This window comes from Rissa tridactyla, chromosome 1, assembly GCF_028500815.1.
Source record: "Rissa tridactyla isolate bRisTri1 chromosome 1, bRisTri1.patW.cur.20221130, whole genome shotgun sequence".
Classification (NCBI taxonomy): Eukaryota; Metazoa; Chordata; class Aves; order Charadriiformes; family Laridae; genus Rissa; species Rissa tridactyla.
In genome coordinates this window covers 109874545-109946633 of record NC_071466.1, presented here as the reverse complement: position 1 = coordinate 109946633, position 72089 = coordinate 109874545, and positions in this window count along the sequence as shown.

Below are 72089 nucleotides of genomic sequence, written 5' to 3'. Positions count from 1 at the left end.
CTTGGCTCCATCTTCTCCATGACCATGATATGGGCAGGGAGCTGTTATGTTACGCTTGCGCACAGACGCACACACACACACACACATATATCCAGGGCAAGCAAGTTCTGGTTCCTCAGTCTCTCTTCACAGAGCAAGTGTTCCAGCCCTGGCCAGCTTGGTTGCCCTCCCCTGGCCTTGCTCCTGTTTGTTGTTGTCTCTCTTGTACTGAGGGGGTGGGGCAAAACTGGACTCAGTAATACTGATATGGTTTAACAAGAACTGAGTAAGGGAAATAATCACTTCCCTTAATCTAGCAGCCATGCTCCTGTTGGTACAGTCCAGGATGCTGTCAGAGTACACCACTGTTCTCTGCTCAGCTAAACATCCACCGTGACCTCCATATTTCATCTGGAGCTGCCCAGTCAGTCACATTCCCAGCTTATCCTACTTGGAAGGGTTAGTCCACCCAAGGTGCAGAAATTGCCTTTGCCCTACATAGAACACACCAAGCAGGAAATATCCTAAGCGTACTTCTTTGATATCTTTCAAAGTTGAAGAAGGATAACTTTAAACAATAAATGGAAGAGTTGAGAAGAAGTTGCTAAACTAGTATACTTTGCACTTGCCCAGCCTTCTTGGGCAGTAGACCACAACATATCATGAGGTCCTATCCCCAAATTCCAAATCTGGAGCAAAATTAAAAGCTTTTTTTTTTTTTTCCCTTGCTTCATCAGTTCCAGACTTCTGTAATTCAGATATTATGTAGCCATGAAAGGAAAAAATATTCTTCCGATACGTGCATTCGTCACTACAGATTGCAAGTGACTTTTGGCCCACAACAACAACAAAAAATCTTATGAAAAAATGTTTTCCAAAACTGAGTACAATTAAGTGACATAATGTAAATAATAACAGCTTGGTGAGGTACTGCATGTGTGTAAAAACAAGTGTCTAACAAGTTATATCATTAATAACAACGTAAAACTCAAACTACATGGATTAAAAACATGCCTCTACTTTCATTACAAGCCTTTTCAAAAAGATTTAAATGGGTACGCTCATCTAGAGACTTAAGGGTAAAACACAAAAGCCAAAGAGTTTACTTAGTTTACATAGTTCACATAATTCAGGCAAAGAATCACCTGGCTTTTTGTTGCAACTGACTTCCTCAGTCTTATATTTTAAAAGAAAATGCAAATTCCAGATTTTCATACGAAAAGGAAAGACAGTACTACGTGCAACACAAAGATTCCCGACTACAGTGTCAAGATGCACTGATATTAAAGCATTTGTTTTAGCTGGGCTTAGCTGACGTATCTCATTCAAGGCCTGCTGTTAAGACATCTGGTACTTATTATTCTGTTGCTAGACAGTCACTTGGGAGTAAAAGATGAAGAAAACCAGAAGAACCATATTAGTCATTCAATTACAGATTGAACATACTTTACAATAGTAGTACTGCAATAATTTATGCTTTAGAACCAAGATAATTTGATTTGAATACATTTTTTCTGAGGAGAAACCCAAACCAAACACCAGCAATAGTAACAGTACCTAAAATTAACTTGGTACATTATAACTTCTAGTAATTGCCATTTTGCCAGCTCTACACAAATGACATGCCATCAAGTTTAATCAAGTTGTCCCTAGATTTATACTGTGCTGAGATCTGAATCAGGTCTATCAAAACCATATATGTCTGCTTTGGCCAGTTGCTAAACAGTATATAGACAATGTTCAGTGCAGAAACATTCAGTAAAAATATTTATGTAGCAACTCAAGCTTCTGGTAGTAGCCTGCTAAATGAAAAAAAAAAAGTTTGGTTTTTTTTATTCACTGAAGTTTTATTTTAAGTTGTGCTGTATTTCTAATTCACATCAATTTTTTTTGAGAAAGTAAAGAAAATAACAGTCGGGACCCTAGAAAATGTAACTATTTTGCACAAAATAGCTCAGAGTGGCTTGCTTGTTTCTGTGAAGAAGACAGACTGATAAAACGAGTTCATGATTAGTACAGAGAGAGCAAAAAATCTTCAGTCGTGATTGATTTGTCTCATCAACTTTCAGTTGTAGGAGATATTCTGAAAATGGTTTGAATTCTGTAAGCCAGAGACATTCTTGGGGCAAACTATTTTCCAACATGAGTGAGGTTTGAATCAACTGAAATTGATAGAGTGATATACAGAAATAAAAGCTAAATAGATGACTTCAGTTTAACTAGAGCTCAGTGGAACATCCTGAAACATGTGATGATGAAAATCAAAAAGTAAAGTTGCCGTGGGGCTCTATGCAGTTCTTTTTAAATACTCAATGTATATAGTGAAAGGATTTAAGCTTTCCTGGATCCAGTCCCTGTGAATTATGTATTCTGCCCAGTCTTTGACATGACTGATTGTTACGTGGATGTGATTAGCATTCACTACATTTGAGTTAATATGCTAATCAACCCATATAAATGCTAGGTATATTTACTTCAGCTTCCTGCCATGCCTTTTCATCAGCTTGAATCATGAAAAGAGTAGTCTTGTGTACAGCTAGTGGAAGTTTATGCAAATTGTTTCTAAAAAATTCTTAACCAATGGTAGTCTTAGCCCAGAAAGGTAATTTAAAATCATACTAGGTACCACATGTGGATTTTTTTAATAGGTATTGCATGCAATCGATAATTTTGATCAGTCATCAAAATGTATCACACACCTGACTAAATTGTTAAAATCAGAAAGTAATCTCAGCTTCACTGTTGTAAATCTAGAGCACATCAACATGTAAACTTCTGTTAATCTCAGGCAATTCCATCATGTCAGTAGGATTGTTCCAGATTTATATAACTATGTGAAATATCACAATCTGTCCTAGATTTTATTATTGCTATGACAGAGTGATGCACTTGCTGGAAAACCAAAACAAACCTATTTTAATGTCTGTAAAAAAAAAAAATATGCATTACAATATACTGTAGTCAGTAGTAGTTTAAAATAATAATAAATCCTTGTAATGTACACACCATGGCAAATCAACTTTGTATACCCCATCAAATTCCACTGTTTCTTAAACTGACGCTTTAAAAGGGAACTTTTTCTGAAGAAAAAAGACAGTTCGGCATGCACCCCATAATTACAAAACTTACACAATACACAAGACTGTTTCCAATTTAAATTAACTTACATAAATCAATGGTAATTCTACTGAAATCAAAGATGTTACATTAGTTTTACAGAAGTCTGAAGAAACAATCATGCTTACACTGTCTAGAGAATATGGAATAATTTACAGAGGTTTCATCTGTGTGTGAACAGAGCCGTTTTGGAGAAGAAAAAAAAAATTATTTGACAGATTATATATGCTATTTTATCCAAATCTGTAGTCACTGATGCAAAAGATTCATCACTTTCAAATTTATTTGTATTTTAAAAAGTCTAATAAAAGATACTCTCACATTACAGGTCATCTCCATTGAGTAAATAAATGGGTTTGGACAGAATACTCCTTCCTTTAACATTGCTGGTTGCAAAGAGCAATGTCATAGCCATTGTAATGCCTTGTGGGAAAAAACCCTTTCCTTAATTAACTTTTGCACATGACTACAAAAAAGACATGTACTGTAGATTCCAGTATAAATTCCAGATACGTTACTTCGGACTTTGAAGACTTACTTTTTGTCAGACAAATGAGACTTCTTTTGGATACAAGACAGCAAGTAGACAAGAATAAAAGCTTGTCAAGGAACTGCAGTCTCATGAATATTTCCAATTCTTTGTTGATTCAACGAATGCAAAAAAGAGGCAGGAGTCTCTATCAGAACACACATAAGCAGCTCGTCAAGGAGCTGCTTAGAAAAGGATTGCTGGCAAACTGAAACACTATTCAAGAAAATGCGTGCAAAAAAATGATGTGACTGACTGACACAAACTCAGCCAACGTGAGAACCAGCAGCCCCACAATATGCATAAAACAGCTCAGCCATGAGCTCATTATTTGGGAAATTTAAAAGTTTCAGGTTCAGTCACCTGTCCTGGCAGAAAGCTTTGCAGCTGGGCATGACGGGGGTCAGTCGGTCATTCCTGAATTGTTTTGATTGTACTCCAGCCCCCCTCTCTCCTTCCGGGTAGCAGCTTAGCTCTGGAGCACCACGGGGGTTCCCCAGCCTGGCACCACGCTGCCAGCTCTGCAGTGGCTGGGAACACACCAAGGAGAAAGCTGTCTCTTGATGAGTACGGTCCTGATTGCCAGCTGCCGGGCAGGGCAGCACCTCAGCAGCAGGAGGTGGTTCCTGGGACAGGATGGGAGTTTCCTATAGCAAAAAGGCCCCAGGTTTTAGGACGTCTTGAAAGGGCGGCTGTGAGGGGATGGGCAGGCAGGGAGAGGCCTTCCTGGGGCTGCTGCCAGCCCAGGCCTCTGCCCTGGCCCCACTGCAGCCCTGCCCCTGCCCAGCCCTGGGCCCTGCTGAGCTGGGCATCACCCAGACCCTGACCCCATCCCATCCATCACCGCCCTGGTGGTCCTGGGCCTTGTTCCCACAGCCCCCAGTAGATATCAGGGGAATTTTTGAGTAGGATCCTCCCTACTTTACAGCCTTCACCCTGCGAGACAGACCCCACGCCCTCACCCCTGTCTGCCAGGGAACTGATGAATCTGGGTTAGAAATTTTGAAGGGAGAGAATTCATTTAGCCTGAGCCCCATCACCCGAGATTAGATGTACACTGCTAGGGCGCTGTGATGGCAGCAGAGATTTGTTGAGCCTACAGCATTAAAGATTCCCCGGCTTCAAACTGGGCACAAGGCATTTCTGCAAAGTATTTGAATCCTTTCATTTCTTTACACTTGTTTTCTCAGCAGAAGTTGCTGGTCCCCGAGGTAAATAGAAAGGTCTTATTCTCTGTACTCCACGGTGTCAAAAGAATACATCTACACAGGATGAGATGTAATTTGTAAGCAGGTCATGTTTCCTACACGGTCCTGGTACCTGCTGATAGCTTATCTAAGATGACTGAATAAAAGTGATGTGAGATGATAGCAAGGAGAAGGGAAAATAAGTAAAGAAATCTGCAAACCAAGGCAAACTGCGACTGCTGTTGCTAAGAATATAGAGCTTCAGACTCCACCAGTGAATACTTCTAAAAAGGGTAAGCTTGAATCATCTTGAACACGTAACAAATAATACCTGGACATAATTTCTGAAGATAAATTGCTTTCCAGACTTGAGTGAAATATCCCTTTACAGAAAGGTATTAGGTGACCCAGCATCCAACAGTCTCTCTTTGCATTTCTGTATTATTATTCAGCCTTTGGAAAAGGACATACGTGGATAAATAAATTTATCTGATGGGCAGGGACTTGGAATGACACCCAACTGCTTCCAGCAGACTATTAAGCCTGTCAAGTGACCAAGCTTCAGCAGCACAAGGAATCATTAATACCCGTTCGGTAATATATCTTGGAAAATGAATCTTGCTGTGACTCTGAAGAGATTAAATACTTGGCTGGCTTTAGCAATCCTGAAATTATTCTAATTAGATCCCCAGGTATATGATTTCCAATGGTATTTTCTTTTAGGGAAGTTGTATCAGTGACTCCAAATTTAAACTAGGCTACAATACCAAGAGGGAAAAGTTGGATTCTGAGGACAAAACAAAGCAAGTCACGTAGACTTAAAAAAAGAAAAGAGTGGAAAGAAATATAAACCTGTGATTCGATAAAAAGAATATTCCTAGGCTACAACTGAGTTGTATCTTTGGATTTAAATGTGCTGTATCAGCCCTTTCTAACAATATAAGACAGTATCAATGTTGACTCTATCAGCATTTTACAGAAATCCACCAACAGCTAAAGTCTTTAAAGCATAATACTCTAAATGTGTACAGTGTTAGTTTCTGAGCCGGTGTTACAGTATCAGTCAACTCAAAGATGCTGATGACGCACGCACAATACAACAATGATGGCACATCAGTGCCAGACAAGCTGGAGAGTCTTAGGCTGAAATGGATTCTCATGATCATAGGCTTAGTCTCCTGCATAGTGCTGAACCTGAAGTTTCAGTCAGTAACTTTATCAGTAGAGGAAATCACCCACGAATTACGTACAAGTGAACATTTTCAGAAAATTTACTTGTGAGTTTTGAGGAAGAACATACGCACATGTACATAAACATATATCATTAGTTGCTGTTACCGCACAGTTGAATAAAAAAGAAAATATATGCAAGCTATCTTAGCTTTAATTTGTAATACAAAAGAAAATGTTAGAAAGTTATTTTTTTTGTCCATGCAATTTTGCTGCACTGAGAATGCCTTAGTTCTGGCTAGTTTGCTATTAGTTCATGTGGGAGAAATAAGATTTCAAGAATTCACTCTAATATCAGCTCTGTGCTATTGGGAATATACTGCAGAAGTAGACTAGAATTACATCTGAATAAAATAATGAGATATTCCAGCAAACAGACTCATTTTATCACCCTGTACATAAAACTTTCCTGCTGCCAGGACTCTAACTTACGTTGCAGACTCTTTTATAGACTATTTAACATGAGTAATCCCTGGCCAATTGGAATTCATCCGATAAGGTACACAGTGCAACAGACCATGACACAGGCAGAAAGGCTACTGTGTGCTGAATGTGAACTTTGAGTTGCATATAATCATATATTCAAAATATCTACTTACAAGATATAATTCAGAACCAGATGTGTCTGAGCACCTCTGCCTGCAGCCTAACCAGACCCTGCATCTGCACATAAATAAATTAGATTTCAGTGAACAGCTAAAATTACTAAGTTTGCATGGTTTTGTTTTATTTGCATCGGGTTGTTTTTCTCAGTTTATGATGCTGAAGCTATGGAAGATTTATGAAATTTAAAGACTGAGAGTTTTGTCCTTGTTTGTCAGTATATTTATATTGTGAAAAAAATTAGACCTGCATAACATGAACGCTTTGCACTATCAGTCATACTGGGTTTCTTATACAGCCTTTCTGCAACACAGGACTAGCCAAAGTCCCTTATCCCTGAACTTCGTATAAAACCAAACAAACCTTTGAATATCTGAAAAAAGTCACAAAAAGAAGGCTCCACACTCCCAGAGGAGGAAGGAGTTCCCAAGTGGGATCTCTAGGCCAGCAGACAACAAAGGCTCCAGCATGCAGGCACAGCAAGGTGGGGCTGAGACTGGCCTCAAGACAACCCAGCAAAGTCATCTTCAGTAGTACAGGTGTAACTCTTTGGCCAATAACTGTTAATTGAGATTGCCCAGAAAACCTTCCATTGCAGTCCTATTGCTAGTGATATGCAGGAACATATTTAGTTTAGTTTAAGATTGCATTTGAATATCCTTGGAGCCACAATTTGGTGGCTGCAGAATCAAACATTACACTTAGTTAATTAGTTTTTCAGCAGCTCAAATATGAGAAACTGCTGGTTTTAATGTTACTTGTATTGCTATTGACTTTTGCTCTGATCATTATTCTGGTAAGATTGTAATAGAAACTGAGGCCTTAATTATAACTATGGATTGTCAGAAAAATAAAAAAAGATGAGGCTATACATCATTAACACGATTAACAGCAACTAATATGCACACATATACAACCAGCTGTTGGTGACCCTCTCTAGAAGAATGGCTTCCAAAGCAATAAATAAAAAATAGATCCATTTAATGCGACTTGTTACGAGATTTTATCAGCAGGATGCATACTTGTTACTCTAAGATGTGGTTTATTGAACAATTCCATTTGCAATGTTTATTAGTATTCTGAGGCTGAGTTTCAACCCTATAAATCGGAGAAAAATCACAGCTAGAGGATTTCAGTTTTCATCTTTGGAATTTTGTTTAAAGAGGTTTTAGAACAGGCTTTTCCAGAGCTGATTCTGATCAACAGCTGGCCCAAAGGGGAGAGTTCTTCAGGTATGCATATTTATTTCCTGCTAAAGATCAAGCTTACTTATATCATATTGAGAAACCTAACAGAGAAGCGATCTGTTAGGAAAATCCTGTCTATAATCTTTTGAAGAACTGCTGTGTCTGTACAGTTTGGATTAGGAAACTGAAACTTGGGTTCTCCATTGGGATTGCAGAAACTGAAGCAGCAGGAGTTTCACATAGTGAAAACCGACAATATTTTTTATCAAAAGCAAGTGTTTATGCATTCATTGATTAAAGTATTAGCGTCATGTCGATCTTTGTTCATCTAAACTGCCACTATCTCCCACACGAATGACCTCATGCAGCTACATTGCAGCCGGTGCTGATTTACCTGAGTTCAGCTATCTCTGAGGGATGCCCACCGAGATCTGCTTACGAGACTGATAAGCCCATATCAGGGAAGACTGTAGATGAGATAAACTGTTTGAGTTCCAGTGTAATCTTATTTTATGTGACCCTGGGATATGCCATAGTCATATAATTCTCATAATGTACCACACAGGTTCAAATGGCTGGAAAAGACACGGGAATCATGAGGTACTCCATCCAGCAATCATGAAAATAGAAATGCGATACATTTTCTGTTCCTCTTTAGACAGCAGAAGCAGCTTTGGAGGGAGTGAAATATTGAAACAAGCCATGATACACACTTTCATTCAGTTTACTCAGATTTTTGGTTGGTTTTGGGTTTTTTGGGTTTTGTTTGGTTGGTTGGGTTTTTTTACTTTTTTATTTTTTTTTTTATTTCAGAATGGTTCAGAAGAAGGTATTTGCACATACAGACAAGATAGTTGCAGGTACAGTGTCTTTCTTCTCTCTCTTATGTTTTTTCCTAAAGCTGGTTTTTTCACCCATTAAACATTTGTGTATTTTTATTCTTTTAATACATCTGATAAGACATTACTCTCCATTTACCTGTGCTTCTGTGAAATTAGTAAGTCTACCCCAGAAATACCTGAATCAAAGCTTTAATCTGAAGCATATAATTCTTAGTTTTACAATATCCCAGTACTGATTGTATTATTGTGAACTTTTTTTTTTAATTAAAGTGTCTCCATGGCTGACCAATGCATTTGTTCTATATCAGCTAAACAAAGTGAAACAAATACGAGAAGAAACTACAGAAGTTACTGACTCAGCAAATATCAGAAAACATTCATAAAAGACGTATAACATGTGACTGAGAAAGGGAAAAACCATATAAACATGTATATTACACGAGTTTACAGCCATAAGGCTAGATTACATTTGCAACTTTATCAATAATTAGAAATTGTTTGCTGTCCTGGTCCATCTGTAATGAAAATAATTTGATCAACTTTTTAAAACCAAGCTGTTGCAGAAAACATGACCCTGAGATGTACTTAACATTTTGGATCACTATGTATTCCCTAATGAAAAAGCATGACACAAAAAGCAGGTGCATTGCATCTCTGACAATTTCCTTGATTAGTATAACAAGCCCTAACTGTTCATTGTAGAGAAACCATGTAATTCTAGAATACTATAATCTACTTCTGAAAAAAAAACCCAAACCAACCAATCAAACAAAAAAAACACCCCTCTATAATCATGACAGACCTCTTGGAGCAGTGTTCCCCTGAGTAATTAATTATTTACTTTAAGAATATTCTTATATCGAGCATAAGTCTCTTCCTCTATAGAGACTTTTCCCATTCCTTTGTTCTAGCACATCACTAGTATCTATTTTCTGTAGTTCTGTTCACAAAGTTCTCCAATCTAGATTGGAGTGTTTTATTTACATTTTAAAGTGAAGTAAAGATTTTAAGGTTTGAATTCTGAATGTTTAAAAGTAACTAAGTTATGTCTAGGTATGGATATGAAAAATTAAGCTATTTTTCTTCCCTTAATATTCTCATATTAATATTCTCATGTTACCTCAGTAACTTTAGCTGGGTTGCAAAATTTCCATACTTTCCTGTAAAAATGTTTTTATTTTAAATACTTGGTGTTTTCATACTAGAGAGAATCCTACATGAAATTTTCAGCCATCTCTGCTGCTTCCACAGAAAAACCCCAATCTCTATGGCTCAAGACTATGATTTCTTGAAATGAAAGCACAATTATACGAACATAAAAGAGTGGAGACGATTGCGTACATTTTAAGACTAAGGTTCACAAAAGTACACGTGCATACTTCCTCTGTTTGCATGAGCACAGAAGTAACTATTTTTATGTCTTACAAGTGGGTCTCACAGCTTCATTTTGAATAACACACTCTTCACTGTGGACAAAGTGGAGAATGGCCAAGTTCCTTATTCAGTGTGTTACAGCTTCAGAAATGGGAAGAGAGTTATTTGCAATTTAAGCTCCAAGTCTCATCACTAAAAAGACTTTTAGTGAAGCAAAATTTAAAGCACAAGTTTACTTTGCCTCTGATTTCACAAAGGAAGCATAACGGGAGCAGATGGCAAAAAAACATCAGCTTTAAATAGTGCTGGCCTTCTAACAGGAGTAGCCTTATCCTGCCTTTACTGTATGTATTTTCATAACAGTTCTGAGAGTTAGCAGAGCTCAGAATCTGTGTCCCTCCCAAAAGTGCTGCAAAACACTTGGAAAATGTCACAACCGAAACAAAGGGGAGTTTCTATTTCACAGCCACTAGAAAGGTACTGTACGCTAGATTTACATCAGTATGCTAGCCAGCTCTTCTCACCCTGTGTAAAGTATAGACCTTCTTGACAGATACTTTGACTGAACAGAAAAGTCCCTACCTGACCTCAAATCAGAGAGAGGTAATGGCCAATGGGTACCATGGGAAAAACTTCATTTCTCCATCTTCATTCCAGCCCCAGTGCCAGCTACCTTCAAAGTCACTCTTGCATCTGCAGCCCAACAATAAAGGAGCCTCTGACTATCAAAACAGGTGGTTAAGTCCCTAGCTACTTACTTTACAGTAGCTAGAGATTTTAAATGTTTTTAAATGAGTTGAGGTTTTCCTTTTGTTTGGGGTTTTTTTGTTGTTGTTGTTTTTTTTTTAAGATGTGGATTTTAAGAACATTAGGTGAAAATTTCACTGTAAAAACAAATATCAACAACTTTAAAGCTGGTTTAAGATATGAAGATCTTCCAAAGTAATTATTCTGTGTTCATAACAACAGTAAAAATTAATGAACAGTCACAGAGCAACTCTATTTCATTATTATTTCTACTTTATTGCTATAATGTATTTCTCATGTTTCCAATAGTTCCAAAGTAGCTTCCTTCGTTCTCCCTGGAGTCAGAATACCCAGCAGGAGAGCATTTCTCTCAGAGGTATTCCTCCTCGTTTCCATCTGTATTTAGTTAAGCTGCTCATATTTTTCGTTCCACCCTACCCTTTATGAATATTTAATTAAACACCTGAATTCACCATTTCAGACCTAGAAGAGAAGTGACTTCCAGGAGGTTTGCTGCTTAGTATTGCTTCTCTGGAGAGCTCACCAGAAGCCATGGTGGTACTGCCTCTTCTCATGGAGACAGTAAAAAAGGTTTAACCTAAAGCTAAACCCGGACTCCTTGTACCGGGGTGCGGGTGCCCGGGCCGGGCTGTGAGGGGGAGCTGCCGGGCGGCCTCTGTGGTGAGCGGCCGGGGCTGCCCCGAGCCGGACACAGCCGGTTCCAGCCGGCTCCAACCCACCCCCCGCAGGGCACGGCTGAGCCCCGCAGCCACCGTGGCGGCGCCTCGGGGAAAGCCTCTCTCAGAAAGGGCAAAACGCTGCCCGGCAGCCAGGGCTGAGGGGAAAAGGGTGAGACACGGCCCTGCCAGCCCCGGGGGGAGAGGGGCAGCAGCGGAGGAGGGGCTCCAGGCCCCTGAGCAGGGATCCCCGGCAGCCCATGGAGAGACCACAGTGGAGCAGGTTTATCCTGAAGGACTGAAGTCCTTGCAGAGGACCCCGTGCAGGAGAAGGGGAGAGGCGTGAGGAGGAAGGAGAGGCAGAGAAGAGCTATGAGAGGACTGACCACAACCCTCAGTTCCCCATTTGCCCTTGGCAGGAAGGGGGTAAAGGGGTTGGGAATGAGGAACGAAGGAGAAAAGAGTGGAAAAAAGTGTTTGGGGAGAAGTGTTGTTTTCAACTTTTTTCTTTGTTTCTCACTACCCAAATCTATTTAATTGGCAATAAATTCAATTTTCCCCAAGGTGAGTCTGTTTTGCCCATAACAGTAGCTGGTAGGTGATCTCCCTGTCTTTGTCTCAGCCCACCAGCTGTTCCTTCCTGTTTTCTCCTGTTTGAGGAGGGTGAGCAAGGGAGCAGCTGGGTGGGCTTCCAGGGCTGAGCCACCACACCTCTGTGTGTTACTTGTCTCTTCACTTCCATCTCCTAAGGTATTTGGTTTTGCCAGATTCAGAAGCAGCATGAGTCGCAGGCGTCCCTCGACGTGTCCATGTGCCTTTATTGGGGATGTTAACAGGAAGTTGTCCTCAAACCTTTACAAAGCTCTATTTCTAATAAGTACACAGAATTTCTAAGCAAGGCAGCTTAACTGTTGTATGTTCCCACACAACTATGCATCCCACTCCTCAAAGCAGGAATAATTACTTGGAGACATCAATCAGATACATTCTTCAGTTGGGTAAGAGATTTATTTTGTCTCAGTGTTTTGAAGGATTTATAGCTTAAGATGTTCATCAAAAAGTGACACCGAAATATGGATTTTGCCAGTTTGAACCTCTCCATTCGCATTTACTCAGATTTAATTTCATCAGTATTTTTAATGTCTAATACTACTGCTTCCTGTGTGTTCACCAAGCGTTCAGGTAGGTTTTGCTTCCATTTCCTGATCTCTTTTCTTCTCTTCTTTCTACTAAACTGACCTGTATGTTCCGCTCTCAAAACCTCCCTTATATATCATGAGAAAAAGGGCACGTGCTCAATTTTTCCTCTTCTTTACAGTTACATAACATTTTCCTATGCTGCTTTGAATGTCAGAAGGGAGTTAAGAATAATTAAAAAAAAGGCAGCTGAAAAAAGATTCAATTTAACAGAATGAAACAGCCAATAAACTTTCAAAATAGACAGTCAAATAATTAGATTCTAGCAGAAAATCACAGAATTGCCACTGCTAGAAATATTCAGACTACGCAGACTGGATATGAACATCCATCACTGATGATTTAGAAGTAATGAAATGAAACAGCTATGGACAGAAGATAGCTTAGGTAACAGTGCAGAGGGTTCTCTAGTTCAATAGTCATTTTCATGACATTCTCTGGAAAATAAGTAACCCATTGTAGCTGACAAAAAGTATGACCTACAGAGTTTTCCTGCAAACACTAAATTTAATTCTGTGTCACAACTAGCTCAGATATTGTCCCTATTAATTTTGTCAGCAACTCCCTTTTAGACTGAATGGATTAACTCACATTCGTTTTACTCTTTTCTGTTAGACTGAGAACAGATGAGCCTGTGACATCTACTACCATCGTGATACTAACCTCAGAAAAATGCCTCTAAATTCCATATGCAGTTTTATAGCCACATGAAAACTACATTTACAGTAGATGCACAATTTATAGATTAACCTTCTTCTCAATTCTTATTCCACAATATACTGTTTTCAGCTGAGGAGAATTCAAAAATAATGTAAAACTTAATAGCATACACATTAACCCATCGTTGATTAATGCTAGGATTTTAACAAGGAAGAAATATAATCTTTTGCAAAAGAAGATATCAGGATACTTCTGCAAACATAATTTAATTTTAAATTTGATCATCATTCACTCTTGATTGCAATTAGAGTTTAACTTATTAAATACCATCTGTTTTCTAAACATCAAGGAGTAGTCTGAAAAGATTTCTCTAAAGGAAAAGAAAAACACAACCAACAAAACCTTGTGCCGGCTTGTTTATCATTACATTGTATATAGGATTTTTAACGTTGTAACAAAGAAAAAAACAATTGACCAATGAGATAATAAAATGAATATGCTGAAAGGATGAGAATGCAATGAATAATAAACTTTTTCAGAAACACCTGAGCTTGCACATACTTCCACTAGACCTATATTTACCTCTAAGTAGACCAGGGAAATCTAGAGAAAAATAAAATTTAAAATTATTTTTTTTTAAAATCTCATTTCCTTTTTTATTTTTTTAATAAATCTATTAATGGTATTTTAAATTTCTTCTTACAACTATACAATCTATGGACCAAAGCCTTATTGTGCCATCAAGTCCCAGAATAGTCAGTGGAACTCCATCAGTCACAGGTGTTACTCAAGCTGAACGGATTGCGTTACAGGAGCCCAGGAGAGTACGGCCATTCATGGAAGAAGGAGATGGAGAAGTTCCCATTACAGAAACACATACCATTTCCATATAAAATTCATACAGTTTAAGGTCATATGAGACTAGTAGATCATAAAGTCTGATATCTTGTCTATTATTGCTACACTTTGCTATTATTTTATTATTATTGTTGCTATTATATTATTATTACTGCTATTATTGCTATTGTATTGCTCACTACAGAGGTGATTCCATAAAATGTAGCAATAATAGGAATCACCTCTGTAGTGAACCGAATAATTTATGTTTAATTAATTTATATATTGCATTTGATGAAACTATGGCTTCTGGGAAGGCAAAATGTTGTGATCTGAAAATACTGAAGAGGTGGAAAACTCAGTATTTATCTTGGAAATTTTTTTCCAAGATAACTATTTCCATTATTTCCAACTATTTCCAAGATAACTTTTTCCATTAACTTGTGTCTAAGAAACTGATAACATTCCATCTTTTATGCTGAAAGTCTTGTTATAGGCAAATACGAGACATCTTAAACATAAAGCCAAGGATTTGTTGTTAGTGTAATTGTGATCTTAACAACCTAATAACAGAATTAGTTCCGATTTTCTGTGTAATTAGTATTACAACGAAAAAGGGGTAAGAAACAAAATATCACAGTAATACAGTTAAAATTACTGTACAAAAACTTCCTACCATCTGCACCTTCTTCAGATTTTACACTTACTCTTCAACGGACCCTCTGGGTCCCAAAGTCAATGACTTCAGCCTATGGATGGGTGTGGTGAGATGTTAACATTTGAGTCTTCCCCTGGGAGGAATATGGTGTAGAAGTTAATGCTTTCATACCCAGAATGAGGAAGAAGCTTTGGGTCATTTTTATGTTTGGTAAGATGCTTTTCACTGTGATCTTCCTTCTGCGGTTTGCAATTCCATGTAACATCCAAACTTACTACATACGGAGTGTTTTTACTTCTGTTAGACACTTTATTTTTGTTCTCTTTTGTTCCCTAAAACTAGCTTTTCCTGTCTCCAGGTCTGTACTTCTTTAAGTGGTCATTGGAGGGCCATTTATAGCCACAAGTCCTCCAGTGACAGTCTCTGCCCCATCTCTTACCATCCCATGCCTATACTCCTTTACACTGCATCCTGTGTCTCCAATTTTGAGACCTGTCATACCAAGCCTGTACTTCTCTCTACACCTATATCATTAAGCTAGAGATTTGCATGATTTTGTCAAATGCTTAATTCTTCAGAGAATAACTATATTCCCTCGGCTGCTGGGACCAGAGTTTTTGTTGGTGGGAAACATGCATCACTCCATTAATTCCACTGCATTTGTGAAGGTTGAGCCTGTGGGTATGTCTTGGGAGAAAGAAAAGTCTTTGAATACATTTTAGAAACCCTTATTTTATACATTTCTTTTCTAAATTTTCCTCTTCCTTTCCCTATATTTGTTTTTCTTTATAGGCACAGCAAGATTTAATGTCAATTTTGCAGCTAAAAAAAAGGAAGTTATCCTTTCTCCTTTACTGTGTGACCCCTAATCTACCTGATAATATTTTCAGTTTGCTGTGGGAACAGTTAGAATAGTCTGAAGTAGCACCTTTCTTCACTGTTCTACAACTTACTGGAAAAAAGCAATTTGTAGGACTCTTCTCAAATATCTATGCAGTCAGAATCTGGATAACTGAGTTCTTTCTTACAAGTGTTTGAGTTATAGCAAAGATTTGATCAAGGAAAAAAAAAAAGGCAATCCCGTGTATGTGTGAAAATAGGAAAAACCAAGTTTCAGAAATGATCTCGTTTACTAGGCAGTAAACATGAATCCTTAGTATTTCTGGCCATTGCATTCTAAGGCTCTTGCCCTTACCTGTGGTTTTGCCAGAGACTCGGTGTTATACTATGGCAAATATAACCAGGTTGTGTTCACGACCCCATCAGCAGGCAAACCATGTGATATGTCTGACGATGCACGAAGAATATGCATGTATTTTACGTTATTTGTGGTTGTTTACTGAAAGGACGTATTATTTGCAATTCAGAGAAATGAATGTTTTGCCATTAACAATGCTGATGTTTCTACATCAACCTGACACTAGCTTCATGAAATATATTTATTAAAACTTGGTGGGTAGGTACATATGGTAAAATAATAACAGAAAAGAAGTAATCACTTTCATATATTAATTAATTTGGTATTTCAGCTATTCAAGTATTTAAGCATTTCAATTACCTGGTATATTAATTGCTTCAAAAATTCAACTAGACTGGAGCTTTCTGGAACTGTAATCCAAGGGGAAAGACAAAAGGAAGAATGAAGGCAGCATCTATAGAAAGAGATAACAAAGGATGGTCAGGATACTACTAATTAGAAGGCTCAGATGATAGGATTTGGAAAAGAGAAAGGCAGTCAGGTGAAAGTAGAGACTTATTTAAAATTCTAGTCACTTCATGAAGCATGAAAAAAGTCACTGGTAGGTGATTTCTACAGTATGAAGAAAGCTGCTTATTGCGTTACCTTAAGAGACAAACCCATCTTTTTTTCTTTGTTTGTGCAGTATCTGACAAAATGATGTCCTCTGATAGGACTCGATGACACAAGGGTAACAAATCAAAAATACCGGACATGAAACCAGGAGCTACCTTGCTTGTCTCTCTTGTTTCATAGACATAGAAGTCTTAGACTGTAGTTTGACAACAGATATGTCTCCAAGGCTCCTTCTTTAAAAACCTGGTAGAGCACTTCCATTCTATACAGTCCTCTTGCAGCTTAAAGATGTCAATGGTGGTCTGATGCCATGCTTTTACCATCAAGTACCACAAAAAAACAAAACAAAACAAAACCCAGTCACCTGGTCTTCTGCAAGAGGTGTAGAACTAGGAAAAAAAAAAACACCCAGAAATGTAGCATAAACTGTGAAGTGCACTCTGAATGATTAGAGTTAACCAATAGAAACGGACTTGCATGCCTATGTTTGATTCCAGTCAGATGTTTGGTAGTGGTGGATCCTATGGCCCACAGGTGTGGTACTAATGACATTGGGGGTCATAGCCTGACTATGGGCCAGAAACTGAATTCTGTTTTGAATTAAGCCTTTGTCTTTACACCTCAAAGAACAACTCAACCTTCAGAAATTTGAAAAAAAAACATCAAAAGCATCACATTAACAAAACACCTCTTCTCAACATCTGAGGTCGGAAAATAAAGAGCATTAAGGGGTTTATTTAACATTCTTCAGTAATTTCAAAATGTGAATGGTTTGACTATTCCACCTGTATTTCAGGTAAAGAACATTTTCAAAGAACATTTGCTCTTTGATTGTGAAGTAATGCAGTGTGCATGTGAGCGTGAATGAGTGTGCGAGCAGGTGAGTGTGAGAGCACGTGTGCAAGATGGGGATTATGAAACTCAAATTCTAATACAAAGTCTCAGAATGTTGGGCTACTCCATGAATTTTTCGGATTCTATGGCTTGACACAAGATATCTGCAAGGTTATTATGCAGGATAATTATATCTCCAGTTAGAAGGGCTTTTCTGATTTTATATTTGAAGTTTTTTTCTAGATGTCTTATTGTGCTACTTTTTCACAACATTATTAATGACACTCCTTGCTTGAACCCTGATGATTAGGGGTTGAGAACTAACTGACAGGAAGAAAAGCAACTATGAAAAATGTTCCAATAAAAGGATATTGTATCATTTTGACCCCAAATGCAAACGTTAAAAGCAGCTAAGATACTTCTGTGAAATCAATACCTAAGGCCAAGGTCTGCTCTCAGTTTCACTGGTGAGTCCTCTCTCGTGCTAAGTGAGAAAATACATTGAAAGTCTGTAAGAGGATGTATTTTAAAAGTGAGAGCAAAAAAAGACAACGGGAGGTTTCTATGCTTCCACTTCATTTTTACAGTGCAACCTGCTTATTAAATGGGTATGGTCATGCTGAATCAGGGAAGTTAAATCAGGAACATATGAGGACTCATTTTTGTGGGAATTAAAAATATTCATAATAATAATTGAAAATAATCTGTGTCACTTGTCTTAGTAGTCACCTGTTTTTCTGTCAAGTTCAGAATATTTACTTCCAAGATGAAGTTTTAGAGAAGCATAACCTCATGTCCTGAAATATACAGCAGCATTTCAGTTTCCAGAATTTCACAACCAGCAGTGGCCTTTTGATCCCGTGAACAGTATCTGAGGCACCAGAAATGGCTTATGCTTTTCACTGGTCACCTGTAAGTGAGGAACATGGTTTAGAATTTTTCTTGAGAGGTGTCAAAAATATTCCTGCTGGACTGACCCTGAGATATAAAAATTCCTATCAAGTGCTGAGCATTCCCAGTAGAATAAGAATCAGCTGGCTTCTTCAACCTGGCCAAAAGGAAGAACATCCTTTTAGAAGTTGTGGTTTTTATTGTAAACTAGCGCTTAATAATTTAGTTAACACAGCTCTAAATTTGAGCAAAGGTACTACACAAGACTTGGTCTACAAAATGCACATCAGTCCTTATTACATTAGCTTTGTTAAATGCATTTCCAGGAAATTTTTGTACATACTGAAACAGACATCTGTGAACTAGTTAATGAATTAAAATGTGTGTAAAACTTCATGGAAAAAAGGGTAATCTGGGCTTTGTATATAGCCTGTCTCTTCAACCTGACTAAACAATTCTTAGATATCATGACTTAGGTTACCGCCTGGCTTGCGCAAAACTGCTGAAGTGTTGCACTGTGTATCCTGACAGGAAATTAAAATTCTAAACTGAAACACTGATATATTTTAAAAACTAATTTAACTGGAGAGCCACATTTTCTCCACTCACCTTACAAGTCGTGGAAGTCATCTGGACATCTGTTTTTTCGGCTGTTCTTTTGTATACAGCAGCAAGGCACTCTGGGAACAGTCTGGCTTGCACCTGGATTCATCACTTCTTTCTTGCCATGTTACAGTATCCCCCCTGCCCTGTTTTCACAGTGCATCAAATGGGGAACATGTCCTTTTTGTTTTCAGGGGTTTAGCAGAGAAGAAAATAAATATTAAAAAAAAAAAAAAAAAGAACAATGTCCTAAGGACATCTGATATCAAGGAAAGAAAGAAAAAGGAAAGCCCACAAGGAACTGTGAACATTTGCCATCATTAATATAAAATGTAGGTTTTTACAATGACACTGATTAAATAATAGGTATAAGAAAGCCCCGTAAAAAACAGCAGTAATTCGATAATACAACAAAATTTTCAAACAGATAAATAATTGTAATTTCTTAAAATATTTGGTGTAATTTGCATAATATTAAAGTTATAAGCAATGCTGGCATTAGAGTTGAGTGTGAATCATTAAATATACAGGGTTTTTTAATCAAACATCAGCCATATAATTTATTTAGCTTGTCCTATTCCCTCTTCCCTTCATTAGCTGTTTTTGGCATGGAGTTCAGCTATTCTACTGAAAAATGTTTTGTAAATATTGTCCATTGATGTGCTAGTGTATACTAGCCAAAACCCAAAGCTGTCAACCTGTTCTGTTCCCCCAGCATTAAAACTAGCTTTAAAGTACTTGTGATAAGAGGCAAATTTCCTAACTTTACAACTCTTTCGCAATTGTACTGATCTTATCAACAGAAAAATTAATGATGTTATATAAAATGCAGTGGAATAGTCCTATATTTATTTTCACACATAATTATTTGGGCATTTGTCCAACGCATCCAATATAAAGCTACTATATATCTTTTATTCAAACAAACAATGTATATATTATATGTGGAAACTCAGCGTACATATTTTGTTTGTTTTCTACAGCTCCCTCCAGATGATATTTTATTGTCCCGTTTTATAATTTCATTCAAATGACAATTACTAATGACTATGCCTGACAGGTACTGATTAGGTAATGGAGTCTAACCATCAACAATGGAAAAGCTTAGCAGAAAATCATCATATAACCCAAGATCATGCATATGAAATGTATCAGCACCGAGAACCTGAAAAGGAATGATCTGTTTTTATCACATGAGAATGACTGATGTTAGCTGTGTATGATGTATTATACAGCTATATGTATATCGAATTTTAATGTTATTTATAGTGTTTATGTGTATCTTTCTAGTAATATTCAATTTGGAAATCTTGTATGGATTTAGTTACAAACTCTGTTTTAAACTGCTTTCTCTTTATAATAGATAGTAGGATATTTGGGGGTTTTTTTCAGGCAAAGTTATTCTTGTCAAGAGCCTTCTCAAATTTTTTTCATTAAAACAAAAGCTAAAAATTTGAAAACTTGGATCATTTTGTATGGAAAAATATATGGAGGCTACAGGGAACTATTTTTTTCCCGCTTCGCTTTTTGAGGCTGTTTCTCTGTGCCCCCGCCCCCAGTTGCTTCTAACAGTGTACAAAGAGTGAAATAGCTGTTACCATTTCTTTTAGTACCTGCAGCTAGCCCTCAGGACACATGGCACCATCCCAGATCCAGCACTTCACACCAGAATCAAACAAGTGGTGGAAGATTTGCTTAACAATTGCGCAACATAGAAATAAAAGTGCTTCCCCCCACAGTTCTTCAGGATCTTGCCTGTCTTAAGTATATAAGAAAAGGATGGATTTGTTTTTTAATATTAATATCACTATTTTTAATTTTTCCATGGGAGGAGAAGTGACATCATTTAGACTATACATTTAAATTAGTCTTTAAAAAGTACAATACTGAAACTTCAAATGGCTGAAACATTTAGAAAATGCAAAGATAAAACTTCTTACCCTTATTTTGGCAGAAGCTGTAAAATCTTTACAGTTAAAAGTCTATAATGATTTCTACCTCTGACATGTGCTGCAAAGCTGACCAAAAAGATGAACCATAGGAGAAAAATATAAAAGACATGAAAAAAATGGCATTTTTAGAGTACCTACATCATTACATGGCTTAGAAACATTCAAGTATTTTGTTGATAATTATTAAATAAACAGCACAAATATGAACTACTTTCTGAGATGAAGGAAAAAAGTTAACATTTCAATATCTTATGGTATTTTGGGGGTAAATTCTATTCTAGTTTTTCTTTATGGCTTTCAGTTATAGCTGATTTGCAACACGACATTAGCAAGCATTATTTTGTTGAGTTTGCAAGAAATTATTCAAGGACTAACACAATTGTACCTTTTTTTGCGGTGATGTAGATAAAGTTAACGGAGGTCTTGGATCAGATGAATCCTGAATAGATAGGTTTTATTACCTATATCGTAGTGAGGCTATTACTGAAATACAGCATCTTTGCCTGATGGACACAATACAAAACACATCAATAGGATGCTCAGACTTTAAAAGGGATTGCATGTGAGTGACTTGAATTTTTAAAACCTGCCTATAGTTACAAAGCTTAGCTCAATCTATATTTAAAACATGCAAGAAAAGGCAATATGAGTTGATCTTATCCTACAAGTATTTATACGTGAAAAGAAAATAAACAGGTGGATTTTTACTCCAGCAGGTAAAGGCAAGCTAATACTAGAAACTAGATGCACTAATAACAGGGACAATTCAACTACTCCACTAGCTACCAAGAAACAGACTCTTTCCCTGTTAAGTGTCGAAAGCAAGATTAGATGACTTCCAGAAGGCCCTGTAGCGCAGGTTCCTGAAGGAGAGCAGAAATTCAGGGTGGGCAGGTCACACCTGTGCCACGCTCCGTCCTTAAGCTCCATGTAATGTGAAAATAAGAGGTGAATGCTACAGAGAACAAGAGAAAATGGTTTGACCCCAATAATTTTCCCCCAAGCATGGTGTCTGTCTGTCTGTCAGCCACCTACCCCACCGGCAGGTGGGCGTGCATGCCCACCACTGCAAACCGAGTGGACCAGCAGTGCCTTCCTCACCCTGTGCCTATCCATCCCCACTCCTCCTCACACAGTCTGCCACTGCAGGTGCTTCCCTGCTGTGGACCACCTGCAGCAGCCTTTCCCCTTGGAGGCTGGCATCTCCAAAGCACTGGCAAGGGATATGGAAAGGCATCTGAGAGACAACGGGTCCGTTAGCAGTGGCAACTACTAGCAGGACCTTCACCAATGCGGGAAAGGCAGGCTGGTGCCTGAAACCAGAGCTGCAAGACGACAGGTAAGTGGGGACAGGTTGGGTATCCAGCCCATTCCCCAGACATGGCAGGAGAGGCAGCTACCTGGGAGCAGGTTGCTAGACAGTGTCCTGAGGACTTGGTGTGGCAGGAAGCCACAGAGGAAATAGGAAAACATGGCTCTGAGGAGCACACTAGACTGCAGGGCCAACTCCTTCAAAGCCTTTCACTATGCTATCCTCTTACAGTTCTTTGAAAAAGAACAAAGGAATGACAGAACCTTTATGCAAGTGAGGTAGCCCTAATTCCACATCCACAATATAAATATAAGCTTGATTAACCTTATTTAATCTTTACTTCTTTTTCGTGGTCTGTTTTTCCTTTTCATTTTGCTCAGTTCTAAAAAGCTGCCTATTTCCCTTATTCTCCTGTAAGATAAACAATAAAATGGACAAAAGATAAACAACGAAAAAGAACAACTTGTGCAGTGCTGACAAAATGTTCTCCTTAGGAAAAATTCCCACTGATTGCAAGAGACAAGAGATTTCAATTGGAACTTCGCCTGAAGAAATAACAGAGAATTAAACCCAAATAAAATAATCACATAATACAAGTTCTCACAAGCAGAGAAATTAAATTCTATTTCAATTCTCACATGGACAGCAAAGTCTTTGTCCCACTGATGAGCAACAGGAGTTTTGCCATTGATTTTCAATGAAGCCAAGATTTCATCTTAGGGCATTTTCTCTCACATCCTATTTATTATCTCTTTACTATAAAACATCACATAAATATCAGCTAATACTTACAGCCTAATGAATAATCATGTACTCCAAGACAAGATATTACCATCCATTTTAGGCTTGTATATATAATGAAGTTTTTATTTCTAGTGAAATGACAACCTTTTGAAGAGAGAAAAAAAATAATCAGCTGAATTCTGGCGCTGAAATTAAAGGGAACAAATATTGACTGTCAAATCCTTTCCAGGAAAAGAAATCACTGTATGTGGTCAGCTGCTGACTCTATCGTTTCTTAAGTTTTCCGTTGTACTGCCTTTTGAGAGAGGATAAATATGTATCTAGTTGACAAATTAAGAGCTAAATTAATCCAAATAGTTTAATGTGGTATGGTATCCATCTCATGTAAGCATAAATTGTGGAGCTTTAGAAACACGTCACAATTGGTGAACTCCAGGTTTACAAGAAAGCGTCATAGACTTCAGGGTTTATTATGGTAGTAACAAGCTGCATTTGCTTGTCAAAAAGCTATGCTTCTGTTCAGCAACAATGTCTAGAAGAAGGTAGTTAAACTGAACATTTTGGGGAAAATACTGCTGGACTCTCAGAGGAAAGCAATTTCTAAATAGTTTGCAGTGTATTTTGCTGCACCACAGATGGCTGGAAAGCTGTTAGTAAGTTCTTATACTGTAAGCAGAGAGCAGCTGCAAACTTCGAGCTACAAGCTAAGATGAAATATTTTAAGATCTGCAGATGTGTCCTGGGAAACTCAGTTTCCATAACAACAAATTTTGGTGCCACGATTATGAGGCTGTCTGCACCTCTTGATTTCTGTAGCCATTCACTTGTGGTTGCCAGTATAATACTGCTATTTTGACCAGGACTAAATGCTTTCCTTGTACTTGTACATTTGCACAGGCACAGTATTACTGGTGATTTTAGAAGACAAAAAGCATAGTCACTAATTTGCCTTAAAGCTTTGGTGTAGTTATACGGGAAGGAGGATCCTGCATTAATATTTCACCTGTTAATAAAGTTGGAACAGTCCTGTGCCACCGAGGTATTATAGTAGGATAAATAGTTTTGTGCTTAAAATATCAAGCAACCAGGAACTAAATATGAAATTCAGAAAACAAAGGGGTTTCTTCTACAGTTATTGTTCAAACCAAGCCTAAGAAGTCAGCTACTGGAGGAACAGACTTGAAATACAAAAGTGAGATACATAAGATAATACAAAATTCTAAATTGTTCTGAGCAGAAAGAAAAAAGCAACTCAGACTCAAAGCTTCTCTTAGAAAGACAGATCCCAGGCACTGCCTGTGACCATTTTTCCTTTTGAATGCCAACTCTAGCAGGCACAGACCTTGTAATGTTTTAAGTAGAAAAATTAAAGTCTTTCACAGATTTTTTTTTTACAGCAATACATGACTCCATATGACAGTATAATACCAGTATCTCTACTAGAACATGGTGATTCCCTTGCACTGCTTCTTAGGGCAAATTATGCCCTGCCCAAAGTGCAACTGTTAACTGATGATGTTATTTCAATTTGGAGGATTTAATCTAGTCTGGCCACTTTCTTTGCCAGGCTTGCTGTTAAATGTGTTCCAGTGCAGCTACTTGATTAAATCTCCAACTGTTTTCTCCAGCTTCTGTTTTGTTTTTGTTTTTGGGGTTTTTTTTTAGTTTTGTTTGTTTGTTTGTTTTTTCAATGTGGACTTCATGTATTACCGCCTTTTTTCTTCCCTATTTTCTCCTTGTTGATCCGTCTTCTGCTTTTATCTTCCTTTTTTCCTAGTATCAGATAAATTTGTATATGTTTATTTCTCCGCTATTTCTTCCTTTGCGCTTTCCTCTAAAGTCATTGACCAGTTTGCCATCTTGCCTTCTTATATACCACACTCTTTTTCTTGTTCCTTATACTGTTTATTGCCTCTCTCCCTTACAGGTTAAATAAATGAATAAACAGCAAAATTTTTGTCAAGGTAGGTACTCAAGACTACATGAGGAGAATATTACTTGGGACTTACTTCCTGCAATAGGTCTATGTGTCTGTGACTCAGCTAAAGGAGAGAGCTGACCCTTGACAACAAAAACTGAAGAACTACTTGGCCGGAGCTCACATTTAAAGAACCTCAGCTTAGAGGTGAAGGAAATACAGTCAGTTTGCATTTGAATTTCTTGACAAACTTTAAGTTTTTTAGAAAAGAAGGAGCTCACTGTGGTTTCACGCGTATGCAATATTAGATGAACTTCAGACTAGAAAAGTGTACAGTTATCCAAGTGTAATGCTTGTATACTCTATAAAATTGCTAGCAAACTAAATGTATTTGTGGGAAAGACCTATTAAAATCAACGAATTTTGAAAGAAAGCAAAAACTGGATTTTAATAGAAAATGGCCTTCAGGAATGCCTGTCATGGATATTCATCCAGAATGTCAGGAATGTCTCTTGGTTCACTCTTGGGGGCCATAAACGCTAGCACAGTGTATTTGATGCAAGACTTAAAAACAAAGCATAACAAAACTGAACAGAGAAAATGTAATTTTGCCAGCCATGAACTGAGGGTAATGGAAAGGATGCAGATGCAATGGAACAGGGAGCAGTGATGGGTGTGAGACAAAGGTTAACTTTCTGTCATTTTTCCATTTCTAACATTCTGCTGCTTAAATGCAAATACTTTGCCTCTGCTTTCAGCCCACATTAAAAAGAAAATACGAACATCAATAAAAAGCTGGGAAATTCAAAACAATATAAACAGAAGCAGGTCATGTAGTATTTCACATGGGAGACCATCTCACACCAAGATCTTCTGTCCTTCTGAATCTACATGCCCACCTTGGGAAATACAATATCTGATGTATCACCAAGGTCAAAGTTAAGTTTCTGAAAAGAATGAGACACCAATGGGCTTTGTACATATTTCCTCGGCTGTGGAAGGCCTGTTTTGTGTTTACGTGCAAGTAAAGAAAAAGTCCAAGGTATTTTTTTTTTTTTAAATAAAGATTTTAGGTGAAGAATCTCTTTTATTCAAAGATGAAAGAACATTTTAAATTCTGAGTTTCAGCTGTTACGAAACTGAGGTCCGACAACTGAATTAAGAAAGGAACAGAACGGAATTGGACAATGTTGGTGTCCTCAAGAGTGCTGTTTCCACACTGGAGTCTATCTGGGAGCTGAACACACTTTATGTTCTCCATGATTGACAGAAAAAGCCATTTCGCATCTCCAATGATACTGTATTTATAATGACAAGTATGTTTTTATGATTTCGGAGGCTACATAAGAGGTAGATTTAGGCCAAAAGAGCTGGATTTGGGCAAAATTGTCCTATTTCAGCTAATTATCCAGAGGTGAAAGTACTTTGCATCCCCTTGTCAATACTTTGGGCTACACAGTTCCATTCAGATTTCACTGTAACAGTTAACAAACATAAATTAATCTTATAATTATTTTCTCAATTATTAGAAATAATTTTGAGGAACTATTTGTATATTAGATGCCTTCTTATTTCTGACCCATATCATTAATTATAGTATAGTAGGATATTACTTATGAATTTAAAGAAAAAACTTTCAGAAATAAAACCTGCAGAAAAGTGCTAACTCTCTTCAACAGTGGCTAGCATAACAGGAGAGCTGTTTTCAGAAGTCGTACTTAGCAGTTTGCGAATGTGCAATTAAAATTCTGTCTCTTCTCTAATTATGGAACACTTAAGTTAAATGGTCTTAATAGACATATAATGATGGCTTTATAAACCTACAGTTACTTATAATCTAAAGTAATTTATTCTTCACTTTAGAAAGCATCCATTAAATGCCTATTATGATCTTTATGGAATTTAGCAAGACATTTATTGAATGTTTTATAAAACTAAACAGCAATTATTACCAAAGACAAATGTTAACCATATAGATTAACATGCTATTAATGTGAATTAGCTTTTTCAGATTAAATAGTGAAACTAGTACTTAAAGTCTGTTGGGATAAATGTAGATTGAAATGTTATACATGTTTGTAATGGAAACTTTAGGGATGCCTAAAAGAAGAAAAAGGTACTTAATGCGATTTTTCGTTAGATTATCTATGTGTTGAAACCCTGATAAAGCTGCAGATAACTTAAAAAGCTAACTCTATAATAAAAATCCCTATTTTTCTAAAAAATATCATGTCATGTTTATGAACTGTGGTCCTCAAATCTATGAATCTTCTTGATATTTCCATATAATTATAGAATTCTGGTTTAATGAGATTTCATTGCATTATATTATAATTTTCAATGTTTTCAAGACTGTGCAACTATTTTAAAGTTAGTGTAAATGTGCAGGTAAAGGGCACTTATACAATTCATATGAATCAATATAAACTATGTCAATAACTAAAGATTACAGAAATGAAAAAGCAGAATGTAGTATCCAGAATACCATCTTGATAGTTCCATTCCTGGGTCATGTCGTCCCCACCCCCCCAAAAAAAAAAAAAAAAAAAAAGTCAAGTTTAAATAGCTACGTTCCCTTTTAAAATGCCTGGGAAGAATTAGTCTATTTCCTTCCAGATGTACCCAGAACCAGGTTAACTTGAAACGTCAATGAGATTTGAACTGCTGGAAATACTTGAACAAGAATTTTTCCCTTGGAAACCACATTTTCCAGGGAAATCAACTGAGAATAGTATCAGCATATCTAGTACATCATACATGGAACACGTGTTGAAACAGAATATTTTAATAACAATTTTGCTAGGTCATTTCATAGTAATTTATCATTATCATAGTGAAATCAGTATCATAGAGAAATTAAATTATATAACTTCTATTCTTGTATTGATATTATACATAAGTTGTTTTCTTTCTAAAAGTTCTGAAAATGCAACTATCTTCAATTATAGCAGATGTGAAAGTGTTTAAATTTGCCATGAGATGGAAATTTTGTTTAACAAGTCCTGCTTGTACCACTGATTTACTTTTAATAGTACAGCATGAGAAAAGCCTGAAGCCACATAGTCCTTGCTTATTATCACCAAGCACAGCAGGTCACCTTCTGCTTTAGTAAAAAAAACCCCACCTTCTAAAACTCTGAATTCTATTTCAGCCTTTATCTTGTGTTTTGGAGAGTCTTTTCTGTACCCCTCCTGATTTGTGAACATCTGATTTATAACAAAGAAAGAAAGAGCCGATACTTCATAACTTTAAAGAAGTTTTGGCTTATAGATTTTAAAATAAGATGGCCACAAACCAGGGATGGATCGTATTGTCTCACCTGTTGTCAGATCAGATACCATGGATCAAGATTTATGTTTGGTTTACGTCATAACCAAAGTTACGACAGGACTGGATCTGATGCCCTGACTTTGAAAGTTTTACTGCCTTTTATTTTGGAGAAACTGTGAAAAACAAGATGAAAACTAAATTATATGGTGAATAGAGAGTATTTGTGTGTTTCAGGGGAGAAAACAGAGATGGAGAAACTGGGAGTGACAGATAAAAGGTAATGAACATTTAAGATAAATAATACCTTCTATAGGATGCACTTTCTACCTATTGAGCTTCTTCCCTAAGAAAGATTCTTACCATGATTTTTTATAGAAAAAAGTGACACTCTTGGCACTAAAACACTGAATTGTGCCACAAACAATCATTCCAATTAAACTGTATTATACCATTCGATAGCACACATAGCATCATTAATTAAACAAATGAGGCTACATAAAAATAAATTTCTGTTAAGGGAACATTTTTATAATGAAAGAAGGAAAGAAGAGCAGATCATATCCATAAAACACAATCAAATTTTTCCTTGGTTACAAACATATTTTTTTTTCTTGGTTTTTTTTTTTTTTTAATTGAACATTAAGAAAGGAACATTTTTTTCCTTTAAGAGGTAAAAACATCGATGACCTCAAACCGATTGACAAAGGATATTTTGTGAACCTTCTAATGCCAGTAAACTAGCTTAGACATAACTTACATGGAGCTGCATTCTATCTGACTGCTCCATTCCAACTGGTAATTTGATTGTTGTAATTTTTTTTAGCTAACAAAACCTAAATTGCTATGGGGAACTATACCAAGAAGATGCTATTGCACACTTAAGGACAGCACAAACAACAAAGTGCTTAATTATGACGATGCCCACTGTTCCTAATAAAATTGTGCCAAGGCAGAATAACTTAGAGATTTTGATCTATAAGAAATGTAGATGACCAGGCTTCCAGGACATTCTATCAAGATGCCCTTAAAATAGTTGGCAGTTCTGGTGTCTTGAAGGAAGCCTTCAGGGCAATATTTTATCACTTTTATTTGGATCATTATATTTTCCCTTTCTCCACATATTCTCAGTGTTGGTAAGAGAAAGGAAGGCAAAAACTGACCCATTTCTGGCCTGTCTTTTGGGTCCCATGACATCCTTGGCACCCCTTGACTAAAATGTCACTCTAACATTGACTCTTGAGTGAAGATGATTTTATTTTTTTGCTTGATTTGGAGTATTTTTTTATCTTGTCCTAGGAAAAGGTATACTATGGCTCCCGGCTAACCATTTCTTTGACAAAGAGGTTACATTTGGACATTCAAAGAATCTCTCCAACTTCATCTACTTGGCACTAATGAAAGAAGTGTTTGAAGCATCCTCTTGCATGCTTTTTTTAATGAAGTGATTAGACAGACATTATTACTGCAGGGCAATTGTTCTTGCTTTCTAGATAAATAAATAAATGTGCATAGAAGCGTGCCTTTTGTTAGATAAATGTTTTTTCTCATATGCGCTATATATAGATCATGGAATGCTGAAACGGATCAGCTACAGTATCTAGGCAAAAAAAGCAATGTATATCCTATTTTGTTATGAAGTATGTCCAACAAATCCCAGTATGAAGATGTATTATATTTGGAGGAACAGGAAAGAATCAGCACTCCCACTTAGCAGATTGGGGAAACCTTATAATCATCAGTTAGGACTTCGAAATTGTCGACTAATGAAAAATAAACCTATATGTTACCTTTAAGTGAAATTGAATAGTCCCTCCTGAAATAATAAGCTGAATAATTATTACGCATATACAAACCAGTATTTCTGAAATGAATGGCCACACCCATTCAGATTTTGATTATTAAATTCTTTTGACTGAACTTCATTTAATTTCATTATATATAGTGTTTTTACTTTACCAGTGCCTTTTCAGTACTAATGACTCTATTTTACGATACTTCTTTGTAAAAACTAGATTTCATTGTAATCTGTTGTATGCTAAGTGTGGCTTCTCTATTATTGAACTGAAATAAACTCTTACTGTAGCTAACACAATTTGTTGTGACAACTAAAAATTAGGGAATCATTATTCATTTATTAAGAGAAACTTAGTTTTACATAAAAATTACATCTTGATGGTAATGTTTTTTAAGACTTCTTTTTAAGCCAATTATATCATGTAATGAAATATGATGAAATGTAAAAGTGTGACAACTATTATTACTGAGTTATATGCTAAGTACAATCTGATTAATAAAATTTACATAGCTGGGGTTCATAGGTTTTTAGCTGCAGTGAGAACCTGGTTTGGTTAAAATGTTTTTGAATACAATATTGGGATTTGTTTTAATGGAATTGATAAAATGTTATGCAGTTTTAATGTAAACACCAAGCAGTGAAATGTTTAGAACAGTTATTGGTGGTGGGTTTTTTTTTAATTTATTTTTCCAGCAAGACAATTTTTCCTTAAACCTGTGAAGGAACTAATATTCCACTTATCAACACATAAAATTCTGAAACAAGTACCTGATATAAAGATGGAAAAGCAGTGAGAGAAACAAAAAGTGAGACTATGAGAACATTACTTATGCAAAAGTCCAATAGGTTCTAAATATACTCTGTGGTTTCAGTATTTTAAAATAGTGTGTATTAGCAATACATGGGGGTATTTTAGATGTTGCACTTTTATTTATTAATTTTATCAACTTTATTATTATTATTTCACTATTTCCTTTTTATTTCATGTGTTTGACTAAAAATATTTGACTAGTTTGGGTGCGTAACTATTGATGCCTCAAGTGAGAAGGTAAATTTTTTAATGTCAGAAAATAAGAATCTATTTTAAATACCCTTAAAACCATTTTTTTAAAAAAACGTTTCCTTCTAGACAGCTTTTTTTCGCCCCCTTTAAGAGACACACTTATATGAAATACCAAGAAAAAAAAAGTGAAACTTGCTGAGTTTGGACATAATGATATCTTAGATCAGCTTGGATTGTAACACATTTGAATCTACCTGGTGGTTTATTGTGCCAAAGATGATCTCTGCAGAACTATAAAGTAATTTCCTTCTTAAATTTGAGGGAGATACATGATGAATTTGCAGAAGTCAATCCTTAATTAAGAGCCTACGGTGTATACTTCTGACAGATTATGCTTGGAATTTAAACTGACTAGAAAATTAAAACACAAAAAGTACAAGATTTCTTGTGCATCCTTTGCACTTCTTGGTAAAATACCCACAGTCATCTGTTAACCTTAAGTTTACTCAAAACGAAACTTTTAAGATGCAACTATTGCAATACTAATACAATAATCTTTTATGAACTCATTTTCTTAATCAACAATGAACACACCTGGGAACAGATCTTATCAAGTACATAAGAGCAAGCAATGCAAAAGAAAAAAAAAAGTGAATTAGGAAATAATTCACTCTACACGCAGACAGAACTCTTGCTGGTTTAATTTTGATCACTACTGTACGTATTATGGCCATTTCCAAAGCAGAATTCCTGAGGGAGGGGACAATCCTCCCTACCGTCCCTACCGCCTTCACTACTTTGTGAAAAGCCACAGCTTCCTCATTATCTTTTCTGTGTGGTCATGCATTACTTTTTGAAACAGAAAAAGGTACGCGCTGAACCCTGGAGCCACGGTTCCCCTGCACCACCTAGCTCATCTAGTTAAGTGCTGGAAAAAACATGCCCATATCTGTTGTACAGTCTGTACAGCTCCAGGGTGTGGTATAAAGGTTATGGAGAAGCCTCATTGTCCAAGATAATACAGGTTCTGCTAAGCTTAGCAGTAATTCTTTCCTTTTCTTCTCTGAAGTAAAACTTAAAAAGTGGAATGGAAAAAACCCCCACCTAACGGTTCAAAATACAAGTATCTACTGCCCTTTTGTGTTCATCGATCATAAAATTGAAATACATGGAAGTAGGTCTAATCAGCAGGCAAAAGGGGGAATGAGAATGTTTGCTTCTTTTCAGCACTTAATTTGAGATTGATAAAAGTAGGTAGTCTAAAATTTTGACATTCCTATCACATCTGCATCACTACTAGTAGAGCCTTGGGATCCACTGTAAGGCTCTTGACCTTCATCATCATCATCCTGACCTCGAGAGATACCCTAACAGGGATGAAAGACAGCAAGAGATGCCCTTAGGTGCTAGGAGTGCTACAGGTTTTAAACCAAAAACTCTGGACATCCCTCAAAATGGTTCTAACTTCCATTTAAGTCTCTTCTTAAATATTTTTCAAGATTGTTTGTCTTCTTTTTGCAATCTTTTTCCTCTGGTGTAATATGAACCTAGCATAGCTAAATCAATACTGAAGTCTTTTAGAAAACTACTGCTAACTAAGGGAGAAAAAAAAAGTGTAAAGGCAATGCCTTAGAGAACTGATAGCACAAGTTTACCAGCCGTTTCCCGACTTCACTAAACTGTTTGTTTTGGCCGTCTTTGGCAAGGAAATTGATGGAAACCATCAGAAACCATGCTAGAATCCAGATTTTCTCTATCAATGATTCACACTTTTTTCAAATCAAAGTGTAGGTTTTTAACACATTTGTGTATAGGAAGGCAAGATTAAACTCCAGGAGGAATAGTTACAATTGGTATAATTCAAATTCTCTTCCTTTTTCTCTCCTTTCTTGCTTGGAGAATTGTTAATGTTCTTTACATAAATGTGCCTGTGTGCTCTGTATGACCTAGGCACAGGCATCTCACAGCTGGGAGAGCACTTTGTAAATTTACTGAGGGACTGAGAAGAGTCGAATTAATTATACTGGCCCTAAGATTAAAGAAGATAAGATCTTCATATTGAAAACTCTGGATCCTGTTTTGAGAGTTTAATATTGTGATACAGTAATCTTTCATATCTTGGCACTTATCTGATCTATTAATTCCAGATGAACAGAAGTGGTGAACTGGGAAAATTTCTCCAAACAGTGCAGACTGCCATTATACTCCTTCAAATTCCTTCCGAGTTGTCAAGGAGACCACACAGTGCTAGGTGTTTTCTACAACACCCCTGCGTTTAGCAGGCTTGTTTCCTTCTGTCATATTCCTGAAGGAGTTTCTCAGAAAAAAGACCACACTGACACATAAATAACAACATGAGAAGACCTCTATATCATGAATTGTAGTCAACCTAGTCTGCTAATGGCCAAATAGATGCCACCGCAACAGCTGTCTCATGGACACCTGGAAAAATTTTGCAGTCCTTGCATTTGAAAATGTTTCTCACTCAAACACTTGGAGGTGTTAGTCCTCTGGTAAGAAGAGAAAGAGCAAAAGTAGTAAGAGCAATCCAGGATGCACCAAGCTGTTAACTAGGTTTTGTAACCAAGTGTAAAGGGGTTGAATATAATTCCACACATTCTGCTGATTCTTTTGATTTTCTAATGCAAGTTCTTAGACTAACATAGAATCGTAGAATCACAGAATGGTTCAGGTTGGAAAGGACCTTAACGACCATCTAGTTCCAACCACCCTGCCATGGGCAGGGACACCTCCCACTAGACCAGGCTGCTCAGAGCCCCATCCAGCCTGGCCTTGGACACTTCCAGGGATGGGGCATCCACAACTTCCCTGGGCAACCTGTTCCAGTGCCTCACCACCCCCACAGTAAATAATTTCTTCCTAATATCCAATCTAAATCTACCCTCTTTCAGTTTGAAACCATTACCCCTCATCCTACCATTAAAAGTTTTGAATATTTCCACAGGCAAAATCCTTGTTCCACTTATTTGCAAAGCAAGATAATTTTAAGATAGACAGTCTCTGCAGCACTTGCAAAATGAAAAAAAAAATAAGTTTCAAACTTTGACAATAGAGAACAACAAAGGTATTAACTAGAAATGCCTTCTGTGTTGTCATATACTAAATGTTTTTGGGTCTGCCTGCATTGCAGTGGAACACAGACACCACTGTGTAGCAAGAAAAGACAGATTTAAATGGCCTGAATCACATCTTCCCTAGGACTTGTCTGAGGAATCTTAAAATCCCCCATTCTGGCAAGGAAGCCATTTCTAACAGTGCATTTACATTTAAATGTGCATTTAGATATATTGCAAGAATGCATAAATGAATCTTTATGACACTGGAAGAGATATTGACCTCAGTGAAAGAATAAACATATTCTCTGCATTAAGGAGAAAAAAGCAACGAGGATCTGCTTCATATACAGAGGTTCTTGGGAGATAATCCATAGCTAAGGGAGCCCTGAATACATTAAGTACAATCTTTTTGTTTTATGTAACTGAGGTGTTAAAAATGGTTAGATCTATTGATATATAATGAGTGCTTAAAGTTGAGGATGCTTTCCCATTTACTTTCTCTACTGAGCTTGGGAAAGGATATGTCTTTTATTTTAATGTCTGAAATGTGTATATTTTAGCTTCTTCATTTGAAAAAATTTCACCTCTTTAAGGAGATCCTACCTAAACTATATTTTTTTAAAAAATTGTGATGTAGGAAGGAAGAGTTGCTGTACTGCTGATGATTTATGAGAAGAGATGTGATATACTGGCATGAAAAAATGTTTGCAACACGCAAAACTGCCAGATCATCTTAGACACCGACAGGAGAAAAAGAATGACCAGTCAGTGCAAGAGAAAATGTAGGCAACAATAAAGTAAATAACTTTATATATGAAGTAAATAAATTCTGCACCCCTATCATTTGCACAATGGTGTAGAAACAATCAGCTTTCAAGCCTTCCTTGACAGCAGGATGTATTTACACTGCTTTTAATATAAATATTAATTAAATTACATATCTAGTATTTTTAACCACAGTAATTTGAAACAACCCACACACAGTATGTTTCTGGGTCAAGAGTGACAAGATTAATTAGCAAAGCATTCAGATAGCTTCTTTCATGTCAAAAGGTATAATTAAGGCGGTACAGAACAATATAATTTATCGCTTGAGGTATACCAAATTATTCTGAACTGCATAATTTAAATATAACACTAGGCAATATCTCGTGCTGCTAATAATATGAGATTGTAGCTGGTATTATCTATTCATGTATTTTCATTAAAGGCTTATTCATAATTTATAGTTCTGTTGGCTTGGGAAAATGTTTACTAAATGAAAAATGTATCGTGGCCCCATAGTTATCAGTTAGGTTGATAGCATTAGGAGCCTTCAACAACAGCTAAAAAAGCGTTTGTCTTAAACAATAGACTTACTGAAATAAAACACAGTTTATTTTTTTTCAGTTTTGTGGTTTTAACACACTATTACTTTGTTCTCAGCAAAGTTAGCAGCAATAACAGAGCTCTTGCTCTATGCAGCATTAGTCAGAAGAAACCATCTCATTAATTTCTGGGAATTTGAGCTTTGAAAGCAGAGTCTGAAAAACATGTAGCTTCCCAGAGGAAGGAACTGAAGCACCCAAATAGATACAGTTTCTCTTTTCCACATCCCACTATTTCTACGTGGCAAGAGCACACGCACACCCTCCTCACCTCTGCAGGTCTAAGGGCGCAGTACAGGGGCATGGTGGCTCGTTTGGCAGGAAGCACGTGAACTGCTGGTCACTTATGCAAACAACACCCAGCCACGTACCCCAGGTACCTGAGCCCTAGAAACCACCTCAGCCAATGAGGCCACCTTGGCTGGAGACCTCTTGACCAATGAAAGCTATGTGACCATGACCGATAGATGACCACAGTTCAGCTCTGACCAGGCTATAAAATGGGATCCCTGCCAGACACCCCCTTTTGAGTAGTTCTCCTCAGAGCAGCAGGTCTGTTGTCAGAAGCCCTTCCTTTGGATTGGGACGTCACCCAAAGTAAATTCCCTGGGATTGAGCGTCCTCGCCTTTTAGGTGAGAAGTTTGTACATTTTGTATCATCATAGAAACATAGAACGGTTAGAGTTGGAAGAGACCTTAAAGATCATCTAGTTCCAACCCCACTGTCGTGGGAACGGACACCTTCCACTAGACCAGGTTCCTCAAAGCCTCATCCAACCTGGCCTTGAACACCTCCAGTCATGGGGCCTCTACAACTTGTCTGGGCAACCTGTTCCAGTGTCTCACCACCCTCAGAGTAAAGAATTTCTTCCTAATATATAATCTAAATCTATCCTCTTTCGGTTTAAAACTATTACCCCTTATTCTATTGCTACACCCCCTGATAAAGAGTCCCTCCCCATCTTTCCTGTAGGCCCCCTGAAAGAGGGATACTGGAAAGCCTCTTTAAGGTCTCCCTAGAGCCTTCTCTTCTCGAGGCTGAACAACTCCCACTCTCCAGACTGTCTTCATAGGAGAGGTGCTCCACCCCTCTGATCATCTTCGTGGCCCTCCTCTGGACTTACTCCAACAGTTCCATGTCCTTCTTATGTTGGGGGCCCCAGAGCTGGACGCAGGACTCCAGGTGGGGTCTCACAAGAGTGGAGTAGAGGGGCAGAATCACCTCCCTCAACCCGCTGGCCACTCCTCTTTTGGTGCAGCCCAGGGTATGGTTTGCTTTCTGGGTTGTGAGCTCACATTGCCAGCTCATGTTGAGTTTCTCATCAACGAACGCCCCCCAGTCCTTCTCCTCAGGGCTGCTCTCAACCCATTCTCTGCCCAGCCTGTATTTGTGCTTGGGATTGCCCCGACCCACATGCAGGACCTTCTACTTGGCCTTGTTGAAGTTCATGAGGTTTGTATGGGCCCAACTCTCACGCCTGTTATGGTCCTTCTGGATGGCATCCCTTCCCTCCAGCGTGTTAACTGCTCCACACAACCTGATGCCGTTGGCAAACTTGCTGATGGTGCACTCATTCTAAGCTTAGAGTTAATATGCACAGTGTAGTAATAGCTCCCAACTGACATCCTGAACCTGTAAAAAGTTATGTTTGCCACCAATTGCCAATTTCTAGCACCATTTTTTTTGTGACACCATTAGAACCTGATGTTTTGAACAGCTTTTGTTGCTCTTACACTTCTGTGACATCCTACCCTTATAAAAACACAGGAAATGTACTGATGACAGAACCACATCTCATATAGGAACTCCAACACTACATGAAAGTTTCACAATACAGATTCCCCAAGAGGAAATGTAATAACCTTTAAAGAACATTTGGCCACATGGAAGTTTAATTAAGGATAGGGTTTGAATGTGTTTTCTATGAGTAGGGTAAGAGGAGCTGGCTTTCAATTATGCTGATTCTAAGACGACTGATGCTCACTTCATTTCCAGCAGTGATTAGGCTTTATGCAAAAAAGGTAGGACTTCCATGTTGACATGGCTATGGAGCGGAGATTATACCTCTTATGACTCAATTCCTCAGCACTTTCTTAAATTTACCCACTATTGTAGGAGTAATGACCGTGTTTAAGAACTGTGAAGTTAGCAAGCCTATCTTTCTCAGGATCACTAAACTCCTAATGTGTCGTATAGAGTGGCTTTAGAAGTACATTTTCTCCTTTGGAATTGTAGGTTTTTGTCACTCTTTAACAGTGGCAAGACTGCTGTGAAATCTTTTCTTTAAAATCTGCTACTAAAGAAGAAACAACTTTAGCAATAAGAAACACTTATTAAGCATATTGACTACAATTGTACATGAAGAATACAGAAAAATGTATTTTCTTTAAAGATACTTAAAGGCAGTCAATAAATCATTTAATCTAACTTATTTTGGACAATAATACATAAGTAACACAAAGGATGTGGTTAAGCTTTTTATTGGCAAGTCATAAGCCTTCTCATTAAACATACATCATTGTGTTGCAAATGTCACTCCCTCAAGCATTTCTTCCAATCAATCTTTTACTCCCTGCTAGCTGTCTGATAAGATACAGTCTGCATATGCAGTATTGACTCCAATTCTATTAGAAGATAATAGTGCATGCCATTGAAATCCTTTAGGTGTCTCTTGTATAATGAAAACTGTCAATGTGAATGAGCTACAAGGTTATTGTGACAAAAAGAATCATATAGAAGTACTGTTTTGTGTGATTTCTCATTACTGTAATTACCTACTTCCTATCTATCCATTCCCACACGTACAAAAGGATACATTTGCATATAAGTAAAGTATAAAAAAAGTTCTTTTCTCAAGATCTTCTCAGCGGGCATTTTTAAAACACATTTTTACTAGAGGCTATATAGAGGAAATAAAGACACAACAATGTTTCTTATTAAGCTTAGCAAAATACTACTTTGAGCAAGCCGTTAAAAATAAACTAGCAACTAGAAGCTTTGTTTTCTTCTTTAAGCTTTCTAATAACTATCTAATTACTTTCAGGAAAAGGTTTCTATCATGAACTACATTCTATGCTGAGGAAATATTAAATATTCAATATTTATTTGAAACATATCATAATACATGTGATCTGCATTAATAAAACATTTTTCCTTTAAACATAGTTTAGTACAATAAATAAAAAGAGCCGACTGTTTAAAAACCTAGAGAGATCTAACTTCTTATATAGGTTTTTACTTTCATTTAGAAGGTTTAATAGCTTTAAAAGTGGATGCACTGGAGCGAGAAGATAGAGTTCAGTTTGGAAACAGAGTTTTTTAGAAACAAGAAATTCTGTAGAGATTTGAGAAATGGACTTTATGTAATGCATGTGACAAATACAGACATGGTTTTGATTCACATTTTTTGCTTACATTACTTCTCTTGGGCCTCCAGCAAAAGGCCCTTTCAAATCAGCATGTGTTCCAGCTGCACGGTGGGCAGATTCAGGCAAATTATTAAAGATCAAATCTCCAAACACATAGCTGCAGCGCTGGCTACTGCGAGTAATCTCACAGAAGCACCTCGGTGGGAATACACAGTAAAGCAGGTATTTATTATTTTCATTCCAGCAGCACTGAGAGCCCCCAGCTAAGAACAAGATGAGCAGGTACTGAGCAGAGTGATAATAAAGATCTTCGGGACAGTGGCTATGACAAAAAAAGCATGGAAACAGAAGATACCTGACTTCAGTATGGCACAAGCCATATTTATGTCCATATTCCCCTTATTCCCCCATCCCAATCTCATTTTCTAACCATCTTGGGGAACAACCTGGACGTGTTATTAGATCTCCTCCAGTAAACAGAGTCTTATATCCATGTGTTCTTGGGAACACTTGGGGGAAACAGTTCAAACAGAGAATGCTAGGATTTTTGAAGCTGTTGTTAAGGTAGAAACTTTTGCACCCTTGATAACATGGCTTCCAGTTCTGCAGAGGTATCAAGGAAAAAATGGAGGAATTTGGCTGTACAGCTCCTTGAAGGTCTCTTGCCTGAATCATGCCTTGTTTCTGACTGTGAGGAAGAGCATGAAAGGGACTAAGATCTGGCTCCTGAGCTGCCACTATCAATTCTATGCCAAGAGTCAGACGTTCACTATCACTCTGACATCTCTCTACTCGCTTTTTAAAATCTGTCATTTTCCTGCAGCTTCCTCATACCATTATTTTTTAAACATTCAACAGCTGTCCCTTCCCAGCTCCTCTCTAATTTCTTTGTAACGCACCCTGGCAACATGAAAATGGAAGGATGAGAAATACTACCAGGTTTACAGCTGCTGAAAGAAACAAAATGCTTCCATCGAGAGAAGCTGTTCAGCTGTAGGAAGATATGAGGTCTCCTTGAACTTGTTTTATCAGTACAAACAGAAAAAAAATGTAAAGGGGTCAAAAGGGGTCAAAAGATGTACATGGTCAGGAGTTATTAGCAGAAAATTAATAGTTGTAGACGGGCTACATAGCAGAGACCAGGCATGTCCAAAGACTGTGCCTCATGGGAACTATAACCAAAAGAAGTCAACGTAGCAACAGAACTGATCCAAGAGGGTAAGAAGGTATGCAGTGTCTAAGTGTACACTAAAAATAAAGGAAAATGTGGGTGGGAGCGGGGAGGGGAAGTGGTTTTCTGTCAGCAGTGTGTCAGTATTCTCTAGCCATGCTAGAGAGTACCTTTGCTGGGAGAAAAAATGAGCCACAGGTATGTATGTGCTTATCAAACTGAGAACAAACAACGACTGCACACTGTGTGTGTGGCGAAACAACAGGAAACCCTCAACAAATATTTTTTCTGAGCATATTAAGAAATAGAAGACTACCATTTGAATGGTAGTAGAAAGACAACTCTACTACCTCAAAAAACACCCTACATCCCTTTTCACCTCAATATGTTTTTCAACCTCAAGACTCTTATACGGACAATTATCTGTATTAGCTTGCTTGTTTCTTACACAGATATGGAGACTGAAGTTTGTTCAGATTAGTTCCTTGCTTTTTCTTCTTACACCACAAATGCAGAAAAAGTAAATGAGTTATGGAACAAGCGTGGTTGTTCGTGCATAATTTTGGCACCTCTGTAATTTGTTCTACACAGTCTGTACACTAAATATTGATCCTCGTGAAAGGCCTGTGAGACACCATGACGTGACTTTCTGTCACCCAGGTGGAAACAGAAGTGCTGTAGTACTTTTGGTAACTATGGCCAGGTTGGCCAGCAGCAACAGGACACTGCCTCAGGAGCCACCTGCAGCTTTCTTCCCATGAAGCAGCAGCAGCTGGAGGTTGACTGATCCTTAATGAGTCTCATGTTGCTGCTCAGCAGCCTTTCCCCATGTCCCTGGGAATTCCTATGTCCCCCACTGCTGTTACATACAGTGTAGCATGGGAGCTGCTTGGGGAATAACTATCCTGCAGGCTGGCAGCCACAGGGTGTTTGATTTTGTCTCTTCGTTTTTATTTTTGTTTCAGGAGATGAGGGACCATGCCTCAAGTGATGCCACTTACACCTGCAATCAACTGAAACATATCACAACTGGCCGTGTACCAAGTTTCATACAATGTTTCAAGTAATTCATTATAGAGACAAATGATTTATAAGTAAGCGTTTGAAAAGCAAGAAATTAGAATATTGCTTGTTGATCTATTTTATACAAATGATGGTATGTGGTAGTTATTCACACATTCATTCTAACAAAATAAAATGGAATGTCCTTACATTTTACTCTAAATAAGTCAGCTGATTTTCTACTTTCTGAAGTAAAATAAAAAGGAGAAATCTAAACTAAAATACAAATTTCAGCCTCTGATAGCTAATCCCTACTTTAAAGGTAGTATCTAGGTATATAGTTCTGTTAAGCAGAGATCCATGAAAATGGATGTTCCAGCTGAAACCCATTTGCAACCCACTGTTGTCATTTTTACTGAATTTACCCAATGTCTTTCACAAGTCACACACAGACAAATCCCACGGTGGACTGGTATTTCTGCTATTACAGACACATCCTCCTTCCTTCCAGTAGTTAAGCATTCTGCGGAGATCCTGCCTAAAACTGATTTTCCTTAAGGCTTAACTGATTTTCCTTAAGGTGATTAGCTTTGGATCTTGTGCTTCCATGATATTTAAACCCCAATCTTGTCAACATGGAATGAAAGTAAACTGCCTATAAACTAAAAGCATTACTGCCCTGAGACCCAATTAGGTATTTATAAGTACAAAATAGATCCAGTCAATAGGACACAGAAAAGAGCTGGTTTGCATCACTAGTTAATCAATATACATGGCTGTACAATAATCACTGTCAGGAAAAGCAACATAACACCATTTATGTCAGATGTTCTGTGGGGTTAGTCAAGTACATTATCTCGCCATTTACAGGTAAAGACTTCACCTCTCCCCTTTCCTCTAGCATTCAAAGCATGAACAGCTTTGTTAAAGTAGAGAGCCAAATACATGATAAGATTAATGGGCAATCACTGCATATCATGTTTAAGAGAACAGCAAATTTCCAAAGGACTAAACAGTGTTCCTTTCTGAATAAATATCTCTGATCATTATTTGCTGTGGTAGGGCAGCTATAAAAAACATGATTAGGTCTGATGCTCTGTTGATATATTGCAGGCTGAAAGAAAGTTAATGGTATAGTTAGCCTGAGCCTGGCTGCCTTTCTTTTCTCATTTTCTAAGCTTCAGTGTGGCATAGCCTTTAGCCAATATAGCAACTCCCGACTGAGAATGCATTAAACTGAACAGATGAATGGCAGCATTTTAAAGCGAATCTGATAACCTAGACATGCTTGTGGGTTTTAAAGAGCCCACATCAGATAAAAAGAACTACTGGACACTTGAGAGCTGACATATTCTTCTAAAGAAAGAGGATGCTAAGAATTCAATTGGGCCATAGAGAATATTCTTAAAAAAAAAAAAGAGATCAAAGAGGGCAAATGCAGTTTTTATATCGCCAAGAAGAAAAAGAACAGAGATATACAAAATCATGCCAGTCGAGATACACTCAGCTGAAAAGACATTTGCAAACATTTGTATAGTGCTACTTAATACAGAAAGAAATAATTCATTACAGTCTTTCCATAATTAACAACTAATGACTTTTACATAGATCTTAGAGATGCAAGGGGAAATTAAGCTTCAGTCCTTTATGAGTACAATTAGTGCATTGCAGATTTTCACTAAATTGAGGAAAACAAACTCAATTTCATTTTCTTATTGAATGCACACACTTTTACCCCGGACTTAGAGTAAAAGGAATTTTTATTAATTTATTGTAAAGTAGCAAATAATAGCTGTGTTTGCATGTTGTGATTTCTAAGCTAAAACAAGTAGTGTTGTGCTATAGCCAGGCATTTCATCAAATGTCCCTGTCCCTTGGATCCAGTGTGTCTGAACGTTCTTCTTTTATACAATTAACTTAAAAAAAAATGTTTAATGAAAATTTTGAGGAATGCACAATTTGTTTTCCTAAGGTTAAATACACTGATAGCCATTTAAATGTTCCTACATTAGAGAAAAATAATCAAGGTGTTCAGAAAAATTATGTGGGCTTGAGTTTAATGTTTGAGCCATCCGCTACAAGCACGCAGACACACATTTTTGATGACAGATATCGAGCTGACATGAATGGCATTATTCTACATTTGATTTGGGGGCATGAACATTAGCCTGGATAATCCGGTTGAAAATTAAAACACATCAAAGAGTTGCTGTAATATAAAACGTACCAGAATCGATGTCTTCCTATTGCAAGATGCATTCTCAAGGGTGAAAGTGCTTTTAGCCAAAGTCTGGTAGAAAAAAGAAACACAAACTGAACTGCTTTCTGTATCCTTAGAAATACCATGGCTCTACATGCCTCAGGTCAAAAATCCAGACCTCTCATGACTAAAATCAACGGAGAGCTACTAGCAGCTCTGACTTCTATAACTTATAGATGGATTTGTATTCCTTTTCCACATTTCTTAGTTTACAATTAATTTCCTTTGGGTTCAGAGGACAAACAAGGCTGAGAACGTGCCGTGGCCAAGGATGCTACCTTTCAGTTGCAGCCCTAGGAGGACGGATAACTTTCTGCGAGACGTGGGGGAACCCTGACTGAAAACCCATTCTCACCACTTTAGAGATGGGAATCTCTCACGCAGGAGAAGTTTCTAGTGCTTTTCTTATATGGAAAAAGGCTTCTGAGTTTCACACGTAGCCTTTTGTTTTCCACATTCTACAGCACTGGTGTAGTGTCAGTCTCTAGGGCTGGGATCCTGTTGTCTAATTACATCAATATTAAGAGGTCTTAAATAAGACTGCTTCATAATGTATGTACTTTCATAACTTATTATCTTGATAAAATAACGATGGGAAAGAGAGAGGAAAAATAATAGAAAAGCCCCTTAAAAGTATATCAGGTGTTAGCAATTTTTCGTGATTCTTCCTCATCACTTTTAAAAAATATATTTATTAAGCTAGATGTTGATGTTAGAAAGCACCAGCAGAGCAGACTCGGAATGCAAGTCTCAAGAAATTTAATGGAATCATCTTCTATTTATTTTTATTCTTGTCAATCATTTTCTTAGCCGCTCCATAGTTGTATATTCACAGAACCTTGTATCTATAAAGTCTGATGTTCATAATAAGTCATATTCAGAAGAGATGATTGGGTGAACAAGAGAATGTTTTATCTGTAACTGCTTTCCATACCAGTAGTAGTCCGGCTTTTGGGCTGGAACAGGTGATGAGAAGGCATGAAACTCTTCTCATCTTCCTTCAATTTAAAATATTGCTACCTAGAATTTTAGCAATTTAGATGATCTCTCTCTTAAAACATCTGTTTCATTGTTCTTAAACATATTGACATCAAGTATGAATAAAAATTTTAGCTGTGGGATGTTTAAGGAGCTGCGTACTGTCACCTGATCTTAAGTAATCATCCTAGAAAATTTGGAGAGCTCATACGCAGAAGCAGAACTAAAGCAATGACTCTTTTGCAAAGGCTGATGGTTTAACAGCTGTTTTAGATGCTTGCAAGAGTGATGTTAGTATGCAATGAAGCTGAACATTACCAGCTTGGAAATGCTGGGATGTCTTTGAAGGGTTATTACCTGGGTAATATTCACAAATGCTGACAAGTCATAGTCCCCAAATACCCATGAATAAGTACTTTCAAGGACTTTCACCTCCGTAGAGAAATGCATCATTTTAAATGTTATTTGCAGAATGATATTCAACATTTCTTAAAAACCTTATGAAATATGACAGACGCGTCTGATAATATGGGAATTATTTTCAATGTGATTTCAGCTTTTTTGTTCATCTTTCCTGTCACTGTTTCTTTAACTCTCTATCTCCATTCATTTTTTTATTCCGTTATCAAAATAGCCTATTCAAATGCTTTAGTAGCTTTGCTTAATTAGTGAATTTTGTGTCTTGAAGTCTTTGGGCTTCCCATTGAAACATTCTAGTCTGTCTGTCTACTTACTGTGCTGAAGTCTTAAAGGGATACACTGTTTCTGCAGATGGGAAAGAACAAACATGGCTGAAAGAAGTTTAATGGTTGTAGAATCAGAGTTTGATTATTTGTGATACCTAATCACCACACTTTTATATACATTTCTTTTTAGTAGAAAGAGTATACAATCAATATCAAGGTATCCTGACACTGGATGTTTAATCTTCTCTCTCACAAAATGAAAGGAAACAAAAATTCTTTGATGTTAAAGAAGATCAGTCTTCTGGAGTAGGAAAAAACCAGTCATTTGCAGAACAAGAAGTGTATTTTAACAGTTCTGGAAAACTACTCTGTCTTATATCTTACTTGGCTGAAGAGACGGCTAAGAGATCTAATAGCAGAGTTCCAAGATCTAGAGAACAAGCATCAGAAATTACCTGGTAGGCTTCTTATAGTAGCCCACCTATATATTATTCTTGTAGAGAAAAGTATAGTTACATGCAAGATTCAATGCCTGTATGAGTTAAAAAGTAAACAAATAAATGGAGAAGTTAAAAAAACAAAACAAAAGCAAAAAAGTCCACAAAGATTCAGGTATAACTTTGTTCAACACTAGAAAGGAAATTAACTTTAAAAATGTCAGTGAGGTAAGACAATCATTAGCGGCAAACCTAAATATACAAGACTTATAAGATATTTTTCTAAAAATCCTGAACTACCTGCACTTGCTTTTCCATTTAGTGTTGGGGGATTTTTGTTCGTTGGGTTTTGGTTTTTGTTAGTTTGTTTGTGTTTTTTTTTTTTTTTTTAAATCTTCATGGACTCAAACATTATTGTGCTTGTGTCTATACTTTTGTAATATCCCATAAATGCTATAATTCATGTATATACATTCCTTTTTTTCATTCCTGAACTATAAGAAACTACTTTTGCTCCTTTTTCAGAGTCTGTTGGTTTTTTACCCAAAATATTTAGAAATTTTGCTATCATTCACCTATGTTCTGATAGAGAATTTTACAATGTAATTCAACCATGGAAAAATTTAATCATATTAAGGTGAACAACAGTTTTCAAATAAACCTAGTGCAGCAGGAGTTTACCAAGCAAGTTTTCAGAGTTCTGTAAACCCTGATTTAAGTATAATTTAAAAAACAAGAAGAAAGTGAAAATGCATTTGTGCAGTTATTTTCAGTGCAGTTTCTCCAGTAGAGATAGAAGGCAAAAATGGTATTTACATAGGAAACTTCTTCATTCATAAAAAAGCTTCTCATTGTAAATCAGTTTTATATGAACACATATATTCCAACTAAAATTCTATGTAACTATGAAAAAAATAAAGTCATTTTCATGAGAAATGTAAAACATAACTTCTGAATGGAATTTTAACTTCAGGATTAATTTCAAATCTTCATGTTCCCAAAGGGACTACGCCAACTGATCTTTTTCCATGGTACAATTCTTTGTGTGCTGGATACTAGAAAGCAGGGAAAAAAACCTACACAGCAAACACAAAAACCAAACCAACCAAAAGGTTTGTTCCATTAATTTAAGATGTTCTTCATGGAAATCATGAGGATATTTTAATTTTTTTTTTTTAACTTATTAAAAACACCTAAATGGTAATGAAATTATCAGCTTGGTCTGCAAATATTCAGAAACAAAAATAGAAAAATTATACTTCTAATGTACATATACATTCAAAATGGTGGAAGCATTTTTAGTAATGTCACTGAATAGCAAAGGGAGACATATTTCAACCAATTACAGTATTAAAATAAATGTAGTCATCATGGTGTTACTAGTTGAACAAGATGATAATTATTTTCAATTTCATGCAGATCAGTTCTTTCTACCAACAAGAATTAACCTTGCAATCTAATCAACCATCGCACTGTGTTCCCACATATCAAATATTGTATTTGATGCTGACAAAGGGAAGTTTTATTTTACCTATCCACACTCTTCAAAAGTACTTGTTCTTTCACATATGTTAATATTTGAAACCCTGGCTCCTGCACGACAATTTTTGCCTTTGAAATCAAATCCTCTCAGAAAAACAGGTAAGAGCAAGTGTTTGTGACTCACACAGCTATAAGCTTGCCCAGCTCCAAAACAGCTCCATAAAGCCAGTTCTTCACCTCAGCACTGGTGCAATGTAATATTCCTCAAAATTGTTTTTCTCTATGAGCACAGACGGGCAGAAAAATCCATTCATGCCATCAGAGCCTGCATTCTGGCCATGATTACCAGCCTGGACACAGCAATACGATAGGTTCACCCATGTGGTTGCCAGACTAGATCTGGATTTTACATCACTGGTTTTGCATATCTTCTAGTACAAATATTTTACTGCAGGAACTGACTGCTCACATACCCTGCTGACTACTTATTGTGCCACAGCTAGAGCAAATACAAAGCTGTCTCATCCCAATTGTTCAGATAAATTCTGTGTAACATCTCCTGACGCTATGTACTATCATTATGTAAAAGTTCACGTAACACATAAATTAAGAAGTCTCTTTCCTGTGTCCTTTAACACAATCCTCCCTCCTTTTAATGCAAAACTTAGAGAAAAAAAGGCCATTATTTTGGAGACTGAACTAAATCAAGTCATATGAAGACTTAAGGCAAAGAGTTTATCAGTCATCCAGACTTCTTATTGAAATGTTGTTGAGTTTCTGAGTGCAACAAAGAAGTTCTGCATTATGGATTGTTGAGGTCAAAGTGAATATGATTCTTATAGACATTTTCTTTTAGATGTATTCATAGGTACTTTTAGAACAAACCTTGGGCTAAGTCTAAATAGAAAAGACATTTTAAGATCTTCAGCAGCTGTTATGGTTAGATAATTTTTCTGATCTATTGCTGCATTTAGACCAGGATAGTTTATTACTCTCCATTTTTCACTGATAGCTGGCATATTGCAAATTATTTTTTCATCTTCCTTATTACAAGCACCAGCTTAAATGTAGTGAAGAGCTGAGATTTTTTCAGATAATATCACTTCTTCAGACTGCACAATGTTGATACTAATAATAGTACAATAAAATGATACAATACACTGTTCTTCATTGTATAGTGCAACGGCAGAAGCTGTGGCATTCTTGTCAACTTTCTTTACTTGGAAAGGTGTAGAAGTTACAAGCCCTTCACTTAGCTGTTCCACACTGAGGTAGAATCTGGTCTAGCAGAATATGACCCAAGATTATAGTGTTACGGTTTATTTTGAAAGGGTATAGTCAAGATAAAACTAAAAATAGATGTCCTTCTGCAGATTTAAGATCCCTCAGCAACTTAGATCAATCAAAATTGAAAAGTATAAAAAGCCATCACTTAAAAAATATGATGTATGCGTATACTCCATGCAGCTGAGACAATTAAGTTTTTCTGTGACTCCAAACATTTTTATTCTCAGGTTCTCTTCATTGCCGAGAGTTAATTCTCAAAGTATGTTAATTTTAATGTAACTTCTCTCCAGTGGAAGTTATATTGACCTTTTTGAGCTTCTGTGCCTTATAACTATACTAAAAAAACCCCAACGACTTACCTCATTACAACCACAAGTGTAAGGTGCTGATTCCTGCCTTTTTGGAGTTAGGTTTTAAATACAGAAGAATCGAGAAGGAAAGGGACTTAAAATCAGTACTTGTTAGAAGAAAGTGCTAACTCAGAGGAGAGGCCACGTAAGCAATTGCAAGTTCTTAGCAAGTGCTGTATTTGCATTGCCATCACAAGGACACAATCACTTGACACTGAAACAAGTACACACACATTTGCAGCCATGCATACACAGTAGAAGCAGACCCTCATTATACAGTTAGTCACAAATCCATACTTTTTTACTTCAATTTTTGTGGTGGTTCCCAATAGCACTTTTAGTACAGTTTTATCTGAATACTTCATTTCACTGATTCAGCAATAGTTTCTTTTATTGTCTTGTCTCCTTATTAAGAAGCTTTTAATTAACGACATTGATCACTTGTCTCGAATTCACTCAAAAACCCCCACAAGTGCATGAAAGGGAAAGTATATCCAAGCATCAAAATCGGGACTATAGGACCATTTCCTATTTTCTTTGTTCACACTAATTCTTGAAGAAAATTTTCTGGTAATTCTTGGAAATGGTTAACAGAATACATCACTTTTGATTGAGAGATGCAGGAACTGTTGACACTAAGACAAAGGGTAACACTGGAAAGGTGAACACAGGGACAGATAAGAGAAAGGGGATTATTTATATTTGTATTTATATTTAAATATTAATATCTTTATATTAATTTATCTAAATAAAAATATATTATATATTTGTATAATTCATGAAGCATTTCTGTATTAATTAATTCCAACTTTAGGTTGCTAAAGCATTCATTGAACTAACAATGACTTTTTAGCTCCAAACATATGCACAATGTTTTCACTTTTGCCCAGAACAAAGTTATGATTGTGGATTGTCTTTTCTGGGAATCTCAACCAAATCCTAGCCTGAGAGCTTTAGAACTGACAAGAAATTGTAACCTCAGGTACTTGAGAACAAAACAGAGCTTTCTGTAAAGGTGCCATGAAAAGATGCTGAATTTTTCCCTTTTGAATTTTACACTCCTTCATTGCCTTGTAAATTATCAATCTACAGTTAAAAAAGTAATAACAGAAAGAAAGGGGTTAGCTTGGCTTTATCTGAGCAAAATAATAATTCAATAATGATGAATAAAGTAAGTCACCAAAAATCATCTCGCTACAACTTGGAGGAGCTGAGCTGATTTTTTGAAGTCTTTTACAAGAAGTTGGAAGCTAGCGCAACAGCACAGAAAATGTCAATAGGCAGGTGGTTTTTTTTTAAAAAAGGTGAAACTAAGACCACACAATAGTACATACATCTATGTTAGCATAAAGTGCCGACCAGTTAGGCCAGATCTATATAACGCCACCTCTGATGCTGGGGACCCAAAACTCAAACAGTTGGGGTCTAGGGGCAACATTTCAGACTAATTAGAGTCTAGTCCCATGGTCTTAATGCCTCTTGGCAGCTGTACAGTTTAATCTGAAAGATGTCCTGATCACGCACCATGCTACACAAGGTAAACCAAAACACTTGCGAGCAGGGGGAAACTGGGATTTATAGACTCACCACAGGAGAACAGCATCTACAGGGTGGGCAGAACAGTTACATAGGCCACAGCTTTGAAGAGAAGGCTAAAGAACTTTAAATTGGAACTAATAAGGATCTAAATGAAAGAAGGTGGGGGAGAAAAGAAGGTGGAATTAAAAAAAAAAAAAGCAAGCAGCCTTCAATAAGGGTTCAAGTGTTTGGAATAGAGGAGAAAGGATGAATTGCACTGACTGATGCAGCTTGTGTTAGGCAGCATTGACATGGCGACTGCTGATAAATGCATTCATTTATTTACACCACAGCTGCAAACTTCACTGAATTCTCTGCCTATATGAATGGGTGCAGCCATACAAAAAAATTTCTTCATTCTTCCTCTATTAACTTAGCTAACCAGTAAAGGGACTTCTACCTTGAAACAGAACTGAATGTTTCTAATTCTTTCTAAACCAAAGTAGTCTGCCTTTTGTTGCACTACTAAGAACAAAGCACTGTAGAGAAAACAGAGGATCTTAAAATGAAACATTAGGTTTCTATCATAGAATCTCCAATCATATCCAAGAGATGTTTGTCAATAACATTTCTGAAGAGAATTTTCCTCTGTATCCCTTAAGCAATCCTTTAGATTCCTTTAGTTTTCAGAGTTCAGACCTCAGTTGGAGGGCAACTAGGAAATCTGGGTATCACCTACTGCCTATCTATTGCCTCAGCATTAATAGGTGGTTGAGTTGCCAAACAATAGAAATAATAATAAAAAATAACCCCTCTAAGCAACATACTTCATCAGTAACATTATTACAGGGCAGTCCTAGACCTGTTCTTGTTTGCAGGCAGAAGAATTGCTGGTTGTAGCCTAAAATAAAATGGAGACACAGGCATATCACTGGAGATTATAGTGTCTCCTGTCTCTGAAGCTCTCAACGACCTACCCGAGCTGCTTGTTGAGAGACAGTCTAACAGAAACTTTCTTTTGGATTTAAGGATACCATAGGAAGGATGATAATTATCTGAAGACATAGCTGCTGTGAAATCCAAAGTATTTTGATGAGTTACTCAGAAGGCCCTATTTGTGGTCATATTTGTACGTAGCTATATGCCTCTGTTTTGGCATGTCCTAAGTGCTTTTCTTATACAGATATATGCACCACATTTTGTAGCTATTACCAGAAATTAAAAAGACATTGCAGCTGAACTAATTAAGTTTCAAGAAGAATTTAATTACACTCTTGGGCTTAGCTTTGCCACAATTTAAGTGGAATTGGTACAGCAATAGAAAAAAGAGGAGAAAAAAAAATAAGGCAGCTTACTGAGTACATACAGTATATTAATGCACTTTTTATTATGGACATAACTCTTTATGAGAATAATCCTACATTAGCAGATCCATGAGTAAAGTGTGATGGAATGCAGCTGATATAAATCTAAAGGAGAAAATTAAAATCTGTTTATAAATAGCTATTAATTTTGCTTTACAGACTGTGTAATCCTTATTCATCCAATAATTCATTGATTTCAAATTAAGTTATAATAGAGAAAAAATACAACATTTCACCTAAATCCTTAAAAATACTGTTATTTTCTAGGAAGCTTTTTAAAATTTTATTTTATTTTAAGGGAAGCTTTGCATACATCTTTCCAGTTTCTGAGTTGCTCCGAATTGAGAGATTTCTGATTTATAGCACAAGGGTGAAATTAGAGCAAGAAGGACACAACTCAGAGGCCTTGAACAGGACTAACTAAACCCTAGAAGGAGGTATACAAGGAGGAAGTATTTAATAAGTGAAAGGCTTTCTTTGTTTAAAAGTAGGAGAGCTGTAGCTCTGAAACCTGATAGTTTCCTGGCAGTTCATCCTTGGATAGTTGCAACTACCTTTTGTACAAGATGGAATATGCACTCAGTATTCAAATCCATTGTCTCCATCTTGTTATTTACATACCACCCAAAGTAAATATGTATACACATACACACACACACACAAAAATAAATTAATATATCAACGTATTGGTATTAGGACCTCTTTGCCCTTTAGACACTTCTCCAAAATAAAGTATGCAACCCAGTAAATACAGTTCCACTCTTCTTAAAACAAGGTTACAGGCTTTGAATTGCTCTGATCTGGGCTGCCCTTGGCCTGAGCTGGGTTTACCAGGTGTCCCGTGGCCAAGTGGCCATTGCCCAGCCTGTCTGAGCTCCAGCTCTGTGAGCATTGCCAGGGAAGGGGCTGACAGCCCCAGGCAGTCCCTGCGGGGGACAAACAGCCCCTGGGCAAATTTGGGGATCTGCAGGACAGCTTTCACCCCTTCCCTGGGAGCAGGGGAAAATCAGCAAGCAGGGATGAGTAGAAGTAATAACAGCTCTAAGGAAACCCAAAATTCAGAAGGAGGGAAGGATCAACATCATTTTCTGTTGTCACTCTTACCTTAAGTGTCCTCCTTGTCATCCTAGTGAAAACCTCAGGATGAGAAAGAACTCATTTTAACTTCCCTCTCCCTGATATTGCCCAGGGAAGACTGTGGTCTCACCTTTAAAGCCCAGGAGAACATGAAAAGAGTGATAAGAACATCAGAATAAAAGGGTAGGTACCAGGTGTATATATATATATGTATATAATTTTTTTTAATATATACAATGATTTTAAACATATGATTCATGCAGCTTTTTCGTACTCATTATTCAGTTCAGACTATTAGAGTTGTTGAAATCCATTGGACTAACAGTAAATTCTTAAACTCTACCCATGTTCCCTGTTGTGCATATCCCAGTTCAGTGTAACAGGAATTATAAACAATAAAACCACTGGTTTTATAATTAGAAATACAAGTTTTTCTTTCTTACACAGTGCAAACCGCAACAATATTATCAGATTTAATGATGCCAAGGTGCTTACATGAAATGAGGCTCTATGTGCAGAGCTCCAGTGAAAGCTCTGAGGACTGCCTACAGAACTGAAACTTTTGGAAAGATGGATGCTGTTTCTCTGCGTACAAGTTCTCTTTGGCCCATTGAAATAGGTGTGAAAATTATAGTCTGAAAAATAAAATAAAAATCAAAGTAGTGCTCCAGCTGCAATTATGAACCTAGCACTTTGGTGCTGAAGAAACAAGGTTAGTGTTACCGCAAATCAAAGGTACTTCATTAGTTGCTACTTTTTATGAGGTTGCTGAGGCAAATTTTACACTACAGTTTTAAACATCATTAACTTTGTGACCTTACCATTAATGTGTTGATACACAAATTCAGATTGCATTAGTGAGCTGAGTAGCTCCTACTGTGGAAGTATATCTTCCCCCCAAGTGATTATAATAACACAGAAAGGCAAATAGGGTGCATGCAAAACAAAGTTTAGCTCTGATTTATACCACATTTTTAATGTTGCCTTTATGCCATAAAAAAGCATTTGATACAAATTGGTTCAGGCTAATGTTTCTGAAACATAACAGTACATCTAAAGAGGAGATAATGCAGCCATGGGGAATTCCCTTTCATTTATGAACGTAAACTCTTAAGTATACAGGTACTATATTCAAGTGCTTGAAAGGAAAGCATTTGGTAGCAGTGTGCACTTTAATTGCATTATTCTGGCAGAAGTACTAGTTTTACAACCTAAATGACCTGCCAACAGCACTGCAAAGAAAAAATAATAGTAAGAAAGAATTATTTTAATAATGATAGACATGCACCTGTTATTTTACACTGCCAGCCAACCACAGTTTCATTAAAACAAAAAGCCCAGTAGCACCAGTGAAGAATGAGATACAAATAAAGTTGGTGTGTTGATGACTAGAGGCTTGGTGATCCATTTACAAGGTTACAGATTTTTAGTTTATCATGGAAGGGAATGAATAATTTGGCTAATGCACAGAGGATTTCATCACATCATTTACCACTGCTCATATGCTTTGAATAACTATGTGTCAAACAAATGTTGTTTCTTAGTAATTTTTGGCCAAGTCCTATAGTTCGAATTATTGTTTTCCAACATTTTGAAAATTTATTCCAGCTTCAATAAAGCACCTTTCTCTTAAGAAATGAATAGTACAAAGTTGGTAAATCAAAACTTCGCGTTCACCTTGACATGTGATTTGGAACGGTTAATGTGCTGGATTGACCCTGGCTGGACGCCAGGTGCTCACCAAAGTCGCTCTATCACTCCCCTCCTCAGCTGGCCAGGGGAGAGAATATACAATGAAAGGCTTGTGGGTTGAGATAAGGACAGGGAGATCACTCAGCTATTACCGTCACAGGCAAAATAGACTCAACTTGGGGAAATTAATCTAATTTATTACCAATCAAATCAAAGTAGAGTAATGAGAAATAAAATTAAATCTTAAAAACACTTTCCTCCCACCACTCCCTTCTTCCCAGGCTCAACTTCGTTCCTGAATTCTCTACATCAACGAACTTCTCCAACATGAGTCCTTCCACGGGGTGCAGTCCTTCAGGAACAGACTGCTCCAGCGTGGGTCCCCCACGGGGTCACAAGTCCTGACAGCAAACCTGCTCCAGAGTAGGCTCCTCTCCACGGGCTCACAAGTCCTGCCAGGAGCCTGCTCCAGTGTGGGCTTCCCACAAGATCACTGCCTCCTTTGAGCGCATCCACCTGCTCTGTTGTGGGGTCCTCCACGGGCTGCAGGTGGATATCTGCTTCACCGTCAACCTCCATGGGCTGCAGGGGAAGAGCCTGCCTCACCGTGGTCTTCAGCATGGGCTGCAGGAGAATCTCTGCCCAGATGCCTGGAGCACCTCCTCCCCCTCCTTCTTCACTGACCTTGGTGTCTGCAGAGTTGTTTCTCTCACGTATTCTCACTCCTTTCTCTGGCTGCAATTGTGCTGTTGTTTTTTTTTTCCCCTCCCTTCTTAAATGTGTTATCGCAGAGGTGCTACCACCGCTGCTGATGAGCTCAGCCTTGGCCAGCAGTGGGTCCATTTTGGAGCCAGCTGGCATTGGCTCTGCTGGACATAGGGGAAGCTTATAGCAGCTTCTCACAGAAGCCACCCCTGTAGCCCCCCCGCTACCAATACCTTGGCGCATAAACCCAATCCAGTTAAAAAAAAACCCTAAGCAAAAGAACAGAAATATATAAGCACACAATTTGAAGTCTGCTCTTGTTATTTCGATATGTAAATTGGGAAAGAAGACATAGGTCACGTTCATGCAAATTAGTCTCATTTTTAATCTGTTAGGTTTGTTTTGGCAAGGCAGAAGACATCAAAAAACTATATTAAAGAGAAGGGAGGACACAACCTCATACAGGTAGAAGTTGTTTCCATTTTGTAAGAATAAGACAAAATGAGCATATTTTTATTTGTCTTCACTTTACCAATATATTATTTTTCTCCTAATTCATTTTAGTGTATCATTCATCTTTAAAAACATTTTAAAAGTTGTTCTAGTATAAGATTTTTGTAATCAAACCAGAAATATTTTAAATACTACTGTGGTAAAAGTACTAAAACCAGTGCTGATGCAAATTGTAAACAAGTCGAAGCAAAGCCCAAGTAATATGACAGAACACACTACAGAAGACGAGACTTTCAGCTGCTTGGTAGCAGTTGTGATGCACTTTGGTGGGTTGTGATCTTTCCTCTCCCATATCACTACTCTCTCATTAGGAACCATTTCTTAAATTGTTAATTTCACCACCTAAAGGGCAGGGGTTGCCATGTATTCTGGTATCACCAGAGGTTAAATACAATCACAGTGTTCCGATTGAAGCCTTTTACAGTGCTTTTCTAACCCTTTTTAAAAAGTTCCTTTCAATGCACATTGGCTAAAGCTTAATCATATGATCCCTAATATGATGGAAACAGCTAAAAAATCATAATAGTATAATTTTAATGTTACATAATAGAGGGGAAAAAAGGGATCAAGATCATCATAGAATAAAACACTGTTGTCCATGATCCACTGTTAAATGTTCACAAGCATATCAGTTCTCCACAGACCCCTTATTGGAAATCTGAGTTTAAGGAAAACCAGACAAATTCCGAGAAATGGTTAGATTAACAGGTGTGACTTGCTTCCCATTGAAGGAACAGTGTTATACGCTACCCATGTATCAACCTGAAATGGTTCTCACAGAGTGACAACTCCACAGCCACGGACTCAGGACATTAAGAAGATTTCATATCTTCAGTTGTTGTACCTACTATTTGATTTTCTAATCTGAAACCAACCACTTAAGCCTATAACCAAACACTTGGCTCTTCTGAGCACTCACCACCCGAGCCTGTGATTTTGCTTCTGTCTGAGTCAAACTATTTTCTCCATCCTGCTTCTCTGCCTTCTGACATCTTATCATAGGAAAGTTTCCATGGCAGCCAGCATAAGGTACAATTGAGCTTTGCCAGTATTCTTGATGGGTTTTTCTTTAGAGCTTTGATCCAGCCTGCGATGTTGTTTGTCAGAAAACTAACCAAGAGATCAAAACCAGTTTTGGGCAGTTGTAATAGCTTTTGTGCTTTTGCAGTCCTCCTCAAGTGAAAGGAGGAAACTTAAAAAACCTAAACAAAACAAACAAAAGCCGAATGAAACCCATATAAACAAAAAACACCTCCCCCCTCAAAAAAAATACATTAAACTAGGTACTTGTTATATATGTCTATAAAATCCTTACTTAAAAACAAAACACCAGTATACTATATTTTTGTGGGCTTTGAGGGTTTGAGAAAAAGTTTATTATTTCACCTGAAAGCTTGGAAGTGATAAACTTCATATGCTTAGCTTAGATCTTCAGATGCTTAGAAAAAAATAAATAAAGACGGAAAAAAACAAGTAATACATCTAAAAATATAACCCCTCTGGAAATTATCTCTGGAGAAGGTAGCTCCTGCTTTGCTAAGCCTCTCCTCCCAAAAAAAGCAAAACACCTCCCCCCCGCTGCCAAACAAACCCCAAGCCCCCCAAAGCCAACCCCAACTACTCAATGTCCCCTTCTGCATGGAGACAAAGATTTGCTTAGAATAACGAGCTACCCAGCAAATAAGTAATTCATTTTGTAAAACTTTTGATACCTGGATGATTTTGTCATCATGTTAATCTGCAGAATGCTGTACATATCATTTGACATATATAAGAACAGCCATAAGTTTCTTCCCCCTCTCCCACATAGCAGCTGAACAACAGACCTTTCTTTAGACCACACAAGAACAGCTAAAAGATCCAACAGCCCACAGCTTGATCTGAAAAGTTGGCAAGGCAGAGACGATGGACATGAAAAACTGGACTCCATGAAAATAGCCCTGGCATAAAGACAAAACTTCCATCCTCATCTGCATGTATTTTTATCTCCTAGCCTCATGAGAGCAGTTTGTCTGTCCAGGGATCACCCATATAAAGTTTTCTTATTGATCATCTCAGCAATTCATTTGCTGGGATGAATATACCAAATTAAAATATAAGTAGCGATGAGTCTTACGCTACAGAAGTTGAATTTACTCAAGAAATATGTTGCCCTGAAGCAATATATGGAACTCCTATGGAATTAATCTGTGAGTATTCTCTGCAAGCTACAAAGACTACACCAGTATTTGAGGTTTAGACCAGAGAAGAAAATTAAGCTGACACCATTGCCTTCAGCATTTTCCCTTGTTTGAATACCAATGAGTACACTCCTAGAGTCTCATTATTCCCTCGGCAGGCCTTCCACTACCATTTACACATGAGTAATTTCTTTTTATGGACCCAATATAGTTTTGTTCAAAACACATTTATCATTACAGAATGTGATACAGTAGGAGTAAACAGCAAGTGCTTCTCATCAGCATTGTCTTTGCAAAACAACTGCACATGAAAAACAGCTAGTATGTGAACCTGAAAATGCTTGTTTTACAATATCTGCAGTTGCCAGGGGCTTGTCCATAATGAACTTGCTCATGCAGTTGGGCATTGCGTGCACAGAGTTTTGTACAGCGCATACTGACGGTTCAGGGTAAACTAAAATCTGTAACTGAGATAATTTTATCACTAATATCAGGTCACTATGAATAATACAACACTCAAGGCTCTATAAAACTTAATAGATCTTATTAACTCAAAGTATTCTCTTTCATAAATTAGAACTTTTGGGGTGATTGGTAAACTGTTCCCTAATTGCATATGCACACTTTTGCAACCACACTCATATTTATGCTTTGGCATAACTTTTTGACAAAATGGATCTTAACATGGATGCAACCCTTCAACTGGAACTAAGTCTGTCTTCAGCCTCAGCAACACTTGTGCAATTCCCCCACGTGGGTAGAAAGAAAGTAAATAAAAACAGTAGGAACATCACAAAGAAACACATACACCTGTGTGCAACGGTACGTTCACTGTTTTCTGGTAAAAAAACAACTATAAAAACCCTGTAGAAAGTTAGGTGAACAGGGTAACCACAGCCCCACTGCACACTGTGTCCTATAAGCACCCTTAGAAATGCTTTATCAGACAGAAGAGCCACTGCTATTCCTCAGATGGCCTGCAGCATGTGAAAGCCCAATGGTTCTTTCGGCTCAGCCATATTGTCTGTTCGCGAGGCAGGTCCGTACTGTCGTGCTTGCTGGGAGCAGAAGGTGGCATTCTGCAGAAATGCTCCTCTGCCGCCTGGGCTGGGAGCACAGGCTGCGCCTGGCATTGCCACCAGGAGAGCTACAGGCTTCTCAGCCCGCCCCCCAGCACGAGTCTGGCTGTTGTACACATGCTGAATGAGTCCGTACATGCCAGCAAGACTGGTTTCTCACTCTGCTTTTACTTCTTTATCAATTATCAACGAAGGTGGATTAATCAAAGGTAGTAGGAAGCACAGAAACAGCAGAAAGGCGGAAAAAACAAGGAAGTAAAGTGACAAACAAGCTACATGGGCAAAGAACCTATGAAGCACTTGTTCTCAGGGTACAATTCTCCCAGAACTCTGATTTCCTAGAAGACAACTGTTTGTTGCTTGAATTTACTTGGTGGTGTTGGCAGTCATACCCAGAGCTGCCATTATTCTTCCTACATTGAGTTGTCCTTTCTCCACAGGTTACAAAAGCTTCCAACTGTGAGGTACTAATCACTGTAGAGTTATCATAGCACAAAGAAACCATCAGATGCAAAACCCGGTAAGCCTAAGTGAGGTTCTAGCAATGCCTAGATTAAGTAGTCTGTGTCTCAGAGAGAAAGAACTTGAGTGACTGTGACCCAGACCAGTATCTAAAGAAAGCTCAGTCTTTAAGTTAGGCCACTGAAATAAGGCAAAGGAACAGAGTGCTCAGGACCACTATGGTTTGTAAATTGTGGCATTTATATACTCTTATGGGAATGGTGTGTATATACAAAGAAAAACTGTAGTTTGGAGGGGAGAGAATAGCAGAATGTTGCCAGTTCACATTAAGTGCATTTCCTAAAAACCTATTTCTCTTTATTTCTGTTTGTATTTTCCCCAGATGTGTTCATCCCAACCTGCACTTCATTTAGTTCATGCAATCAAAAGCTTGTTTTCTTAAACGGCCATTGCTGCAGCATTCGTACATACCAATGGATCTTTGCGAAGAGCCTTTCAGGCAGTTGAAGTCTTTACGGAAATCTTAACACACAGGCTCCCTGTGCCAGACAGGGCTTTGTGGCAGGAGTTATACAGAAGTGAACAACCAGGTTGTGAATTTTATAAGCCTTCAGATTTACTTAAACTGGAGTGGGGCAGGGGGAGCAGCATCAGATCCCTGGGGCTGTTTGAATACAGCTACTCAAGTCCTGGATAATTAAAGCATCTTATTTCAAAGGTTCTACACTGTATTCTCAATACCAATGTGATTTAACACACCACTTAAAAAATCAAATCCAATTGCAATGTTCAAAACAAGATGGAAAACAGCTCATAGAAATTCCATCCAAAAATCAGTTTGGAATTGCTGTTGCAGGGGCTCCTCCATTCCCAGCAAGGCTGAAGCTAGGGAACCCCTACTCCTTAATTGCTGAGAAAAATTAAGATAGTGTCTTCCCCTCACGAACAGGTGTTTACACCTAGGACTTGAACATCTCGACAGATTACTTCAGCACATGCTCAACTATCCAGTTTCCAAGTAGCAAACAGGTTTGCAAACTATCGATAAGCCTGTAATAGAAACATAGGTTTAGGCTTACAGCCTTCTCCTTTCTAATCAGAAAAGGTTCAGAAAGGCAAGAAATTCTGAGGAGCGGAACATGACCCCATATAGATTTGATCATCCCTAAGCACCATCAGGCACCTCAAAGAACTGATAACACTGATATGTAAAGGCCAAGGCAACAATGCCAGCTGAATAATCTTCCATTTTTTATTAAGAAAAAGCCACCAAAAATAGAACATTTCTGGGAAGAGAAAGACAGTTTGCTTTAATCAAGAAAGACCAAATTATTAGAAACAAAATAAGTTTTCTAAGTTTTCTCGAAGAAGGATTACTGAAAAAAACCCCAAAACAACTAACCAAAAACCAGAACAAAACAGTCTTCTGGGTTTTATTACCTACGTACAAGCTGCTAAAAATCTTACATGCACAAGAAGCGAAGGACTGCCCACCAGAATAGTAATGAGAACACAGAAAAGCTGGAGGTGTTGGGCATCCACAGAAAAGCATTTCTGGTTTAAGCTCAGTACGGTCTTAATCACCTGCTGTAGCCCACTGTTGCCAGTAAGTTGTACACGGAGAACATGCATAAGTGCTCTTCCAAATAACAGACTCAGGCCTGCTTACTGGGGAAAAAGTGAAATTTTCAGAGCTCCAATTATTCATCCAGCGATGGGTATTTTCAGATCAAAATTGTGAGAGATCAAATTCTTCCAATTCAATATTTTCAGAACAAAGTATTACCCTTAAAAAAAAAAAAGTATTCTTTTTTTCAAAATTAAGAAATATTGAAAACATTTCTTTTAATTTTTAATTCAACATTAAGAACATTCAACATTAATGTTTTTAATTCAACATTAAGAAAATTAAAATCATCAGATATATTGGTTATTTTGGTTTCTTGTTTTACTGAGAAAATCAGGAGATTTCATTCCTAGTTCAGCCCGCATAAATTAAAATATTTATGCTTATGTATTTCCATAACTACTGTGCCAGAATGAAAATGAGTCACTTGATATGATCTAGACTGAACCTTTATTTCTGGGTGGCCTGCTAATAGACTTTAAACATAGAATTTTAGGAAAATATGTATGAGAATACAGTCACAATAGCTATATTTACTGATGCAAATTTTTGTTCATTGTGTTAATTACCTATTAACTGGGATTGAAGAGCTGTGTAACAAATCCCTATTTGTCTTCCTTTTATCAGCCTGTTGTTTGACAAAATCATTTTCGCTGTAAGGCTCCAAATCCATTCGTCATCTCAGCTGTCTTGCAAAGTGGTGAACTGATAGTTTACAATCTAACATTAGGTTAGTCCTTTAAGAATGTATAATGATATTTGCATAGAAACATAGTTTTGAAACCCAAACCAGTGAGAGGAACAACAGCTTGGTGACTTCTAGAATTAGGTAGGATGCAAGTTCTGCACACAATCTCAACCCACCATCTCTGTATCAACAAAGACTTCTCTGGGCAGCCCATGCTACAGATTTCTACCTGGACTTTATGAGGGTTATCCAATTTCCCCCCAGACTTTTTTTTCTAACTATGGCTTTTAATTACTTGAAAAACCACTGACTTCCAGAACTGGAAGGACTGAGAGACTGTAGCCTGCAGTTCTTCAATATTAGCAAGTAATACAGAGTACTCTTGATTCAATAAGTATATTTTCCTATCAGCTACGCACATTGACTTATGATCCACAGGTAGTGCATACAGGAGCCAAGAAGAGCGTTTTAATTAAGTTAATCTTTTCTGTTAAATTGATGGTATGATGATAACTCAAAGGGGAATTGGAACTCCGGAATATCCATAAAATATTCATACATGCGCAAGTGAAAAACAGGGTATTGCAAAAAAAATTATGGATTATCTGACACATTTAGCTATTCCAAGACAATTTAATGAAGAAAAGGCCTACATTGCATAGTATTTCCTCGTGCTGAAGAAAGACCTTAATGCAAATAACTTAAAGGTCAACAAAAGTCGCACATAGTCAAAAAAACTCGAGTTCCTCTTAGAAGGGTAATAAGTGAAGGGGGGGAAAAAGAATCACTATGATATGATTAGCCATGAAATTAAATATTCTTTTTTATTATTTTTGAAAGTTTCTATTGAGCATAGATATCTGTAATAGACACCTCTTTCTGTTGAGAATGTTTACTGTAATTCATCTTTCTTGTTACACCTAGAAGTACAGGGTTACTTATCAAAGACTAGTGTTTGAAAATATTTCAGCTACCTGATGGAATGAAGAAGTGTTACATGTTACTTTAATTACCTAGAAATCGCAATTCTGAGCTGCAGTAATATTATATGGTCAGCTAAATTAAATTACTTAGGAATTAAAAACAACACACTGAGCTGTTTATTAGATTAGATTTTAATTGTTTCCTAATGATCTAGCATTTAAGATGACATTTTTATTAGCTAATAATATGAATATTAATGACATTCTGCAAGGAATATGTTAAGTTCTTTTAACTGAATTTACTACATTTTTGTCATTTTGACCGAGTAATTGCTCTTATCTTAATTTTAAATACAATTTTGATTAACCCTTGTGATATCTGATAATTTTATTTTTTTTAACTTCAATCAAGAAGTAATAAACTTAAGGCACAAGTAAGATTTAAATTAGAAAAACAATATATCACTAAGATTTCTTTCCTAGTTTTTTAATTAACATTATTTTAAAAAAACAACAAACCACCTTCAAGTAGGCAACTGAATGAAGCAATTAAACGCATCACTGAATTAAGCAGTTTTTTCCTTACTCCTCCTTGTTCACAGAAAGGTGCACTTTCAGAATAATGCCAAGTAGCCAAAAGCATGTTAAAAAAAAACAAAACAAACTCATCAAATACCAGTTAAAAAACACATTTTGCTTCTGTAATAAGTAAAAAAACCCCAACAACCAGCTGTAGAATAAATCATGCATTTAGTCTTCCAGAAATTAAGTATTTTATATTACAGTGGAGTTAAAACAACAGGATATTAAACCCATCCCTATCCTGAATTTGTATTCAATTCGTCGGTGTTCAAACACAGCCATAGAACACACAATAACATTTTTATGGTTCTGGAAATCACAGAGTGGAAATCAGAAGCAAAATAAACTACAGTATTTCTTCTGCGATCTTTTCAGTATGACATTTAGAAAATGTGATGCATGTATGCAAGATAAATCAGAAACAGGGATGCTATGTGAATGGTGCCAAGTCATCTTTTTGTTCAACTACGCTCCAGGAACCACTCATTTCTTCCTTCAGTCTTGTTGAAAAGTTATCTCCACTAGATGTTGTTAATATCAGATTAGCAACAACATTAACAGTAAAAATATATATTGCTTTTTAATAAGGAAAACATATTCCGATCATATAAGAACACTATCACTTGTGGTGACGGCACTAGTTTGAGTTGCAGAAGTGCTGCCCCTGAGTATCAGTTTGCCAAGTCTGGCGGCTTCCAATCTAGACCCTTCACAAGTACTTAAAGCCGTGTCCATATTGGGCTGTTTGACAAAATTTGAGCAAGCCTGCTATGGCTGCTGAGATAATGCATTTGACTATTAACCTTAAAAAAAAGAAAAGTCAGGTCAGAACCATTTATGTCTAGTTTGCTTCTGAATAAGAATATTGCACTTTAAGTTTAACATGATGTCATCTGTGCTAGCATTTCTGTGTTCTGGTTCACCTGATAATTTTAGTGCAGTGAAACCTGTAGGTTTTTTAGACTGATTCCCCGTCCCCTTTTCAGCAGAAATGGTAATGTTTTGCTGCCTCATGAGGGTGCTATAAAGGATATATCTCAAAAACACAGTAGGTACGTACCACAGTACAGTCAGGTTAGATAGATAAGTTAATTCTATAGAAACTATCCTCTCTGTATCTGAAATAAATGTAGGTTTTGTACTTTGAGGTCACAGGTTTTATGAAATTCTTAAAAAAGCAGACAACCTCGAAGGCTGCTCACTTAATATTACTGGTTATGAAGTTGGGATTAATTATTTTTAAACTGCACAAACCATGAAATCACTTTGAGATGTGTTAGTAATCTTGCGTTCTATGGCTAGGCAAATCCTATTGCAAATACATAAAACTCCAGACACGCAAATTTAAAAAACATAGGTCAACAGAAGGTTCAAAGTCAGTTATTTTCTTCTATTTTCAGTTTGTGGGGGGAAAAAAAAGAAAAAGAAGAGGCAAGAGTAACCACAGACCTATTTAAAGCAGTAAATATCAGACTGTAGAAGGTTTGTCCATGGAATCCTGCATGCTCTTTATAACTTTTGATTGAGATGACAGAGCTTATTTTGCTCATTATGTAAGTGGTCAAAATGCAGATTGTAAAATACTGAGTCACTGAGAGGAGCAGGAGTCAACTCATGAGAAAGATTTGGCCAGGGACAGAGAAAAAGAGTCTAGACAGACCTCTTATATTAAACATTACTATTACAGTAATACTTGAAGGCCAGCAACCAACCTAAACTCCCTTGTGTCATATACTATAAATAACGAACTTTCTGAAAAGAAAAAGCTCTATCTAAGAGAAAAGAGTCAGGAAAATATCTAGGCATTGCCTTTGGTTTGCAAAGTCTTCAGAAAAAAAAAAAAAAGAAAAAGTAGTGACTCAAGAGCATCTTTAAGAATTCCTGTTACTACTTGAAATAGTGTTCTGTAACAGTTCTCTGCAAAAGCATTATCTTTTAAAATGCATTAATTTTTCTGTATTTGGATCTCCTCTTTTCCCATGACAATAGCTGAAAAAGCTCAGACAAATTCATATGGAAGATGCCACAGATTCTATGCAAGTGAATCCTAGTAACCCCAGACATAGTGCTACTTAGTTTCTCTTATTATTTCTCACGTTTTATCATGGGGAAGTCAGTCCTTGAAAAACTGCTCTTGATGAGCCTAATACATACTTAGGAAGCAGTGAATAAAGATCACTGAGAACTAGTTCCACTGATGTTGCAGCTATAAACACTGATGAAATCAGCTATAACGTTTCCAAAATCTTGCCACAGGCCTATTTAGGCTAACATAGGTTTGCACCTTAGTATGAGCTCATGCATGGACTTTATCATCACCAGGTATCGTGTTGACAGCTGCTGCTGGTGAGAATCTTTTCCTTATGTATAATTTCTGTAATATAGAAACCCTCTGTAAGTATACTATTAGGTTGTTGAAAGTAAATTATTATTTATCTGAAAAACACAGAACTGGGATGAACCAGGAATAGTACAGGCAGCAAAGCACTAATACTATAACAGTCAGTACCCCTCTGAAACAGCCAGAGACAGACAGAGAGAGCTTCTCCCTCGTTAATGAGGAACACGAGCATTTGCAAAGGAGCACCGTGGAAGGAAGACAATTGGGGCTTCCTGCTGAACTTGCGCTTCCCACAGAGTGAACATACTCTGGACCAGAAAGACAAACACTCACACAGTCAATTAGAAGTGGGATGCTTACTGAGAAACAGCTGCTTCTTACTGCTAAGCATCTCTCAGCAGAGTTCAACGTAGCACATACCAGAAGACCAGACACAGACATGAGTTTGGTATGTTTGCAGTGAGACAGGTATGAGCTCTAGATGAAAGAAGAAAAAAATCCACCTCCTAACCACATCCATAAACCATACAACCTCAGCCACTTGGGAATAAAAGGCCCTGGGTGGGGGGGAAGGTCTTTCATCCGAAAAGGAACAGGAATTACTGTGGCCAAACGTAATTATACCCTCAGAGAAAAGTGTGATTTTTCTCCTAAGTAGCAGCCCAAAGAGTTGAGGTAATACTTCTCCTTAGCTAGATGCATGTCCTTTCTCTACTACTTTGATACATTAACTACCATTTTACATGAACTATACATCTCTGCTGAATTAATCACAAGGGAAGAAGTAGTTGGCAGACACTGGAATCCAACAAATCCAAGGCACTGGAATAAACCCTAGAGAAAAATAATGGTTTTGCTTTGAAGTGCTTGAGAAAGAAGAAATTCCATGGAGGGGGAAATCCTAATGTCATACGGCTGACACATCACTATTGTCAGAAACAGTTGCAGAAGAATCTTACAGAAAGACATGGATATATTTAAGAGAAAGTACAATTTCGGTTGATCAGAGCCACAATCCTTTTATACTCCTGAGGAAAGGTACAGGACAGAGGTACAGGACAGATCCTGTCTCTTCCACTTGCTGGAATCTCAACTGAGCATTTCTTGACAAATTAATCATAGTCCTGCTGGGCGCTGGAAGAGAGACACATTTGTGGGAAGGAGAAATCTGAGTGTTAAAGAAATATTACCTTGAAGAGGGTAGGGCAAAGAACTCCACCAAAAGTTTTCCAAGAATGCCAACAACTGGGACTCTGGAACAAGAGACATGGGGCGGGGGAGGGCGGGGGGAGGGACGGGAAAGGCAGTGCACTTTGTGACATAGCACAAAGAAACATTTTCTTCTATTTGAAGGATTATTTGAACCATCACGGGATAACCTGAATGGCCAATCTCCATCAGTACTCTCAAAACAAGAAAGCTGTAGCTTCGTTGTCCTGCTGAGTTGCTAAAGCCATCCTTATTTATTATTAAAAAAAAAGGAAAAAGTAAGTGATAAAGAGGTTGGGAAAAATAAAAGTGCCTTAGTCTGTGCATTAAAGCACATTTTCGTGAATGATACAATGCTACTGCTGGCAATGGGCATTCAGTCACTCACTGATCAATATCAAATAGTTGTCAGAGTCTTTCCATCAAACATTTAAAGAGCTTCAAAAAAAAAGCCGTCAGCTTTTAGAGACAAATGATGCTGATATCACTATGGCAACCAAAGTCGTCTTTCATGCATGATGCTGAGGAATGTTACTGACTCTCACATGAAGGCTACTGTCACTGTATTAGATCACAGTTTTGGTCTTTATTTGTCAAAGAATAGGCAGATGCTCCAGAAGGGTGCACCTAAATAGTACAGTAAGGTTTAGAATGACAACAGTGAGCAATAACTACTTACATCAATGCAGTGGCAGGTCATTTCTTAGTTGCAAGTGTTAACAAGAAGGCAGTAATTCTACAGTAAATAATGCTGCCCAGTGACATCAACTAAATCAATGGCAATGCAGCATACCTGACAGCAGCAAACCTTTAAATACAAGGGGTAGGAGTACAGAGTGGGAAGAGGAAAAAAAAAAAATATTTCCAGCCTTACTGTTTACTGTGGCAATACTTATCACAGGCCTTATGAAGACCACCTTTTACTTCCCATATATTTTTTCCAATAAAATTGTGACGAGACAAACTCCTTGAAGTACACTGTCTGTCACCTCACACCTTTAGACAGCAAGGATAATTTCTCCTCCTCTAAAACTATTTTTTACCTGCAGTGTAATGAAATGGCTTATAGACAAAGAACAGTACCTGGGGAGGTCTCAAATGGAAGCAGTAAGGACTATCTAGTTGCAACAGAGTCCATTTGTCTGCTGACTTTCAGCAGCCTGCAGTTTTAAGTATTAGAAGTTATCATTACCTTACAGGAAATTATACTGGAAGTATAAGTTAAGGGGGAAAACCACATCAACTGTGGCAACATGTTTTCTGATGTACCGAAACTTCTAACTAAATTTCTTGCCTGGTGTAAATTAAACAGGTCAGAGTCTTTTTTTTCCTTTTTTTTTTTTTAAGTCATTTGAGTGGGCTCACGGTGTGTCTAAAATGCTAAAATGCTAAGACACTAGAAGATATCAGATTTGAGGTAGCAATTATCACCTAGATGCCTCAAAGAGAGCTGAACGGATGATTTTCAAGAAGATTTCTACATTTTAATTAATTTTTGTCCAAGCTGTGATTCACTAATATTATATAAACTGCTGGTAGTTTTGAGCCATAAAAACTACATACTTAAATTTACGAGACAAACAACACGTTAGGTGAAATAAGCTGTCACTTATAACTCCAAGCTTGGATAGCTCAAATCTGTTTAAGTATTCAGTGCTTCCTCGAGCCATTCCCCTCACTTCCCCCTAAACAGCAACAGCAAATCCTCTTGGTTCATTTGTCAGATTAAAAAATATATTAAATAACAAAAATTAAAAAAAAAAAAAGAAAGTTTAAACCCCAGGCTTCTCGGAGGCTAAATTATCACATGCTGTTGCATTAATTAAGGGACACACTTCAAATGCTTCTCCAGTTCTGGGTGACTTGGAAGCACAAAAGGCCCCGCAGGAAGCTTTTCCAGCAGTTATCTCACTTTCTCACTATGCCGGTATCTCCTCTATCACACAAATGCTCCTTTTCCTCTCTGTAGTGGATTAAAAACTTATCTCTGTTGAACAATGGTACAAGATCATTTAAACAGCTTAGCATCTCTTCCCACTCCCCTCCCCCAGCCACAAAGACAGAAAAACATTTGTTGCTATGGATTTAGAGGGAATATGTAGAGATTCAGTTCATCATCATTTACTAACCCAGAAAATGAGCGTAAAGTTTGGGGTCTGATATAAACAGAAAAAAAAAGCAAGTACGTAACGTAGCTGACACTGTGGACGTTTTTAGAGCTTGAGAGAGAAAAGGCAGTGGAAGATCAGTATGCAATGCCAACACTGGGATGGAAAAGAGAGTGCTTTGCTTTAGACTTCCATTGTTATCGGGTTTCCAGTCAGAATCTCAGATGTGCCTATTTTCTGTAACATTTGTATAACATGAAAAAAATCAGGTTTCCACCATACTTCCCTTCAAAAGCAGTCAATAAACCTGCTTTCTCACTATTTTAAGATTTTAAAATGAAACTCTGGATTTTGAGCTATTTCTTAAGAATAACATTACTTTTTTCACAGTAATTTCATCTTCATAACATTCAATACCTGCATCTTCACTAGCCAGAGGGCTCTCATTTGTGAGTGTTTTCATTCAGAGGAAGAGTCCTACCTATTTTTAAGCTACTTTTTTTCCTTAGGTCTACACACAGAGAATTGGTTTGTGTGTTTTGGGGAAATATTAGTCTATAAGCTTAGAAATTGTACAATGTACCTTTAAAGAAAAAAAAAAATTCTCTCAGCTTCATGAGAAGACTGTTTTATAAAACAAATTATAGAGCTGTAAGACCTGAATGTTTTTTCCTCGGTCATTTTAACAGACAAGGGTTTCAAATCACATTTGGTCTAAGATAAATCAAGCCTTTGCATACCACAGGCCTTTTAGGACTGACATGAAAAAGAAGCCTAGTGTTATTTGCACTTTTGCATTTTCCTATAAAGGCGTACAGAATAATGTATCTATCTTCTTTGCTTTCACATCAGGAAAAAAAAATACAGTATCGTTTCCTGACTTAGATCCTATCACAAAGGGAATCCTAGTCTTTTCAGTGACAACCAAGGTGTTTGGCATCTCATAGGCTGAGATTTTCTTTACCTCTTTTTCCACTATTTACTTTATAATGATACTGGCTATGGAAAAGCAATAGGCAGAGACTTAATTCCATCATACTGGAAGTAAACACCTGTTCTGAAACTCTCTTCACTACCACTTGTATAGGTCAGAGTCAGTATTAATCACAGAGGCATAGAATGGTTAGAGTTGGAAGAGACCTTGAAGATCATCTGGTTCCAACCCGCTTGACACGGGCAGGGACACCTAATCACCACATCTAGCAGTAAAGCATAGCTCTAATTCAAAACATTTTCACTGTAAGAGATAAATGAAAACTAAGATTAGCAAGCAAAGCTAAAAATCTAGTTGCCTGTACCTAGAAGGATAATCTCAAAGTCACCCAGGATTTAACATCCCCAAACTCGCATACTCCTCAGACTTTGGTCTTTCTCCAGTTATGCTACAAGCCAAAATTGCAAATAGGCAGCAGGCACAAGCTTATCTCCCTCCTAAGGTAGAGTCTTATTAGCACACCAGGACTACTTAACCCTCAATTCCTCTGCACAGGGAGATTCTCACGACTGCAGTTACGTTCAGGGTAGGCTAATGAGCTGAACCTGCCAAAGCCGTCAGTGTGAATCAATTAACATCTGCCTCTAGATTTGCAGCACCTGCTAACAGGCTGGATTACTGGAGGAAGCCAGCTATGCTCTCCCTGGGTACTCAGAAGTGTCAGAGTGCATTAGAGTTTTAAAGCTAGTCTCAGCAGTAGGTGCAGGTGGGGAAGTGGGTTGTGTAGCCCTTCCTGGCAAGCATGTGTGAATGTACATTATATTCTGTAATAAAATATCGTGCCGGAAGAAAAAGGACCTAATTAATGTGCTTCTTTTTTCATCCAACAGCAGGATAACTGGCACTGTTGCTCTCACCTCTCTGTCTATAAGCTTTTGGATGCTCTGTGCAAGCTGAACTGTTTTCTGAGGCTTTACAAAGCCAGTCAGAGCCAGTGGACTTCCTCTATTTTTGCAAGTGTATATATGTTAGCACAAGTGCTAAAAATATGTGAGCTTGTGTTCAGTTACTGATCAACCTGCTAGTCAGTATCATAAAACAGACTGTTTTGCCAGACTTGTTATCATTTGGAGCAGGATGAAATGGGCACAAACACAATGGAATAGGCATATCAGACATGCTGTAGGTGATCATGAAGATCAAGTGATCTACAAGCTGACCCTGTGTAAGTGGAGGACATAGCGTTATTTCTTTCTAAGCTTGTTACATGTCCTTTCTGATAAACACAGCCCTGGGTAATTTGACAGACGCATATTGGCTGCTCATGGCTTGGATGGGTGTACGCTTTGCTGGGTTAAAAACTGGTTGGATGGCCAGGCCCAAAGATTTGTGGTGAATGGAGTTAAATCCAGTTGGCAGCCAGTCACAAGTGATGTCCCCCAGGGCTTAGTATCAGGGCCTGTTCTCTTTAATATCTTTATCAGTGATGTGGATGAGGGGATCGAGTGTACCCTTAGTAAGTTTGCAGACAACACCAAGTTGGGTGGGAGCATTGATCTGCTTGAGGGTAGAAAGGCACTACAGAGGGATCTGGACAGACTGGATTGATGGGCCAAGGCCAACGGCATGAGAGTCAATAAGGACAAGTGCCGGGTCCTGCACTTGGGTCACAACAACCCCATGCAATGCTACAGGCTTGGGGAAGAGTGGCTGGAGAGCTGCCCAGTGGATAAGGACCTGGGAGTGTTGGTTGTCTGCCAGCTGACTATGAGCCAGCAGTGTGCCCAGGTGGCCAAGAAGGCCAATAGCATCCTGGCTTGCATTAGAAATAGCGTGGCCCCAGGACTAGGGAAGTGATTGTCCTCCTGTACTCAGCACTGGTGAGGCTGCACCTTGAATACTGTGTTCAGTTTTGGGTCCCTCACTGCAAGAAAGACGTTGAGGTGCTGGAGTGTGTCCAAAGAAGAGCAACGAAGCTGGTGAGGGGTCTGGAGAACAAGTCTTCTGAGGAGCAGCTGAGGGAACCGTGGTTGTTCAGCCTAGAGTAAAGGAGTCTGAGGGGAGACCTTATCGCTCTCTACAACTGCTGAAAGCAGGTTGTAGTCAGGTCGGTGTCGGTCTCTTCTCCCAAGTAACAAGTGATAGGATAAGAGGAAATGGCCTTAAGTTGCACCAGGGCAGGTTTAGGATGGATATTAGGAAAAGTTCCTTCACCAAAAGGGTTGTTGAATGTTGGAACAGGCTGCCCAGGAAAGTGGCGTAGTCACCATCATTGGAGGTATTTAAAAGACATGTACATGTAGTGCCAAGGGACATGATTTGGTGGTAACTTGGCAGTGCTAGGTAAATAGTTGGACTCGATGATCCTAAAGGTCTCTTCCAACTAAAACAATTCTAAGATTCTATTCTATGATAAAATGTTATTCCATGTCATTTCCTTCCTTCCTAACTCATTCTTAAAAGTGATTTTGCTTGTACAATCTTCCCTTCTTCAAAGTTTGCCCTTTATTTTCAAGATTCCTTTTCTTTTTTGCCCTCTTTTATGTCCCAGTTTCATGTAGCTGATGCGCTGATGTGAGACTACTGATCAATCTAGGGTAATTCTATCAAGCTTTTCTTCTAGCTGTCACTGAAGTCTGATCACCTGCTGCTCTGAGGAAGT